Source organism: Talpa occidentalis, unplaced genomic scaffold (genome assembly GCF_014898055.3).
Source record: "Talpa occidentalis isolate TD23 unplaced genomic scaffold, MPIMG_talOcc4v2.1 talOcc4.5, whole genome shotgun sequence".
Classification (NCBI taxonomy): Eukaryota; Metazoa; Chordata; class Mammalia; order Eulipotyphla; family Talpidae; genus Talpa; species Talpa occidentalis.
Genome location: NW_023604861.1, coordinates 58,582,049 through 58,654,137, shown reverse-complemented (window position 1 = coordinate 58,654,137; position 72,089 = coordinate 58,582,049). Strand labels below are relative to the sequence as shown.

The window sequence follows — 72,089 nt, the reverse complement described above, 5'->3', positions numbered from 1 at the left end:
CAACCACTATGGAAATCTGTGTGGAGATTTCTGGACCTACTAAACATAGAGCTTCCATATGATCCAGCAATTCCACTCCCAGGTATTTACCCAAAGGACACAGAAACATCAATTCCAAAGAGCACCTGTACACCTATGTTTATAGTAGCACTATTTACAATAGCTAAGCTTTGGAAACAACCCAAATGCCCAAAAATAGATGACTGGATCAAGAAGATGTGGTACATATACACCATGGAATATTACTCAGCATTCAAAAAAGATAAGCACATGCAATTTGCAGCAACATAGATGGAGCTGGAAGGGATCATGCTCAGCGAAATAAGCCAGAAAGAAAAAGAAAAATACCGGATGGTCTCACTCATAGCAGGAATCTAGAAAACTTAAATAAGGGACCAGGAAAAAGAATAACTATAAGAAAGAAAAAATCAAAATCAACAAACAACTATGAACCAGAGACAGACACTCTATGGGGGGTGGGGGTGGGAAAAGGAGGGTTTGGGGTTCAAAATAAGGGGGTTGTAATTGTAAGGGGGGATATAAAAATAAAATTTAAATAATAACAAAAGAAAATGTTCATTAAAAAAAAAAGAAAAATGGAAAAAAAAAAGAAAAGAAATGTTGGGCTGAGACCTCTAAAACTACTGAAGCCTTTCCCCTGGCACAAGTGATGTGAAGCAGGGGAATCTTCCCCAACTTGTTTGTTAAGGTCCTCATTGGGGGCAAAGTACTTGAGGAGGTAAGAACCTGAGGAGACAAGTGTCTCCTCCTGCTGAGGGACCCCCCTCCACCTCACACACCAACTGTGCCTTATATTCAACAGTAAGCAGAGAGGGGAGATGGGTTATACCCACGGAGAGAGTAGCTACTAAGACATCTGCAGCAGAGTAAGGTCTATTTTCCATTTGCATGTCTGTAAATAAATGTTTTTAATTTGGGGAAACATACATCTGGAGTGTCATAGTATTGCCAAACAGACAGAGCTTCGTCACAATATAACAACAGCATCCAGAAGGTTGTCTGCTCCTCGTGAAATGTTGCCTAGAGGGTGCTTGATGTCTCAGTGCTCAGCGTGTTCAGTGGATGGCACCACGTGGGCACAGCAGCACATTCATTCTCTGGAAGAATTAAGCTGGGAAGGATTTGTGCGACCTTAGGGTCAGAGTGTGGGGCTTGAGTTTCCAGAGTTCGTTTCTTGGTCCCTGAACTGCCCTTACTTCTCATCCACCCCATTTAGCCTCCCAGCTCCAAGCCATCCTCAGGAAAATGACACTCAGTGAAGTGCAAGCACCCAGGATTGACTTACCTCCTTCTTTACAAAAATTGAAGTTGCCATACTAGATAAATAAGCCCTGCAAAAAACTTTGATCATGGGATTTCTGAAAGTGAAAACCTTATGGTATATTTGAAATAGTTGTTGATTCATTTTAAAATTATACTTTTTAGTCACATTTTCAAGAACACCATTGTTTCCTACAGAAAAGTACTCTCTGAGTAATATGCCTTGCAATGCTTAATCGATGCCTAATGACTTGATTGCAAAGTACTCAAATATAAAACAAAAGAAATGTTAACTAAACATCAAAATAATGTTAACAAATTTATATGGAATAACAGAACATTAGCCCTTAGAACTCGTTTCGATCAAACTCTTCACATTGTAACAGAAAATTAAAGGCCAGTGAGAATTACTATCCATTTCTAATATTTCAAAATATGCTACCTGTATAGAATTCATATATGTTAAAGTAATGGTCATATCAATTGAAACACCTCAGAACCTAATATCAAGTATTTCTACAAGTGTTTGTTTCCCAGAGTGATCTATTCACGTGACTCTTTATGTATCCATTACCATTACTATCCCTTTCTTTATTTTATTGGGGGGAGAAAATAAAAAGATCTGAGGAGGAAAAGAGTGGGAGTTGTATGGGAAGGAAGTTTGTTTTTCTTCTTTCATATCCTTTTTATTGTTTTTATGACACAATGTGGACTTTGAGATATTCTCTTGGGCCCAAAGGATCTTATGTAAACCAAAGAACACTCCCCGCATTGCTTCTCTTTTTATCTTTGTCATGAAGTTATTCACCATGTGGCCCGACATCATTCTTGTTCAGAGTCAGCTCTGAGAAATTCTTGGTCTCTCAGATATTAGTGGAAGGCAGTAAGAATTTTGGGAAAATTCAGAGCGGCAGGGAGTATAGGATAGGGCATGGTGATTTGGTGTTTGGACATGAGGGATACAGACTTGCTACTGGAGAAAAAGTGTCTCTGCTCTGCTACTTAACCAATGAGGTGGATGCTCTCCTTAACCCCATTTTATTGATGAGGCAATAGCAGCCTGAGAAGATACCTGTAGAGATTAGCCATGGGTGCTGCATCCAGGTTTCAGTGCATTCTGGAACAGCCAGGACTAAGTCCTTGTGCTCATTAGGAAAAAAATCCCTCCCCTTAAATTAAAAAAAAAAAAAAACTATTTAGCATATTACTGGCCAACCAGAGCAAACTTACTTGGGCTGTGCCCAAGGAAAAGCAGGAAGATAATAGGGGAGAGGGCACCACCACCCGCTGCTTCAACTGAATTAGTGACTCTAGACAGTGCTTGTGAGTGGAAGTGTGTGGGAAAGGGGAGGGAAGTAAGGACATAAAGGAAAAGTTAAGAGGAGCTCTGGCTCTGGAGTTTCAGCAGCAAAATTTACCATAAATGATTCCAACGTGTGATTCCATGAACCACAACTTTCATTAAATCAATATTTAAATCTCATTAGGATTCAGAATTACTGCTGCATAGATGCCCCCCACCATCCCTCCCTCCCAGTCTTAGCTGGAATCTTCTTTGAGTAGTTTACATAGTCAGAAATGGCCATGTGCACACCCAGGAGCACCCAGTCTCTCCCAGCCACACACCTGCCCAGTGCTCCAATCTTGCTCCTGCCGCCCATAGGGGGTGATCACGTGAGGTTCAGGAATGTGGGCAGTGAGACTTATAATTCCAAAGGAAGTAACCTCAGGGTCATCTGGGGAGCAGTTGGGACAGAGTAGAGCACGGGGCTCATGGGTGCGTGGCAGTGAGCATAAGCACTTGCTCGTGGCCGCTCCAAGAACATCTGAATCTTTCCTCACCTCCCTGTGGGGCCAACTGAAGGACTGGATCCAAATTTTGTGGCGCCTAAAGCTTACACAATGGGTGGACTTTCTGTAAGAAAAAAAGTACAAAATTATGAATACCAATTTGTGTGAAAATAAATATTTATTTATAATGGGAAAAGAAAGTACAACAAATGACAATTTTAAAGATCTGACAAATACCAGAAACATCACAAAATCTAGAAACATATTTTTTTTAGTTAACAGCCTGGCACCTTTATATATTTTCCACATTTTCTTGGCTGTTCTTTGATCCTCTTTTCCTATGACAATGATATTGTAATAACATTTTCAACATAGAGAATGGAAAGATAATTCAGCTTCAGTGTTTCCTTTCTAGCTGAAAACTTTCAGCTTCACAACTTCTTATTGGCAATGTCTTACTTATTTTTCTTAGGATCATTGTCAAATTTGGGGAAACTGCTCTCAAGTTTCTTTCCTACATGAGCGATAGAATTTAAGGTCGTTTTGAGTTTTTTATACGGTGGCTAATCCTAACTATTTTCTAAATTAATAACACTTATTAACCAATGCATGATATATTCTATTAAGTGGAATGTGAATTTCCTGTTTTCTTCGCTAATGTCATAATTTATGTCAAATAGGCGTAAAACTAGAACCTTTCGATATGCTCAATAAATCATATGAATGATTTATTCCTCTTCATTAAATGATTTCTTACAGAATTCAAGACTCTACCCATTACTTCTATTCAAACTTCCATCCTGGAGGATATTTCTACACAGGAAATATATTAGCTCAATAACTGTACAGAAAAGTGACTGTGTGTCACATAAATATACCTTACTAAGCCAAACTAAATGAATCTTTAATACAGCTTCCCTTTAGCTACTCTGAAAAGTCTCAACAGCCACTCCACCACTCAACCCAGTGAGAAGTGTGAAGAAGGGAAAGACAAGTTGGAAATAGACAGCTGTCTTAATTAATTGCACTTTAAATATCTTTCTCTGCAAATTTTACTAAGACCTATGGCCGTATGTTTCCTTCTCCTGGGGTTCTGAAAGTGCCCCTTTAATGGGAGAACTCTGAATTGCAAAGCCTGCCAGCTTCATGGTGAATTACCCCTGGTTAGCATATAGGTAGTGTGCTAGTGATGGAGCTGGCATCCTTGGTCAGGACACCACCTAATCAATACACACAACCCAGAGAAGGAAGACAGTAGTGAAGGAAGCCGCCCTGAAACATAGCTCGCCTTTCTCTGGGAGCTGTAGAGTCTGTTTAGTCCGAAGATCTACCCAAGCTCTGATTGTGAAAGATAATTTTTCAGTCTAGGTAGAATTTAATTCTAACACTTGTCTTCTTGTAAAATTCCAAACATGGCCCATTGCTCTCTGGAAGGAGGATATCTTGCCTACCTAGTAACCTCAGTATTGGATGAAGTAAGAGAGATTTTACTTACAAATCTTGCCCCCACCCCAGCCTCCCCTGGGCGTGACCACTCTTAAATGGTGTGAAGGTGGAATAAAAATTGGATGGAGGTTTCAAGTCCAAGATTGCTGCTAATGAGTTACATAACCACGGATAGCCACTTACCTCATTGAGCTTACTTTTCTCAGTCATGAATTTGTTCACTCAATGTACCTTTTTAAAACTATGTGCAAATGTTTAGACAAAGATTCTCAAAATAAAATACTTTCCTGGTGCTACCCATGACACCTCCTTTAGAGATGCTGTTACCAGCTTATGAGGATTCTGATATTGCTGAGCTGGACCAGCAATAACTTTTCCTTGCTTCTGGGGGGGATGGCTGATTCATCAGAGTCTACTTATTCATCACATCCCTCAGGGCCTTCATTACATGATTGGATGTTAGTCATGCAACACATGTGGAAGCACGTCAAGGACTAGAACAGGATATGAGAACATGAAAAATCTCTGCTGTCGAGGCAGAATTATTGGTGATTTTTTAAAGGTATTTTAATGTTATGGTCTTCTTACAATAAGTAAAAATTGAGAAATTTTAAGTAAAAGAAGCGAGAGATTTGGACAGACGGGTGGCAGAAAGGACTATAACTTAACCACAAAGAGGCAAATTGTGAGATGAAAAATGTCCTCCTACTTTTCTTTTTTTCAAGTCTTTTCACTATCCCATCTTGCTTCGCTGTCCACTTCTATCAACTGAAATGTCACTGTTATGAAGTGAATTCAAAGTTTAATAACAGATAACTTTATTAAAGAGGTCATTCAGACCAAATTGAGCACCAATATCCAGGAGACGATTATCAGATTTCTCTGAGTGACTGGCCCCCAGAGATTTAGTCTCAGTTTATGTAGGTATGTTTTATACACAGAGAGAATATGTAATTATTCTTTAACAAAAAAAGAAAACATCCAGTTAATGTCTAACATATTCAGCTAACTAGAGGAGGCTGGATTCTAACGTACTTGGCTAACTGATAAAGAAGAAGCATTATTCATAACTTCAAGGCAATTCCTTAAATTTAGAAAGCAACTCAGTCAGTCCTATTTGTGTATGGGAAGATGTAAAGACCAAAGGTTATTTAAATCTCTTATCACAGAGAATACCCCTAGTAGATGTAGGTGCAGTCATTATCTCAAGCGCTTTCTTCCAGCAACTCATACCCACAATGAGTGCACTTGGTATGTAGGCATTTCCAGGCATTTTCTTGCTTCTCACAACAGGGCTGCTTCACAGCCAGCAGAAACTATTGTTTAGCTGACTCTAGCCTCTGACGTGACTCTGTAGTTTTATCATAGTGAAGGAGATATTTCCTGCAGAATATAAAATTCTTCTCTTTTGTTTTTAGTCCACACTTCCAATAAGGGAGTTTAATAAATTAAAGTAAAATTTGTAAATGGTGCTTACACAATCATTTTTGCCATTCTACTGTTTATAATGTGTCCAACAATCAAATGTCCTTAGGATCTGAGCTCAAATGTCACCTCCTTAGAAAGGCATTCCTTAGTCAGCCTATTTAAGCTAGTCCTTTTCTCCCTATTCATTCCTTCACATTGCTTAGGTTTTGAATTATTTATAAGCATTTGCAATTATCTAGCTTATTTATTTGTTTACTTACTTATGTTTATGCAATTTAACCCATCTCGTTCATCACTGCATTCCAGCTCCTCAAAGATGTCCAGCATAGGAGAGGAGATCAGAAATATTTGTTAAATGAATGTGGACCCTTGTCATAAAATTTGGGTGTCTTTGAAAGTTGAATAGAAATGATCCTGTTAGACATGACATTATTGATCATAAAAATGGAATTACAACACAGTGACAAGAGTCTTAAATAAGCCCTTGGAGATAATTAGGGCAGGGATTATGTTCTCTACTTTACAAATGAGGAAGCTGAAGGGAAGACTTGCCCAGATTTACACAATCGAAGGAGAGTCAGATTGAGTCTAGTGGGCCTCCCCTGGTGGCGCAGCGGTTGAGCACTGGGCTGCGAGGCTGCCCGCAGCTCTGTAGCGCCGGTTCGTTCCCCGGCCACCGGTGAGGGTCCCACAAATAAATAAATAAATAAATAAATAAATAAATAAATAAATAAATAAATAAAGCCGATACTTTGGGGTTTCATATTTAAAAAAAAAAAACAAAAAAACAAATTGAGTCTAGAACCCAGGGCTTTCAACCCCTATTCCTGTGTTCTATCTATGTCAGCCTGTTCCACTGCCATTGGCATCTGATGAAATGTTGACTTTTTATGTGAGGAACATGGAGCAGGTATTTTTTCACCTCACAAGGGCCTTTCTGATGGGCATAATTTAATAGTTCCACTACACTGAAGCACAAACTGATTAACTTGCTGCAATAAAAGTCAAACATAAGGTTTTAACCCAGATTTACTCACTGCTTCCAAATGACTCACCGTCCTCTGTTCAGAAGGTGAGATCTCTGAAGACCTAAGCTGGATAGAGTATCAGATGGAAGGAAAATAGGCCCCAACTCCCCTTCTGACTTGCATCAAACTGCATTGGGAGAAAGAATTAAATTTTTTTGTGTGACACTAACACAAATTGGGCATAGGTTGTTACAGCAGTTAGTCCATACTAATACACTGAACCTGCTAGAGACAAACAAAAGGAAATTCTACAACTGACAATGTAAGTTTTAAAACCAACTGGGTACATTATCAGGGTTGAGAGGATGTAAGACTTGAACATAAAACACAGTGGACAAGTGTGCTGGGATGCATCTTCCTAGAAACTGGGGCTCAGTGGTAAGAATCTCAGCCTGGAGTTCAGGGCAGGAAGCGCGGACACTGGGGAAGTGGGACATGTGGGAGGAAACTCAGCCAAAGTCAATCTTGAGAGAAATCGAAGCCTTTTCTGAAACATGCTAATGTAATAAGGGCTGCAGACACATGGCCTTGTGTCACTGAGCAACAATTTAAGAAGTGGTTTTCATTTGCAAGTTTTTACATTCTAAAAAAAAGAATAAGAAATATATGTGAAGTAGGAATAGAAGGTGGGGGGAAATAGTTGTTCGTTTCCTCTTTGCAGTACTTAAAAAACATTTTTGTGTTTTGTTAGTTCTTCTGTTCAACAGCATTGTTTACTCTCAGGGCAGGAAACGGTATGAAAAGATTAAGGGGCTTGTCCTGCCCAGCACTTTAGACTTGTAACTAAGGAAATGGAAAAGATGAAGATTCATGCAGATTCGCTTTCCTCTCAGAAATGCAGAGGAACCTGAACATTCCTTTAGTATCACATTCTCAAACCTCTCTCTCTCTCTCTCTCTCTCTCTCTCTCTCTCTCTCTCTCTCTCTCCCCTTCATTGAGCCCTGATTCTATACCTCCAGCTCTGACAGAATCTGGGGGTCACAAAAGAATTATAAGAATGAATCTCTGCCCCACTCCATTATGAACATTCTTGAATTCACTTATGAATGTTCATTAGGTCCTTCTTCTGGGTCACACTGTTAAGGTTTAGGGAAACAATGGTGACTAAGGAGACCACAGTCTAACCAGAGGGTACATAAAAAACTACACAAAAGAAAAAAATTCAGAACCCTCCTACAAACTCAACTGTGCAAAAAAATAGACATTTTATTTTTTCTCTTGTTCACCTTAATTTATAAATTTAGTCACCGTTCTCTGTGAGAGCCTTGCATTGCTTAGACCCTGTTGCCAGCCCCACTCTGTCCTGAATTTATGTGGAATCAAGAATTGCTGAGGCTTCAGTTCATGTCCACCTAAATTTACAAATTTATAGACATTCATAAGAAGTGGCTGGCTCCTCCTAAATTGTACCATGCATGAAAAACTCCCAGTGACTATCCATATCCCATCTCACTTCCAGGTCATGACAGAACATAGAACAAAACAAATGCATGCACTGGTCACTCCCAGAATTAGAACATGTATAGCTCCATGAAATTGTCAAGCATCAGTTCCACCAAGTGTCACTCTCTGGACTCCTCCTGCATGCTGGGATCCTAGATCCTTGTTCTTGGGTCCCACACACCTGTGTGTGTGTGTCCTTCCCAACTCACCCTATATGCATAAAGATGCATCCTGGTCTAAGCATTCCTCACATTTCCTTCAACTCTTCTCTTTTATCCCAGCAAGGAAAGCTTTATCTATCTCCTTGAAGTTGGAATGTTTGCTTTTAATTTTCTCTGATTTTTGTCCGAGCTTAGGTTTGAGAAACTCAAAAACCAAAAAATGTTCCCCTTACTCTGCTTTTGATTAACACATAGTGTCCCTAAGTTAGCAAACCCCAAGCAATCAATGTATGGGGAAGTAGACTAGACAAGGTGAAACTATATTTTTCTACTACATACCTGCACACATGAACACATACTCAACCTATAAATAGCAATAAGATAACTGTGTTCAGAATTCACTAAATACCCCTCTTTCCTAGTGCGTTGATAAAATCTACCGCATAGCCATGCAAAACACCTTTGCCTTGTCCCTACCTAGATTCTTTATTTGGTTTCACTGCTTTGTGTTATTTGTTGATGCTGTTCTCTATTTCATGATTGTGCATGTCCCAGCTTAACCCAGTAGACTGGTCAGATTAGTTACTATCAGAGTGATCTTATTAACTAGAGAATTTTGTTTCTTGGCAATTGTAAAAATGTTCTGATATTACAGCTTAGATTCTAAACTTTAAATTCTTTAACAACTAAATTTCTGTTGCACTAGCTATTTCTATTCCTCATCGATACTGAGCAAATACAGAAATTTAAGGAGGCTTGTGACTTCTCTAAAAATGAACTCTACAAGATGACTGCTGCTACCAAGGTTGTCGCCTCTCTTCACTGTTATGGAAACGAGTAGCATGATCAGCTTTTCTGATTTGGGAAAATAATTGAAAATTTTTTGTTTTTATTGAAAATTTTATTTTTCAATGCTTATATTGCATTATCTTCATTCTCGCAGTGGAATCAACAGGGATTTTTGATGATTTATCTCTTGATTGCTTAAGTTTTCAAATTTAATTATTAGTTGCTACGCATAGGTGTGTACACTGTCAAAAATGCACCTAATACTCTGGAGAAGGAAATGATTCATTTTACCTGGGGGAAAAAAAAAGGTGGGCAAAGGGCTTAGAATCCTTTACACTGGAGGTGACTTTTGAATTAAGTTTGAAGAATAAATAGAATTTCACCATTCAGGAAAGATGCCTCTCTTAAGGGTGGCAGATTACAGGAAACACAAGGAAAGGAATAGAATACAAATAGAAAGTAACATGAGCAAAGACATAGGAGCTTGAAAAACTGTGGTATGAAAAGAATAGGGACAGCACCTGGTAATTAAAGCACATGATACTTGTGTTAGAAGAGAAATGCCAATAGTCCAGTGGACAAAATAAGAAAAATCTGCAAATCTTCAATAAATAAACACACAAAAATGTAAAGAATAATAGGAACCTCATAAATCAAAAAAGCACTTCAGTTTCAAAAATATTCTTTGCTTATCAGAACCTTAAACAAGAATCACAGGCGCTGTAGAATATAGAGCACTTCATTAAGTATAATTTTAAGGTTCTAAGTGCTACCTACACCCCTAAGCATTAACAGAGACCTGCCATTGTATGTCCTAAGCTGCCCTTGGATGGAGAACATAAACTTCTGAAAATATAACCACCATGAACAAGGATGTTTAAACCATATAAAGCCAGCCTTTCCTGCACATTAAAACTTCTGCCCATCCCCTCCTCCAGCCAAATCACTTCAATAGCAATGAAGACCAAAATAATAGTGCTGAGTGAGCCTCCAAGGGTTTATTTGATTTGGACAAATACTCCACTCAGTTCTTTATACCCTCAAATCCTTAAATTATGGAGAGAAAAGCTGTGGTCCTTACGGGGAGAGAGAGGTGAGTTGAGGAGAGAGCTACCAACAGTCCCTTGGAGTTTTCTGTCTCCTGATGTTGGTATATTGGTTTTGGAACAAACACCCTGAGGCGCCTCCTCATACTTTAAATTTCCCCACTTCTGCAATATCTAGATATTAATAAGGCAGGCCCACCCAGCAAGTGACCACTAGCAAGCCAGCAATGGGGCTGACTCTCAATTTGGAATGAATATTTGAAAAGACCTTTTCAACTTCATAGAAATATGAATTGTGACGAGAGACGCTCCCTTTGCTCTCCAGAAGCAACTTGCAACGTCTCCTCGCTTTTAAAAATTCAAATAAAGGAGGAGGCCAGTATGCTCCTTCTTGTGTCCCAGAACCTCCTACCAGAGAGGAATCTGAGGAAGTAGTCCGTTCAAAGGCTAGGGCCAGCTCTCGGGCGCTGAAGCTCACTGTACATGCAGCCGCCCCTCCATCCACCTTCTCACTATGCCGCACCCCATCATTCTTCAGCAGCATGGAGCTGTTTACACTTAAAAGTGTGTCACGGCCCTGACATTTTTCATCTTTGAGTGTCTTTTTTCTCTGTCCTTTTTATGAGTAAGGACCTGTCTACCATGGTAATTTCGGCATCTAGTTAAGACAAGAGATCAGCGACTCAACACTGACCTCCACTGGTTGGAAATACCAAATCCCTTTCTTTTCCACCCCTGAATATTTTCACAGGCTAGGCAGGGACTCCTACCTGCACTTTTCATGGAAACACTAGCATTTCACAATGACTGAAGATTAAAATGGTTATAAATCCACCTTTAAGGAGTACACATGTAGATTCCTAAAAATACTGGACCAACAAATGAGCTGTGGGACCACAGACCCCAGAGTGCCCCAGTACCCTACTCCACCATAAACCCAAATACCATATGGTACCATTTGATCAATCCCAGGTTGGTGTGCTCAAGGTTGAATTCATAGGGATCTGAGAGAATCTGGTTAATCTAGTCTCATGGTGGGGCGGAAGACTACTCACTTACCAGCTGCCTCAAATTCAATTGTAACACCATTATTAATTGATATAATAACCTCAACTGCAGGCTCAACTGTGCCAGACACCATGTTGCCAAGGTCTTCCTTGCCTGCTGGAGGTGGGCAAGGTAGACCCCTTGAATCAGTGCTACCACAGCTAAGCTGTACTGCTCTTCCTAAGTGTCATTGGAGTTAGGCGAAAGCCCGGCTTTTCTGAAGAGATGGAAGTCAAAACTGACAGCGGGGAACCCTGCATCCTGAAAAATTGCAAACTCATTGCCTTTCTTGGAAATATGTCAGAAATGTTATTGTATACCCTTTAAATACAGAGCAACCCCTCAGGAATTCAGACATTTGCTAATTATGAGAGAAGACTAAAAGAGGTATCTCCACCTAGGAGTTTACCATAAGATTAAGAGAGCAATGATTGGAGGGGATTGTGAATTGAAAGTAACTGATTTAGTTCCACTGACCAGAGGAGGTGAGAAATTTCTAAGGAAACAATATAACAGGTATTCCCAAGTGCTGACAAAATCAGAGACAAAAACAAAAGTCCCAAAGAGCAAACCTGTATTAGTAGACGACTGATGATATCAGCATTTGTAACAGAATATTACATTAACATTTAGGTTAATTTTAAGCAGAAATTTAAAATATACATTTCAACAGATATAAATAATTGAGTAAAATGCTACCATGGATAGTCTTGTTGCTTAAATTCCCTTTATTTAAACATTTAATATAATTTTTGAATAGAAAATACATATTCTTTGGACTTAATTAAAGGCACAACATGTTTTCTTTGTAGTAAAAATTAATTCTTCTTATATTCTGGGACATATTGAGTCATAGCCAGGGTCCACGAGTTTCCCTCCTAATCGGCAACTTCTAATGCTAATTACTTCAAGATCTAGTCTATAGATCTATACACATGCACACAATATGTAAATTACATCTAATTTTTGCACAGTTGGTAATAAGTTATTTACATTTGTCTGTGCCTTGCCTTTTTTCCTACATACCAATAAGGTTTGAATGGCCTCTCGTATCATTATATAAAATATTTCCTAATTATCTTCTATTGCAGAGTATTTCATTTTATGATGCTTATTTTAATTACTAGAAAATTTTAGAATGATATTGAATTATTGTCTAGCATTATTGCTCTATTGGACAGTGCTAGTTTATATCATGACTTGCAAATATTTTGCCCAGTTACATCTTTTATTCAGATTCATCCCTCTTTTTCTGTAATAGTTTCTGTGTTCTATAAGTACTTAAAAAGTTCCTCTTAATACAATACTTTTGAAATTTCTCCATGAAGTGCTTTGGTATTTTTATTTTTATTACTTATATTAAAATCTTTGATCAGGAACTTATTATTTAAAAAAATATTTTATTGAAGTACCATTGGTTTATATCCTTGTTAGTGTTTTAGAATTATAGGATCTCCCCCTTCAGGTATAGTCACCATAGCACATCCACTTGCAAAGCACTCATAGTTTTCCTAGTCTTCACCACAGTCCATTGTGCTCTCTACCCCTCCATGTTCCTCCCCCTCTGAAGGCCTCAGGTCAAAGGTCGGTTTTAAAGTTTGTCTTTGTCTGATCCTTTGTTTGTTTTTTCTATATTCCACATGTGACACCATCTGGTATTTAACCTTCTGGCTTATTTCACTTAGCATACCCCTTCCAGCTCCATGCATGTTGCCACAAATGGCAGGAGTTTATCTTTTTTGACCCTTGAGTAATATTCCATTGTGTATGTAATGCCACATCTTCTTGATTCATTCATTTGGCCTTTTTAAAAGATTTTTTTTTATTTATTTATGCATACAAGAGCTGGGGTGTAGGCCAGAGGTGTGGGGAGTAAGAAGATTCACCAGAGACAGAGTGGGGAGCAGAACAGGCGGATCTACTGAAATACACTGCTGAGAGGAGTGGCAGGCAAGACAGGAGCTGTCTGCTGTGCCATGTGGGTCAGCTACCTGGCAGGGGATTGAACTCATGCTGCGGTGGCTGCCAATAGCTTGATAATGCTGAGACTTAACCCTTTGCACCACCAGGGAGGCCCCTTGATCTATTCATTTGTATCTGGGCACTTATTTCCATAGCATGGCTATTGTAAATAGTGCTGCAGTAAACCTAAAGTACAAATTTCCTTTCAAATAAGTGGTGTTGTATTCTTGGGATGGATGACTATAAGTGAAATTATGGGGTAATATGGCAACCCATTTTTAATCTTCTGAGAGGATTCACCAAAGGCAGAGTGAGGAGCAGAACAGGCAGATCTATTGAAATTCACTGTTGAGGGAGGCAACCGGTGAGACAGGAGAGGTCTGCTGCACACTGTGTGGGTTAGCTCCCTGGCTGGGGATGGAACTCAGGTCATAGACTTAACTCCTAAATCACCAGGGAGGTCCAAGAAGGTTACTTTTTCTCCACACCCTCACCAGAACTAGTTGCTTCCATTTTTCTTGATATGAGCCATTCTCACAGTTGTGAGGTGGCATTTCACAGTGGTTTTGATTTGCATTTCCCTCATGATAATGAAGATGAACATTTTTTCATGTGTCTGTTAGACATCTGTATATCTTTGAAGAAGTGCTTATTTAGCTTTTCTACCCATTTTTTGATTGGGCTCTTTGTTTTCTTTTTTGGTTTTTTTTTTTTAAGATTTATTTATTTATTTGTTTGTTTATTTATTTATTTATTTATTTACACAAGCACTGGGTACAGTCAGAAGCGCGGGAGGGTGAGAGAATTCACCAGAGCCAGAGCGGGGAGCAGAGCAGGCAGAAGGACCGAAGTACACTGCTGAGGGGAGCAGCGGGCGTGGCAGGAGAGGTCTGCGTGCCATGTGGGACCCTTACCCGGCAGCCAGGGATCAAAACAGTGCTGCAGAGGCTGCGGGCAGCTTCACAACCTAGCGTTCAACCGCTGCGCCACCGGGGAGGCCCTCTTTGTTTTCTTTTTGTTTGGTTGTATGAGCTTTTGGTAGATCTTTGATATAAGTCCCTTGTGAGATACATGGTGTGCAAATATTTTCTTCCATCCAGGAGGGTATCTCATCATTTTAGTTACAATCTATTTCATTGCGCAGAAGCTTTCTAGTTTGATATAGTCCCCATTGTTTATGCCCCCTTTTGTTTTCCTTGATGCTGGGGTCAAATCTGCAGACATCAGTGAAGCTTGTGTCATGAAATGTTTCACCTTTGTTTTCTTTTGTGTATTTTATTATTTACACATGAGGAAATTATTTTTATTTAAGGTATGAGGTTGGAATCCTACATTATGTTTTTCTACAAGACAGCACAATAAAATAATTAGACCAAAATAAACGTCATTTATTGCATTTCTGGAGATATGTATTTCCAGTTCTTCCCAATGATTTGAAATACCATGTTTATCAAATACTCTTCCATATTTTAATGTCTAGGAGGAGTAGTACTATATAGTTTTTTTTTACCCCTAATTTTCTTTGCTTTTTCATTTTTTATTCTTGTTTATTGATTTTTCCTTATAAAGTTTAGAATCATATAGAGACCCAAAATCCCACTGATATTCTTATAGGAACTGTGTTAAATGCTGCATTTAATTTGGAAAAAATTGAAAACAACATGATCTATATCAGTGTTTACTTATTAGCAATATGATAGTATATCCCTTTCTTTTCTTAATACTAATTTATTGTATTAATTACAATGCCAGTTTTTCTACATGTCAGAATAAAACTAATCAAATTCTTTTGGCTTTAAGCATTTCATATGTTTTTGAAAGGGAATCAATTTAATCCTTTTAACCTTGAAAAAGATTCAATTTTCAACAAAGCATGTCACTAGCAGAATCATGAAAATTGAGAAGAAAAGTATCATATTCACTTTGAAAATATACTGCTCAACATTTGCCATATTTCGCATCTTACTTTATTGTATAACAAAGCATTTAATCTTAACTTCAACAAAAACAATAAAAACCAGTATGTCTGCCAACAAGAAATGTTATTTAAAATATAAGGTTTGGGGGCTAATTTTTAGGACTTACAACTCAACAGACAAAATCAATTGAGGACCTCCCTGGTGGTGCAGGGGATTAAGATGCAGCCTTTGAGGCTATCGTAGCTACTGCAGCGTGGGTTCAATACTGGTCAGGGATCTGCCCAAATGGTGCAGCAGACCTCTCCTGGCTCGCCCGCTGCGCCCCTCAGTAGTGTATTTCGGTGGATCTGCCTGTTCTGTTCCCTGCTCTCTCTCTCTGGTGAATCCTCTCACCCCCCGCATTTCTGGTCTGTACCCCAGTTCTTGTGAGCATGGATAAATAAATCTTTAAAAAAAAGAAGAAGAAGAAATCAATTGAGCCAATCAAAAAATGGGCAGAGGACCTAAATAGGCAAATCTACAAAGAAGACAAACAGATGACCAACAGGCACATTAAAAAATGTTCATCACCACTTATCACAGGTGATTTCAAACCAAACTACCACAAGGCACCACCTCACAGCTATGTAGAATATCCTTTTCTTATTCCTGACTTTAATATGAATAGTTCTCAGAGTCCCCATTAAACAGGATGCTAGATTTTAGATTGAAATATATGTAATTGTATTAAGAAAACATCTCTACCATTTTACTGATAGGTTTTTTTTTTTTTTAAATAAGAGTGAGTGTTGGGTTTTATCAGATATCTCTCAACATCTAGGAACATTACTTTTAATCTATCTGTGTAGTGAAAATAAATTAATAGATTTCCTAATACTGAAGCAACGTTGCATTCTTGGAATAAATCACACTTGGTTATGGGGTGTTAGTTTTTTATTTTACTGTTAGATTCTGTTTAATGATGCTTTATAGTGCCTATATATATTCCTAAGAATTGTATCTTATTATTTTGATAATAAATAAATTATTATATCTATTTATCTTCAGAAACACCAATTATGTATTTGTTTTACTTATTTTTATGTATTAATTTTTATCATATACTACTTTCTAAACTTTTAACTATTTGTTCTTTATACTCCTTTTTCTGACCTTATCTTCCATATCCCTAGATGTGCTTTTAACAGTGCCCAATCTCTCAGCAGACCTCTCCTGTCTCCCCCAGTGCTCACCTTAGTGATGTATTTCAGTCAATTTGCCTGTTGTGCTCCCCACTCTGTCTCTGGGGAATCCGCTCATCCCCCATCACTGGCCTACACCCCAGTTCTTCTACACAAAAATAAATAAAATCTTCAAACAAAAAACAGTGCCCAGTCTTTATAATTTGGGGGGGGGGTGATTAATATCTTCCCTTCTTCTTCCAGTGCATGTTTAATCTACTGTTGTTTTGCCAGTGTTTCCTGTTAAATTGTATATAGGTATTCACTCATTTTTGAAAATTCAAGGAATATATTTGATCATAATTTTCATCGAACTTACTAGATATTTGCTGGTGATCATTTCTTACCCACCATTTATTTAGTTTTCCTCTTTTTCCTTTTCTTTTAATAGATCTCAAGTTGAATCTTTTTTGATTAATCACATTGGAATTAGTCAAGTTTTCCTGAGTCAGCTACTCTTTGTTTATTTATTTTTTTAATATTTTATTTTATATAATTCTTACATCACTTTTCATCTTTGTACAGTGTATGCATTTTCATTTTGGTTATATTCCCCATACAATTGCAAGCCCCCCCTTATTTTGGCTCTGGTTCTTTCTCTCCCTGCCCCTCCCTAATCCCCGCCCCCATGTGTCTCTGGTTTATAGTTGCTTGTTGATTTTGATTATTACTTTGCATTGATTAGTCTTTTTCCTGGTGTCTTATTTAGGTTTTCTAAATTCCTGCTATGAGTGAGACCATCCAGTATTTTTCTTTTTCTTTCTTATTTATTTTGCTGAGCATGATCCCTTCTAGCTCCATCCATGTTGCTGCAAACTGCATGTGTTTATCTTTTTTGATTGCTGAGTAATATTCCATTGTGTATATGTTCCACATCTTCTTGATCCAGTTATCTATTTTTGGGCATTTGGGTTGTTTCTATATCTTAGCTATTGTAAATAGTTCAGCTACTCTTTGAAGGCTATTGTGAGAGAGAGGTAATGGCCATGTTCCAGCTTGTAGGAATTTTTCTTATGAAAAAGTTGTTTCTAACCTTTTCCAGTCAAGTGATATCAGCAACTTTGGGTCATTCATAAGTCAAATCACTTTCCTTCTCACTGGTCAACAAATAAACTGCTTCCAGGAACTATGGTTTTTTGTATTTTTCATTTATCCAAAATGAAGAGCTAAATTTTTCATTTAGCTTCAGTCCCTTTTTCTAGAAACCTTGCCAGGTTGAACAGGGAAGCCTCACTCAAGCTTTTATACCATTAATACTATAAAACAAGGGTCAGTAAACTGTAGCCCACAGGTCAGCTACAAGTTTTTTTTAATAAAGTTTTATTGGAATACAACCATGCTCATTTGTTTATATACTGCCTATGGCTGCCAGAACACTGAGGTGGTAGAGATAAGTGGTTTCAAAAGAGACCATATGGCCTAAAATGCTGAAAATATTTATATCTGGCTGATTAAGAAAATTTCGTAGTCCTGGGTTAAACTCTTCAATCAGCTATCCAGTTCTAATGTGTTCCAAGCAAAGAAGCCTAGATAGAAATTGATATTTTTGATTGCACATTGCTCATCTAAATCCAAAAGAAGTATTGTCCAAGCATTTACCCTCCTCTGATTAGACCTTAGTACTACCAACCTGTGTCAAATTTAGCATATGTACTTCTGCTTAATGGGTATCCTGGAAGAGCTGAAAGAAAATGGGACACATTTGTAGATCATCTGCTTTGTGTAAATTTATTTGAGTGAATAATATAGCAAAATTATTATACATATTTAGATGGATAAATAGATCTATTTGTATGAGGCTGGGCATCCATGAAAGGAGACTATTTCTGGAGGGAATGTACTTGAATATAATTTCTGTGAGAACAGAGTTCCATATCTGTCTTGTTTATACTGTATCTCCAGTACCTAAAGCAGTGCCTGGCTCATAGGAGGCATGCAGTGGATATGCACAGAATGAATGGATGGAAAGACCACACCCTCTGAGCACAGGAGTCTCCTTTTCTCCTGCGATTGAGTAAGTAGGGATAGATATTTTAAAAATTACACAAGAACTCTAGGAACAAAAGTCAGTTGGCGGTGGATAAGAGTGAAAACAATGACTGATGTAAAAGTTGAATTTGGGAGTCAAAAGTTAAGCTTTTGCATCTGGGAATAGCATAAGGTATTCAAATGAGAAATTGCTAATTTTTTTTAAGCTGAGATTTTCTATGAAATCAAAAGTTTATCGTTCTTGTCTTTTTCCGAAAGAAAAAAATAAGAAAGTCAATAAGGATAACAAGGGAAATGAAAAGGCCACAAGGAGAAAATCGTATGGTTCCTACTGTGTATTTTAAATTAGAAGACACTTAAACAAAAATCTTTATGTTAAGGACTTTTTTTTTAAATGAAACCAATTCCCAGTTTCCCAGGCAATTCTACATATTGAGAAACTTGTCTACCTCCTTGACTGACCCAAGTGTGAAAATGATAATAGCAATTTGATGGACAGTTAGATAATGCTTGGGGACTTTTCCTCAGCAACCACCAGCCCCACAGGAAATATTAATCACTGCTGTTTTTACCTTATTCAGATACTTTAAAAGTAAAACTTAAGGAATCCATGTGTTTAGGTCACAAAAGAAAGGGAGAAGTTTCACTCAATCTATTTCAGAAAATATGGCCATCTTGGGACTGAACATTTCTTTCAGTCTTAGCCCAAAATCAATCACATTAGGGACACTGCATGCATTAGGGGTGATAAAAATTGAGCTGTGGCCTAACCTATTGCGTAATTTTCTTTCCAAAATTACTTTGTGCTGGACATAATGACCCCATCAGTCAACCTATCATCTGGCTAGTTAAATGAAGTAAGAAAATAATCTTAGCTGGTCTCAGGAGATAGGGAATTCAACTGCTTGAGGAGTAGAGATTTCCTGAGAGGTTGTTCTAGATCTTGTTTGGGCCAGCCAGCCTTTGCTGTTACCTTCAGTCTCCACAGCAAAGGTCATTCAGGCCAAGAGAAAAGCCACTTTAGATGAAGTCTGTAACCCAAGATGAAAATATTTACCTATGCCATTTTTTCCCCTTTTTTTATGGATCTAGGGTGCAGTGAGTGTTCCTAATTAGGTGGTCTTACTTGAAATAGTCCTCCCAACTGTAAGGGGAAAGTTCTCTTTAAGTGTCTTTGAAACAGAGATACATTGAGTAAGAAAGTCCGTTTTCATTTAAGAAATCACAGCTGCATAAACAATGTTTGTTCACTACAAGAAGAAAATTTATAGTATTTGTCAGGAAAAAGTAAACACATTGAGGACTCTATTTGTGACACAGTGTCACACTTCATGATCCGTGAAGCCAGCTGGCATGAGAAGCAGATCAGCAATGGAGGGATTTCTCTCAGAATGTTTGGGGTCACTTTTGTTTTTGCCTTACCCATTTTCTGTTTCATATTTCAAGAGGACCTACATTTAGCCCATATGTACATCTACGGATAATGGAGGAAGAGAGTAAGAGAGTAAATGGATCCTTCACCATCTTCATTCTCTATACTTTCTGAAAGAAATGTTCTCCTTAAAAAAAGAGAAATCTAAATTCTATTATGAATCGCAGTGGTTGTAGGCATCCTTTCCTAGTCTTAGGATTTGACCCAGCTTTAGAGAAAAATTTTCCAGACTTTAAATTTCATGGAGAGTTAAAATTGTTTTTAAAACCAATACAGAGTTTCCATTTTTTAATTTTATAAAGAAAGGTCACTTAAACAAAGCAGAACCTTTTTATCATCCACTATTTCCCTCACTTTCTATAAGAAATTAACCTTTGGATAGCAAAAATGAAAGGTAAGAAAAGCAATGATAAAAATCTCAAAATAAAGGATAGAACCTTCCACTGAATACACTTGGCAATGAGACAACTCACTTTATTTTCCCAGTCCTCATTTCGCTACTAAAGTTGAGTAGTGTGTCAACAACTGGCTTTGGTTCACTACTGGGATTTGGAAACCACTACATTAGAGAAAAGGCCACAAAGAACTTCTAGTGCCAAGGACTGTAGAGAGGGGAGGTGTTTTGCCGCATGTTGTCCTACAGAGCCACTCTGTAACTGTCTTTCATTATCCACATCTCAGCAACCTGTGTTTGAAAGGGGCCAGGGTAGGGGGAGAGGGGCTTCAAGTATTGTGAATGTTTTAGTTTAATTAAAATGCTGGCAAATTGTATATTAAACACCCCAAGATTATTAAATCTTTAATACCCAGTGGAATTTCAAAGGGCTTAATGATATTTCTTTTTCATGATCTTGACCTTAGAAAATATTTTTTGAAAGCAGTGTTTCTGTACAAAAGAGTTAAGAAAATTGGGCCTCCCTGGTGGCGCAGCGGTTGAGCGCTGGCTTGCGAAGCTGCCCGCAGCCTCTGCAGTGCTGGTTCGATCCCGGGCTGCTCCCCGGCCACTGGAGGAGGGTCCCACATGGCGCGCAGACCTCTCCTGCCGCCCGCTGCTCCCCTCAGCAGTGTACTTCGGTCCTTCTGCCTGCTCTGCTCCCCGCTCTGGCTCTGGTGAATTCTCTCACCCTCCCGCGCTTCTGACTGTACCCAGTGCTTGTATAAATAAATAAATAAATAAATCTAAAAAAAAAAAAAAGTTAAGGAAATTTCAGAACAACTTGTGGTAGCAGTGAAAGCACGTACACTTCCTGGTGGTTTTGAGCAGGAATGCAGGAATGTATGTGCATGCATCTCTGTGTGTGTGTGTGTGTGTGTGTGTGTGTGTGTGTGTGTGTTGGGGAATGGTGGGGTGGGGGGGCGGAGGTGATAACTGGAGAACACTCACCAGAGAGCTTCCTGCTGCGATTGTTTGATTCGTCTTTTGTTTGTTTGTTTTTGTTTTTAAAATGGAATACTTTCTTACATCATTGTTAATTTTTGCACAATATATGATTTTGTCCCCTCAGCGCAGATGTGGACACCATAGTTCGTCCACCATAATCCATCATCATATTCCTTTGTGCTTTTCCCCTGGAATTTTTACCACTCCTTGCCCCCACTTCCTCTCCCTCTCCCCTCTTAAATGCCTCATATTTATGGTCAGCTTTCAAGGTTTGTCTTTGACTCCTTGATTGTTTTTTCTATATTCCACATTTAAATGAAACCATCGCATATTTATCTTTTTCCTTCCGAATTATTTCACTTAGCATCAACCCTTCCAGCTCCATCCATGTTGCCACAAATGGCAAGAGTTTATCTTTTTTTGGTTGCTGAGTAGTATTCCATTGTGTGTATGTATCACATCTTGTTTCATTTATTAGTTTGGGGGCATTTAGGTTGTTTTCATATCTTGACTATTGTAAATAATGCTGCAGTAAACATAGGAGTGTAAGTTTCTTTTCAAATTAATGTTTTTTTGTGTTCTTTGGGTAGATTCCTAGGAGTGTAATAGCTGGGTTATAAGGCAGATCCATTTCTAGTGTTTTAAGGAAACTCCACACAGCTTTCCACAGTGGCTGGACTAGTTTACATTCCCACCAACAGTGTAAAAATGTTTCTTTTTCTCCACATCCTCAGCAACATTTGTTTTTTCTGTGTTTTTAACATAGGCCAGTCTTACAAGTGTGAGTTGGTATCTCATTGTGGTTTTGATTAGCATTTCCCTGATAACAAGTGATGTTGAACAGTTTTTCATATACCTATAGGCCATTTGCATTTCTTCTTTGGAGAAGTGTTTTTTGGCTCTTCTGTCCACTTTTTGATTGGGTTATTTGATTTGTTTTTGTTGAGTTCTATGTAGATCTTCAAAGTCAGTCCCTTATCAGATGTGTGGTATGCCAGTATTCTCTCCCATTCAGTAGGGTGTCTTTTCAATTTGGTTACTGTCTCTTTTGCTGTTTAGAAGCTTTTTAGATATAGCCCCCAGCTATTTATATTCTCCTTTGTTTTCCTTGCTTCTGGAGACTAGTTATCAATGTGTTTCTGAAGTCTATATCATGGAGTATTTTGCCTATGTTTTCTTCTATATATTTTATGGTTTCAGGTCTTACATCCAAGTCTTATCCATTCTGAGTTGATTTTTGTATATGATGTGTGATAGTCTAGTTTCATTCTTTTGCATGTGGTAGTCCAATTTTCCCTGTACTATTTGTTGAAAAGACTTTTTTGGTCCTTTATAGGAAGCATCTAAACAGAAAAAACAAAATCAGCTTGGAATAGTATAGGCAGAAACTGAACCTTAAGGACCTTGAGAAAACATTTAGGAAGGGAAGTACCAGAGAGATCTAAGGAGGGTAAACACCATGTTCCCATGTAAGCCAGACGTCTGACAATGAGTCAGAAGGCCTCCAGGAATGTGTGACTGTACTAAACAGAGCTTCATGAATTTTCTCCATTACATGTTACTCCTGTCTGCCTAACAGAAATATGTATGATTGATTGGAAACTTCTGACCCCCCCCAAAAAAAAAGATTATAGTGAATGACATTGCTGAGGGGACATGTGCTCACCAGTGCAAAGTTCCTAGCAAGGATTTCTGAGATTTGGCCCATCATGTGCTTAGTACTAAGGCTCCATTCAAACCCATCATCACCAGACCTTCCAGCCTAGGTTCATGGCTAGGGAAGGCCGAACTGAGTAGAGAAAGAGTAGTTATCCCAAAAGCCTGTGCTTTAGTTTTAGGGCCTACCAGAGGGAAGGCTACAGTAAGTCAGGAGAACTACAATAGATTAGTCTCTGTAATCTTAGAAAAGTCACCTATATTCTCTAGCATATCTTATTTATTTTGTTCTATTTTTATAATTTTTATTGAAGTAACATTGCATTACAAAATACATTTCAGGTGTCATTCTCACAGGTGTGAAGTGATATATCATTGTTATTTTGATTTGTATTCACTTTATAATAAGACATGACGAACATCTTTTCTTGTGCCTATTGGCCATCTGTAAGTCTTTGGATACCTGTTTATTCAGATTGTTTGCCCAATTTTTAATTGAGTTGTTTGCTTTTCCGTTGTTTAGTTTTAAGAATTCCTTATATATTTTGAGTATTAACACCTTCTCAAATATATGGTTGGCAAATATCTTCCCTCATTTTTGTTTTGATGATGGTTTCCTTTTCCATGCAAATCTACATTAGTTTAATGTAGATTTTTTTTAATGCAGATGTTTTTAGTATAATGTGTTCCCAAACACATCTCCAAAACCATTACCTATGTTTTCTTCTATATATTTTATGGTCTTACATGCAACTCTTTAACCCACTTTGAATTAATATTTGTGAAATGGTGTTAGATAGTGGTCTAATTTCATTCTTTTGTATACGAATGTCCAGTTTTCCCAACACCATATATTGAAGAGACTTTCATTACTCCAAAGTATGCTCTAGGTTCCTTTGTTGTCCACATATATGTGGATATATTTCTGAGCTCTCCATTCATTTCCATTGATTTGTGTGTCTTTTATTTCCCCCAAATATTATAAAGTGAGGGCTGTTGGTTTTGCTTTTATTAATTTATTCACAGTATTTTATACTTTTTTCAGTAGAAAAATACTGTTATCAATAGAAATACTATTTGAAACCTATGTATATGAAGGCCATGAAACGGGCCTAATGATTATTGCAACCCAGACCTGAGACAGCCTAGAGGGGCTTGGTTGTCTCTTTTGCTCTAGAAAGCACCTTGTGAAACCACAGGGTGTTAGTTTCTGACATCTTTCCAGCCCTGACTACTGCTGACTCTATGCTGGAGCTATAGAAAGTCCATTTGGATGTATATATGTGGTTAACATTGTCAAAGATGAGCTCTAATCTTTACACAGAGAAAGGCCTTGGCAAGATAAACAGTTTAATCCTAATTAGGCATTAAGAAAAGCCACTATGAAGATCCTGGGGTCTAGCACAGATCAATACCATCAGCCACAATGGCAAAAAGTCATAAACTTAAAACACAATTTGGGTTCAGGTTGCAACATGTTGATATATGAGAATAGTTACATGTAATTTTATGTGTGTAAGTCCTGTTCAGATTGATAGATTAATAGAGAGATGTTTTAAGTAATGGAGAAAATTTTGAAATAGCACAATCTATAGAATGAATGGGGAAAACATGTATGTCTTAAAATTAGAACTCCTATTCAAAGTTTGATTGAGTTGTTTGTGAATAACCAAGTGTTCTGGAAATATAAAAGACTAAATAAATTATTCTTTTCTTCTTAGTAATCTGTATTTTTTATATTCAGTATGTGAATGCTTTAAAGTAAGCAATAAAGGTCACTGACTTGAATGTTAAAATTATGATCCTGGAGTTATATGGCAAAATAAACCAGTGCTATGCTTTACGGTTTACCCATCTTAGGAAACAAAATGTATTATTTTATATAAATTTTATTTATTTTCATGATATATTTGTAATAGTCTTTAGCTTCAGCCCCATATTTACTTTATATAAATTATACCATACTTCCATCAGATTAGATTGAGATAGAATTTCTAAGACATATTTCTTTCTATAAAGGCATTCTTACATATTTCAAAATGAAACAGAAAATGTCACATTTTGGTCTTTAAAATGAACAACTAATTTATATTAAAGAGCTAATCTTTCATATTTCATATCTAAAATAACAAGAAAGCACAAAAAACATTTTAAGCAATATATATAGTTTTGATATTAGATTGAACTTCAACATAGAAAGTTTTTAAATTATCAAAGTATTACCAGCCACAACTGGTAGGAGATCAAATAAACAATATTTTACAGTCTAGTTTAAAGCCCAGAAAAATGCATTAGAATAGAACAGGTTGGCTCTGCATCTATCTGAACAAGGACATTGTCACCACTGTAATTTTTTTTTTAAAGATTTATTTATTCATGCATACAAGAACCGAGGTAAAGTCCAGATGGGCAGGAGGGTGAGAGGATTCACCAGAGACAGAGCGGGGAACAGAACAGGCAGACTGACTGAAATACACTGCTGAGGGGAGCAGTGGGCGAGCCAGGAGAGGTCTGCTGCACCATGTGGGATTCTCGCCAACTGGCCAGGATTGAACCGGCGCTGCATAGGCTGAGGACAGCTTCACAGTGCTGCGCTCAACTGCCTGCGCCACCAGGGGAGGCCCCACTGTAATATTTTAAGGGTCACTTGTGAAGTGAAAATCTGGGAAATCACTTAAAGGACTGAGCCACACTTGGAAATATTTAGCTTAATATATTTGTCATATTTTTGTGGGAAAGGAGTCACATGTGGAAACTGATCCATCAGTCCAAAGTAAGAGAATGCTTTCATTTTAATGACATTGATGATGAATTTGAAGGTCATCATTTTTGTCACCTAGAGCTTACCAACTTAGCAGAATTTCCAGATGTGAATGCTGACTAGGTTTTACAAAACTCTTTTATTTTGGAATTGAATTTTGAAAACAAGAAAGTAAAATAAACAGACGTTGAATCCATTAGTCCTTAACTCTCCTCTATAGTCCGATCTAGGCTCAATCAAAGAGAAGCCAGAACCAATATCGATGGAGCACTGAACAACCCAGGCCAGTCATCCAGCTACCCATCCACACATCCACTCATTTTGGAGAGAACTATTATAGTTTCTGTGACTAAATTGAGCTTTCATTTATTTAAAAGGTTTTTCATGTTTTCATATAGATAACTTTTTATTGATATATTGCTCATTTATTCCTATAAATTATGCTGTTTATACAAAAAATAATATTAATAACAATGATACTTAGCACTTATAAAGAAATCACAAGACAAGAAGATTGAAAAGCCAAAGGTTAAAGGGCATATCTTAGCAGTCACACTAATTAGCCTCAGAGTGAGAACTCAGGTTTCCTGACTCTTGATACATAAAATTGCAACAATGTGACATAGTAGAAAAGAAAGAAAATGTAGAGAAAAAAAGAACACCCATTCACTATTGATGGAAGTGTATTTTGGTGTGGCTTCTATGAAAAAGAGTATGGAGTTGCCTTCAAACTAAAAATGAAAATACCATGTGATCCAGCAATACCACTGCTAGGTATTTAACGAAAGAATATGAAAACTCTAATATGAAAAGATTGAAACACTCTCTGTCCATAGATGCATTATTCACAATAGTTAAGTTATGGAACCAACCCAAGTGCCCAATGACAGACAACTGGATAAGGAAAGTATAGAATCTATGCTTAATGGAATACTAGTCAATTCTTTAAAAAGATAACATTGTGCCTCTCAGAACAAAATTAATGGATTTTGAGGTGATTATACTAAGTGAAATAAGTCAGAAAGTAAAAGATAGATACAAGATGGTTTCACTTATTTGTGGTCTATAAATAACCAAAAACACAAACTGGCAAAGCACATCAAAAATTATTCTTAGACTCTCTGTGGAAAATATACTGGTTCCCAGAGGGAGCTGGGGGAGTGAGAAGGGAATTGGGAAAGGAAGGGGACAGGACATCAGCACATGAGTTTTAGTGCAGGGTTAGCGATGCATATGTATTTATGCATAGTTATTTATACATATATGCATCCATATAAGTGACTGACAAATTAATAAAATTTGAGCAAAAAGTAAAATAAAAATATGAGACGTTTATAGCACACACACAATTTCTGACACAGTGAATGACAAGTGAATAAGTAAATGAGATGTTTTACTAATGAAGGTGAATATTGAGTGGGCTTCAAATGACACAATTAACCTTGTTATAAACAGTGATGCAACAGAACCCTTATTTGCAGACCTGTATTGATTGTTTTATGAGAATCTCAGTCCTCTTGTTAACTAGACCCCTTAGGGGATGTGTAGGAATACTAAGCCAATCTAAATTTACCAAGAGCCAATCTCCAAGGGTTGTATACTGAATGATTACATACTTACAAGACTCTTGAATGACAAAACTATACAGATGGAAAACAGGTTAGTGTTTTGGGATGGGCATGAATTCAACTAAAAGGGTAGTGAGTTTCTTAAGGCTATAGAATAATTCTGTTTCTTGATTGTAGTGGCAGTTACAGAAAACTATACATAGAATCAAAATGCATAGAGAGAAACACACACACAGAGAAAACTGAATAGAGTCTATCTTATTAGCACTATTATATCAATGTCAGTTTCCTGGTTTTGCTATTATACTATAGCAAGAAAGATATCATCACTGGGGAAAGTTCAGTGAAAAGTTGACGAAGCCCATCTACTACATTTTGTGACTTCCTATGAATCTATAGTGTCTGAATAATCTATGCTATAATCCATATAAAAATAAATAGGTGCATATTAAAGAATTATCTGAGTAAATAAACAAGTGCCTGATTTACTCATTTGGCATATTTTAGTTTTCACGAGTGATACTGATTTGGCAAGGTTCACCTGCATTTTCCCAGGAGCTCATTTTATTTGTAATGAACAGTTTTTAAAACTGTAGCTAAAAGACCCCTGGGGAATTATGATGTAATAATTAGTCAGTACTCAAAAAGCCCATTTGGGAACATGTTAACTTCGTAATCATTGCTTAAAGCTGGTGTCATTCTAGAATTTATTTTTATGGGTACCCATTGTTAATAAAGAAATCTGTCCACTCAAAGGTTTCAACCAATAACTTAATGTTCTGAAATGGGTAAAGTGAGATGGGACACCTAGAAATCATGTTTATTGATACAGGAATGTACACATACAAATGCACACATGGGCACACGTAGACACACAGTCTTATTGAACTGATTGGACTTGCCATCAATTCTTTTTAAGTTATTTCCATACTGATTAGATCAACTATTGAGCAGATTCTGTTATTGAAACACCCGGGAAAAAAGGGAACATCTAGAATAGATGGTGGCTTGCATTAGAGTTAGGTCCAAGTTATGTAGAATGTGTGTTTATTTATCCTCTGGGTAAATTTGAAGTAATCCCTCCTATGGGCCCACTTAGTCTGCAAGTGAGTTTATGAATGTTTGTGAGTTGATGTTGCAATGTTTCCTCCAGAAGAAGTTAGGCCCCCGAGAATAGGAGCAAAACAGCATTCAGTGTAACCCTGTAAAGTCATCTACTCTTACTACCTTTAGAGCTTCAAATGCTATTGAACAGTAAAGCTACACACCTTTTTTTTTTAAAAAAAGACTTATTTATCTATCATACAAGAGCTGGGGTACAGGCCAGAGGTGTGGGGGGGGGGGCTGGATGGTGAGAGGATCACCAGAGACAGAGAGGGGAACCAAATAGGCAGGCTGACTGAAACACACTGCTGAGGGGAGCAGCGAGTGAGACAGGAGAGGTCTGCTGCACCATGTGGGCAGCTCCCTAGCTGGCCAGGGATCAAAATTGTGCTGCAGAGGCTGGGAACAGCCTCATAGTGTTGTGCTTCTTAACCCCTTGCACCACCAGGGAGGCCCACCATTTTTATGAAAAATTCAAAAATTAGTTTTCGTTAACACGAAGTGTTCTTGCAATAACTACACAAATGCAGAACTTCAGGCCTCACTGCTGGCACAGGGGTTAAAGTCTCAGCACTATCAAGCTATTGCCATCCGCTGAGGCATGAGTTCAATCCCCAGCCAGGGAGCTGACCCACATGGCACAGCAGACCTCTCCTGACTTGCCCGCTGCTCCCCTCAGCAGTGTATTTCAGTAGATCTGCCTGTTCTGCTCCCCACTCTGTCTCTGGTGAATCTTCTCACCCCCCCACCCCAAACCTCCAGCCTATACCCCAGTTCTTGTATGAATAAATAAATAAAAATAATTTTAAATGCATAATTTCACAATGCAGGATAATATAGGTATTGTAACAACCATTTAATTTAATTAAGCAAATGTGTGAGGGAAATTACAGCATCAAGTGTGCATCAAGTGTGATTCTGATCACCAATTATTAAGTATGGGGGGGCATGGGTATCTCCCCACACCAGCAACTAATCAGCTGGGTGTTCTACAATTCAACTAATTCAACTCTGACACTATCTAACCAAAGACAGAATCAGATTTCAAAGATTCAGGCTTACTCCCACCAGACTGCTTCTGCCTTCCACCTTCCACTTAAGATGCTAATCACCACCCCAAGTTTATACTTGTGCTTCTGACCATTGGGTTGCCAAGACTTCCCCCTTGGATTCAATTAACCTGCTAGAGAGGCTCACATAACTCAGGAAAACATTTTATTCACTATATTACAGGTTTATTAAAATGGCTTTTAAAGGATACAAATCAAGAGCCAGATGAAGAGACACATAAGGCAAGGTCCTAAACAAAGGATCTTCTGTCCTCCTGGAATTCAAAAGCCCAGCGTAGTAGCAAATGGAAGTTGTCTGGTTCACCAACCAGGGAATGATCTGAACCCAGTTCTTTGGAAGGTGGAACACTAAATCTAATCTCAAGATTAATCCTCTGGAAATGCAAATGGCCAACAGGCATATGAAAAAATGTTCAAAATCACTTGTAATCAGGGAAATGCAAATCAAAACTACAACGAGATACCATCTCACACCAGTGAGAAAATAGCACATATTAAAAAAACTAGCAACAACAAATGTTGGCGAGGAAGTGGAGAAAAAGGAACTCCCCTGCACTGCTGGTAGGAGTGCAAACTGGTCCAACCACTATGGAAATCTCTGTGGAGATTCCTCAACCTAGTAAAGATAGAGCTCCCATATGATCCAACAATTCCACTCTTAGGTATTTACCCAACGGACACAGAAACATCAATTCCAAAGAGCACCTGCACCCCTATGTTTATAGCAGCACTATTTACAATAGCTAAGCTTTGGAAACAACCCAAATGCCCTAAAATAGATGACTGGGTCAAGAAGATGTGGTACATATACACCATGGAATATTACTCAGCATTCAAAAAATATAAACACATGCAATTTGCAGCAACATGGATGACACTGGAAGGGATCATGCTCAGCGAAATAAGCCAGAAAGAAAAAGAAAAATACTGGATGGTCTCACACATAGCAGGAATCTAGAAAACCTAAATAAGGGACCAGGAAAAAGAATAACTATAAGAAATAAAAAATCAAAATCAATAAACAAATATGAACCAGAGACACACTATGGGGGGGTGGGGGGCGGGGAAGGGAGGGTTTGGGGTCAAAATAAGGGGGTTGCAATTGTATGGGGAATATAAAAATAAAATTAAAAAAAAAAGATTGTGTATAAAGTAACTGTAACATCATCACTTCCCAAATTATAAAATGGCATGAAAAGTGTCATACTATAAGTCACCGTATTTTTCATTTGAGCAAATTAACCACCCAACCAAACTCATTTGATACACTCTTCAGGGTGAGTCTATGGATAACCTCCCAGACATGAACTTATCAAATTATTCCATTGCTTTCTTCATGTTTCGGATTATAACACCTGGTTCAGGGGTTTTTCCTCCCTTTCTCCAGCCCAGATACATACACCCACACACTCAGCACTAGAGTGACACATGCAGGGAGGAGATAGGAGGTGTGGAGACATTCCTCTCTTCTCTTTGTATCAACTTAAGCCAACACTGTTTTCTGGACTTCTGTCTAGGTTTGCTGTAAATTTATTTTTCGACCAGATACCCTATATGCTCCACAGTTATTTCATAATGCTCTTTTTTTTTTGGTGGGACCCTCACCATCGGCGGGGGAATGAACCGGTGCTGCAGAGGCTGTGGGCAGCCTTGCTGGGCAGCCTTGCAGCCCAGCGATCAACTGCTGTGCCACCAGGGGAGGCCCTCATAATACTCTTTTAAGGAAAATGAAGCCATGATGACTATCAAAGTCTTTTTTAGGCAAGAGGAACAAATTAATATTATTTCTGTCCTAGAAAGATTCCTGTTAACCTTGAAAGTGTCTCTTGACTTATGACGGTAAGCATGGAGCAGATATGAGCTTGTCTACAAAAAAAAAAAAAAAAAATTTAAACTGTGGCTCAGCTTTAAATATCACTTCTATTGAGCATAGCAGTAAACAAGTCACATAAGACAAAGGTAAATTCTGGTATTATATGCCAGAGGTGCAACAAGCCAGAACTTTGGTTCTGATGTATAGTTAAATGAAACCAGGACTGTGGTAATTTTTTGGCTATAGAAAGGAACACTGAGATCCCTGGTGAGGATACCCAGATTATACAAAAACACATATTATTTCAGGTTCTGCTGAACTAAATGTGTCTTGAAACTCATAGATTTGAAGAATTTATATTCTGCTCAGATAGATTTACTACATAAGTATCTGGCACCAGACCGTAAAGAACAATGGGAAAGAAGCCAACTGTCGGAGGAAATTTTTAGATGTAAAAGACACAGATCGTGCAGTTCTGTGTTCTACATGAAATAAGTTTCTAAAAGGTACCTACCCTCCAAGACTTTCACGTAAACTAAGAAAACACCCACTTTGGGGAGAAACTGTGTCAGTTAGAAAAGTAAGAGAGCGTTTAAATGGGGGGATGGGACTGATTCTTAAAGAGGCAAAAGAAAATGGAGCCCAGCCAAAGGAAACTAAAGATATTTTCTATATCTGTATAAAACAGGCAATAAAAAGGGTGTAGAATTTAGACTGATGTAGGAGTTTGTGGAGCTTCCAGAAAATTAGAGAAAGCAGTGAGAAAGGCATCTAAGAATGAGAGAAAGGGCATAGGTGCTATGTTGTCACTTGCTTGTCCAGTTCTACTATAAAGTACCCGGCATGACCCCTATTTTTATTCCCTAATCAAATATATTTCTACCATCCATAAATCAATTATTGACAAAGCATCCAAACATGAGTCCAGAGAAATGGAAGAATAAAGCATCCAAGGGAATCCAGCAAAGAAATTATCAGATGGCTCAACTTCTCAGCATTATGAAAGGAAATCTAGGAACTGTCCTCACATAAGGACACTACATGGCCTTAAGTAAAACAAACAAACAAAAAAACAAAACCAACAACCATGACCTGATTCCAAGATGACTGAATTTCCCTGAACATTGCTGGAGATACATAAATGTAGGAATTTCAGTAAGATTGTTGTTTTTGATAATGATGATGATGATAATGACAATGATGATGACATGGTTGTAGGAGAAAGTATTCCATAATAACAAAGTAGAAGATGTGCCTTTTAAAGTTTCTGTACAGTGAAAAAAGGCTGTAATCAAAACAAAGAGACACCTTACTGAACGGGAGAAAATATTTGCACATCATACATCTGACAAAGGGTTACTATGCAAAATCTGCAAAGAGTTCATACAATCCCAACAAAAAGGAAACAAAGAACACAATCAAAAAATGGACAGTAGAGCTAAATCAGCATTTCTGCAGAGAAGATATACAGCTGGCCAACAGGCACATGAAAAAGTATTCATCTTCACTTATCATCAGGGAAATGCAAATCAAAACCACAGAGAGACAGCATCTCACTCTATTGACCACGGAACTTAAACCACCAAAGTAAGAATGGATGTGGGCTGTGGAAGTTCTAGCAGGATCAAAGAGAACTGTACCTGCTATGCAATGTACAAAAATGTCTAGAATAATCCCTGCCCTCTGAAGGCTGACTTGACAGAAGGTGTACCTATAGCCACGCTACGGGATAGCATGTGATGAATGCCAGCACAAAAGTGTTTTATATGAGTTCAAAGGAGAAAAGCCCATGCCCTATAAAATGTTCCAGTAAGATCCATAGAAGGGGGTAAGAGATAAATCAAGTCTTGAAGGTTCAATAGGGTGATAATTTTTCAATGGAAAACACATTACAAAGTGAGGAAAAAGCACAGCACAGACGTAAAGGCAAAAATATTCAATATTTCTTGGGGTAAAAGTAAAAACATCATTGAAAACATCAATATTTATTGAGAGTTATTGATTACAATGGAGCAGGCAGTCTCTAAATAATGATAAACTTTTAGAGGAGAGCCCTGGGATAATTTCTCTGGGGAAAGATAGCACCACAAAATACAGTGATACTCCCAAAATACAATGTTTCCAAAGAATAGGAGAACTAAAAGCCAAAGGAATTTATTCCCAAGAAATAAATGCCATTTTTTCCAGGCACTCACCTTTTATCTTACATTTATAATTCAATTTCATCTATCTAATTCTCTTCTGTGCAAATGGTTACTTTTCAAAGAGAAGCAGTATTTTCCTAAGATTCTGCAAGAAAATATTTGGAACTTACTAAGACGAGAGTATGTGGAATTAAAAAGTCTTTGATTACTACTGACACTTTACTTCTCAATAGTAAATATACTCTCACCACATAGACTGGCCCAGTTTATGATTCCTTTAGAAAACAAACTTTACAAATACATTATATTTTTTCCCTAAATATAATGCCACTCTATTAAAATTTTAAGGGAAAAGCAGCATTTCAATTTACTTTGGTTCTCAACAGTCACCATTAAACATCAGGAAATTTCGTTTTTCCTAAGCATGTGTAGATTGTTGTTGCAAAAATGTCACCCTCTCCTTCCTTAGCTCTAAATATTTAGGGAAACCTGCCAATATATCCACTCCCCCCTTTTTTTCACAAGAATTTCCTACTTCAATTGGAATATTCAGAAATAGTAAGAGGAGCTAGATGTGTTCACATGAGGCTTTAATAATAATGTACTTTGTGTTTGTATATCATATATCATTGGTACTTCATAGCTCATTATCATTTTAAATTTACAAATCAATACATAAAAGCACAAGGTTTAGAAGCAGCTCTTCTCCTTACTAACGGTAAGTTATTAATACCAGAACTGAAACTCATAATTACTGACACGTGATCCTACAACAGCTAAAGATTATTCTCATAACATAATGTGAATTGCCCAGTAAATAGAATGTATCAATTATCAAATATTCTGTTTAGCCAATTTAAGACCATGAAGCTTTAACATATAAATAACCATATGAAATCTCATAGACCCACATTAATATGAATATAGATTAAGGTGATATTTGATCAAACTAATAATATGAAATATATATATATATTTCCAAAACATGGAATATGTTTCAATCAAAAAGTCAGCAATATATCAACAATCTTAGAAATATGACCTACTGCTTTAAAAAAAGTTCACCAACATGCTATATTCTGAAGGGTATAGATGGCATTGGTCAGATAGCTCTATATGCTAGCAAGTCTCCTTACTAGGAATACAAACCAGATTCAGTTAGGAAGGTAAAGCACCAGTTCTCTTAGCAGTGCTAGCTATGGTTTTAATTCCAGTGTACTTAAACTCATATGTCTGGGAGATTCTGTAAGATCTGTCTCAAGGAAGCACAGGCTACCACATGGGCATCCGAAGGAAGATTAGCAAGTGAATGAATCAGCTTCTTGACTATTGTCTTCAAACACTGGTGGGCAGCATTCAAATCTCTGTCAAACTGCTGTCCTTCGATTTGTAGAGCCAAATGACTGCAGATGTTTCTAAATTCAACACTATCCTGAAATGAATAGCAAACACAAAAAAAGCAATTAGAGAGGTTACGAGACGCATTGGTTGTGTTCTGTGTACCCATCTCCTAGCCCCATGTTTTCTGGTGACAGCACCGCAATTTTTGTCTCAGAGAATTACTTTCCTCTATTTCCAGTCTATGTGGCTTGATTAAAGCTGACTGGTCAATCAGAACATATCAACCACCCCTCAGCCACTTGGAATGACCAGGGATGAACAAGTGACTTGATGCAGTCCAGCAAGCTAGAGTCCCAGAATATTTGCTAGAGCTCTCTTTAATTGGTGTGTTGGAAAACATCTTGTCACTATCAATGGAGAGGCCAAAAGAGAGTGAAGCCAACACAGAAAAAAAAAGTAGAACCAAGAGATTAAAAGAGAGTGATTCTAATTACATCCTCTGAGCATGTCAATTCAGCTGTACTTGAATAATACAACCCAGGATTTTTTGGCTATCTGAGTCAATAAATATCCCCTTTTACTGAAGCCATTTGGAGTTGAGTTCTATTATGTGTTCCTGAAAGAGTTTTTAACAAGTACACAAATAGCCTCTGTTCCATACTTATTGTCTACAAGATTTGGTATTTAATGAACATGGTCTCAAGAAATCTCCAATGCAAATTTAGAAAAAAATAGTTCCCAGGTAATTTAAAAGAATGAACTACAGAGATGGTTAATTCCCAAATGTCTCATATTCTAAAATCTGGTGTTTGTTAGTGGCACACTAAAATTATTCCACGTAAGAGACGATGTTATATGATTAATTTTTTTAATACATGGAACTGACTTCCCCAGACTTCTGGTTCTGGCAATATGGCCTATTTAGTTTCCCCAAAACCCCTTACTACTAAAGTCTAAATAAAAAAAGAACGAACATCCTTTCCAAATTTGCAATGAAGTGGTGGAAATCACAAAGGACCAGAAATAAAGGAAGAGTAGATTTCTTTAGTTCCTCATCAATGCCCAACAAGAAAAGAAAGTTGGTCTTTCTTGAGCTGGGGTTGGAGTGAGGGGAAAAGATGTCCCAAAAATGTACAACTGTGGATCTGTACTATATACTTAAACTTTAGTTTAAGCTTGGAGTTACTCTCTACCCTATAAACATGCTCTAGGAACACTCATGTTAAGAAAATAACATAAAAATTGGAACTTGGATGAAATATTCATGGTCACATGAACACTTAACAAAGGTAAACAAAGACCTATTCCACAGGAACATTGCATACCCCACAGCAGTCTCCCCGTTAACTCTGCCAAAGACAAACTCAGTATATGAAACTTATAATACAATCCATCACAATGTAGCAAATACAATGCAGGGTATGATTAAATGCCAAGAATTTTAGATAGAAATCATAAAATATGTGTAAAATGATTAAAACTATAAAAGATGGAGTAAAATATGTTTTAGGAAAAAAAAATAGGATTGAAAAAAAGAACCAAATACAACTTCAAGAAACGACAAGTACCATGAGAAATTAAAAACTCAAGGAACAGTATAAACAACTGACTGAATATATATGAAGAATAGAAAACTAAAAAATAAATATAAGAAAATTACCCAGAAAGCAAGATAAAAAGTTAAAGTTATGGGAAATCTGAAAGCAGCATTAAACAACATGGATGACAGGAGTCCAACATACACATTTACAAGAGAGAGAATGTAGTAGAGGTATTAATCAAAGAGATTAATGGGTAAGAATTATCCAAAATTGATCCAAAACATCAATCCTTAGATTTGGGAAGGAAAATAAACCTTGAGCAAAATAAGTTAAATGAGATTCAAATCTAAGCTCATTAAAGTAAAATTAATCTTAAAAAGCAACCAAAAAGAAATGGATGACAAGACAGTCAACTTCTAAGCTATAACAATTGAAGATTAAAAAAATAATGGATTGGGACCTCCCTGGGCAGGCGGTTGAGTGCCACACTGTGTAGCTGTTCGCAGCTTCTGCAGCGCAGGTTCGATCCCAACCGGCCGGTTTGTGCCGGTGGCACAAGCAGTTCAAGTCTCAGTGCTATCAAGCTATCACCAGCCACTGCTTGCATGAGTTTGATCCCCTCCAGGGTGCTAACCCACCTGGTGCAACAGACCTCTCCAGTCTTGTCTGCTGCTCCCCTGTGCGGTGCATGTCAGTGATCTGCCTGTTCTGCTCCCCACTGAATCCTCTCACCACCAACCCCATAGCTCTGACTACCCCCCAGTTCTTGTATGCATAAATACATAAAAAATAAATCTTTAAAAAATAAATAAAGGACAAAAGCCATTTGATATTGTTAGATATTTCTAAAGATATAATTCGGAAAAAGGATATTCAATTCAGAGGGAAAGAATGAGATGCAAGAAGCAATAGTGGGCGGAGCAACATGGCGGCGAGGAGACGCTGCGAGTAAGATCTCCCATTAAAAAAAGTGAATAGGGAGGAAAAGCGGCAGGTCCCAGTGAGAACTGGGACACGGAAGATAAACGGGTGACTCCAGCAAACTGCCCAAAGAAGAAAGTGGCCATAAAAGAGGACCAGAAGGGAGGGAAGCGCAGAACCCTGCTCCCCTCCCCCGCCCACAGAGGCTGCACTCTCCGACCGGCAGAGGGGAGGAAACAACAAACCAAAACAAAACGGCCAACAAGAAAAACGGACGCAGCAAGCGGGACTGTGAGTGGAAAGGAACTATTGCAGCCACCACACCCCGTGAACGGGAGCTGTGGAGAACCCTGCAGGATTCGCCCTGGCGGTGAGCGAACGGCTCCGGGCGCCATTAGAGAAGAACAAAGACCCCGGGAGACGCGCACACAGCCCGGGCTGCCAGTAAGCTGGCGCGGATAGCGGCGCGCTCGGCGCGCTTGAAAAGCAAGTGCAGACCAGGATCGCGGCTGCCCAGGTCCCCGCGCCTGCGACCTAGGCTTGGGAGACGACCTAGGCTTGCGGGGAGGCGCGGAGGTCCTCACTGAGGTGAAGGTCCCTCCCTGAGTGAGCAGGAACCAGGCGTCCAGGCACGGGAGCGGTGCAAAAGGCACCCTTCCTGCGCCACTGAACTGGGCTACAGCCCGAGTCCTGGAACTGAGGGCTTTGGAACTGAGACCCGGGGCACGAAATTAGGGGCGTGGGTTCCCCACGACGGTGGGGCACAAGGCAGACACAGCACCCCAAAGCCGTTGAGGTGTACCCTACCATCCCCGCTTTGCTCCCTGTCCCATGGCGTGGAAAATCAGCTCCCCAAGGGCTCTAGGAGAGATCTTTGGCGCCACCTAGCGACTTGTAGACAGCACAGGCTCCTGAAGGAACAAGTGGCCAGCTGGGGAGTTAGCCCACACCCAGCCCCTTCCGAACAAGTAGTCTGAGCCCACAGGGAGAGCGAGCACCCACAGCCAGGGCAGACCAGGCACGCAGAAGAGTGTGCCTGACACCGGACGCGCAGGGAGTGTGTCCCACATCACCATTTTAGAACAGGGACATTTCTTCAGTAAAGACTACCTGCAGAAGGCTTCCTCAGGAGCCAGAGGTGAGCGGGGGAAGTTCGCCCACGCCAGACCCCCTCTGGCCTGCAGTCCAAGCCCAGAGGGGGAGCAGGAACCCACCGCCGGGGCAGACCAGGCGCACAGGGGAGTGTGTCCCCACATCGACATTTTAGGACAGGGACCTTTCTCCAATAAAGACTGCTTGAAACTGACAGATGACTCCAGGAGGAACCAGAGGGGAGAAGAGAAGCCCACCCAAGATGCCGGCCAGTCCCAACAACACAGTGTCCCAACGCATACGGCAAATTAGAAAACAGACAGTAGGGAGGAGAAGAACCACACGCAACCTAGCAACTCTCCAGAGAAAAAGCACACCACAAAAAGAAAACCAGCCCCCAGATTGCAACGACAGTAACTTGGAAGAACTTCTGAGCCTTCCAGAAAGAGAATTTAAAATTGCCGTGATTAAAAAACTGACAGAAGTCATAAAGGAAAACAATGATAAGGGAAAAATAATCAACGATCAGAAGAATGAAATTGAGTCCCTAAAGAGGGAAGTAAAAGAAATGCAGGAGATCAAAGAATTAGTGGAAGAACTAAAGAATTCTGGGAAAAGCAATGAAAGCAGAATTGATGAAATGGAAGAACGAATAAGTGCTCTTGAAGACACAGAAATAAAAAGAACCAAAACAGAAAAGGAAAGAGAAGTACGAAGGAAAAAGAACGAAGAAAGACTACGGGAACTATCTGACTCCATGAGGAAAGGAAATATAAGAGTTATAGGAATACCAGAAGGAGAGGAGAGAGAAGTAGGAACAGAGAAAATATTCAAAGAGATAATTGAAGAGAACTTCCCAAATGTGAAGAAGGAGCTGAAAATTGATATACAAGAAGCAAGAAGAACACCAAACTTCCACGACGAAAGGAAAAATACAGCAAGACACATAATAGTAAAGCTCCCAAGAATCCAGGACAAGGAAAAAATAATGAAGCTGGCAAGAGGGAAGAAACAGATAACATTCAAAGGAAAGCCAATCAGGCTGACATCAGACTTCTCCGAAGAAACACTACGGGCAAGGAGAGAGTGGAGGGACATAGTCAACAGACTCCAAGAAAACAGATGCCAACCAAGAATACTCTATCCCGCAAAGCTCTCCTTCCTCTTTGAAGAAAGAATATGGACCTTCCCAGACAAACAGAAACTCCGGAAATTCATTGCAACTAAACCCCCACTCCAAAAAATACTACAAGGAGTCCTAAAGCCAGAACCTCAGAGGGACGAATAACAATGAAAGAAGGCCAAAAAAAAAAAAAAGTTATTAAAAGAATAAATAAATAAAATCAAAGGAAAGACAAACACAATGGCAAATACAGATGTTAACATATCAATATTAACTCTAAATGTAATGGACTAAACTCTTCAATAAAAAGACACAGAGTTGCAGCCTGGATTAAGAAACAAAACCCAACCTTTTGCTGTCTCCAGGAAACACATTTAGCTACAAAAGATAAAAATAGGCTCAAAGTCAAAGGATGGAAAACAATCCTACAAGCAAATGGGCCAAAAAAGAAAGCAGGAACAGCTATACTTATATCAGATAAAACAGATTTCAAACTCAAAAAGATAAAAAGAGACCCCAATGGTCACTACATTATGATCAAGGGGACAATACTTCAAGAAGAAATAACACTCATTAACATATACTCACCAAACGAAGGAGCACCAAAATATATCAGACAACTGTTGTCTTCTCTGAAAACAGACATCAGAGAAAACACATACGTAGTGGGAGACTTCAACACACCACTATCAACAATGGATAGATCAACAAGACAAAAAATAAGTAAAGAAACCAAAGCTCTAAATAAGGACCTAGAGCAATTGGGCTTAACAGACATCTATAGAACACTAAACACCAAAAAAACGGAGTACACATTTTTCTCAAGCGCACACGGATCATTCTCCAGGATCGATCACATACTGGGGCACAAGACAAACATCAACAGATACACCAAGATTGAAATCATACCAACCATCTTTTCTGACCATGAAGGCATCAAACTAGAAATAAACCATAAAAAGAAGGCAAGGAACTTTCCTACCTCATGGAGATTAAAAACCACACTACTGGAAGACCACTGGACTAATGAGGAGATCAAAGAAGAAATTAAAAAATTTTTTGAATTGAATGACAAGGAGGACACCAATATCCTAAATGTATGGGATGCAGCAAAAGCAGTAATAAGAGGAAAATATATAGCAATAGAAGCTCACATCAAGAAACAAGAAAGAACTCAAAGAAACAACCTAATCTCGAAGCTCAAAGATCTAGAAAAAGAACAACAAAAAAACCCCAAAACCAGTAGAAGAAAAGAAATAATAAAAACCAAAGCAGAAATAAATGAAATTGAAACTAAAAAAACAATCCAAAAGATCAATGAAACCAAGAGCTGGTTCTTTGAAAAAATCAATAAAATAGACAAACCCCTAGCCAGGCTCACAAAAGGAAAAAAGGGAGAAAGCACAAAATAAACAGGATCATCATGAAAGAGGAGAAATCACAACGGACACAACAGAAATCAAAAGAATAATCAGTAACTACTATGAACAGTTATATGGAAATAAGTTTAATAATCTAGAGGAGATGGACAAATTCCTACAACTCTACAATCACCCAAAGCTAGATAAAGAAGAAATAGAACACCTAAACAGACCAATTACAATTAGCGAAATTGAAATGGTAATCAAAAACCCTCCAAAAACCAAAAGCCCAGGACTGATGGATTTACAAATGAATTCTACCAAACATTCAGAGACGAATTAGTGCCTATCCTTCACAAACTCTTCCAAAAAATTGAGAAGGAAGGGACAATACCAAACACGTTCTATGAAGCCAACATTACACTAATACCAAAACCGAACAAGGACAACACTAAAAAGGAAAACTACAGGCCAATCTCCCTAATGAACACTGATGCAAAAATCCTCAATAAAATTTTAGCCATCAGAATCCAACAATGTATCCATAAGATAATTCACCACGACCAAGTAGGATTCATTCCAGGGACACAAGGATGGTTTAACATCCGAAAATCAATCAACGTTATCCAACACATCAACAAAAAGAAATATAAAAACCATATGATATTATCAATAGATGCTGAGAAAGCTTTCGACAAAGTGCAACACCCATTCATGATAAAATCCCTTGAAATTCTTGGGATACAAGGAACATACCTCAACATCATAAAGGCCATCTATGACAAGCCAACAGCCAGCATCATTCTCAATGGTGAAAAGCTGAAAGCAATTCCATTAAGATCTGGAACAAGACAAGGATGTCCACTCTCACCACTGCTTTTCAATATAATACTGGAAGTCCTAGCCAGGGCAATAAGACAAGAGAAAGACATCCAAGGAAATCCAAATAGGAAAAGAAGAAGTCAAACTATCACTATTTGCAGACGATATGATATTATACATAGAGAACCCCAAAAACTCCACAGAAAAGCTAATTCAACTCATCAATCAGTTCAGTAAAGTGGCAGGATACAAAATCAACATGCAAAAGTCAGTAGCCTTCCTATACACAAACAATAAATCTGAAGAAGAAGAAATCAAAAAAACCATCCCTTTTGTTATTGAAACAAAAAAATCAAATATTTGGGAATAAATCTAACAAAAGAGATAAAGGACCTATACAAAGAAAACTATAAAACACTGTTAAAAGAAATAGAAGAAGACACAAAGAAATGGAGAGACATCCCCTGCTCGTGGATTGGAAGAATAAACATTATTAAAATGGCCATCCTTCCAAAGCAATATACAGATTCAATGCTATTCCAATCAAAATTTCAATGTCATTCTTCAAAGAAATAGAACAATTATTGATGAAATTCATATGGAATCACAAAAAACCCCGAATAGCCAAAGCTTTCCTGAAAAAAAAAGAAGGGAATGGAGGCATTACACTCCCAGACTTCAAACTATACTACAAAGCCATAATCATCAAAACTGCATGGTATTGGAACAAAAACAGACATACAGACCAATGGAATCGAATAGAAAATCCAGAAATAAATCCACAGATTTATGGTCAACTAATCTTTGACAAAGGAGCAAAGACTATACATTGGAGCAAAGAAAGTTTGTTCAATAAATGGTGCTGGGAAAACTGGGTCGCTACATGCAAAAGAATGAAGCTTGACCACTACCTCACACCATACACAAAAATCAACTCAAAATGGATTAAAGAACTAGACATAAGACCTGAAACCATAAAATATATAGAAGGAAATATAGGCGAAACACTACGTGATCTGCACATCAAAGACATCTTTACAGACACATCACCAAAGCAGTGAGAGTGAAGGCAAAGATAAACAGCTGGGACTACATCAAATTAAAGAGCTTCTGCACAGCAAAAGAGACAATAACAAAACAAAGAGAAACCCCACCAACTGGGAGAACATTTTGCACCCAACACTAAGATAAAGGACTGATCACAAAAATCTGCAAAGAGCTGATGAGACTCAGCAACAACAAAGAAAATAATCCAGTCAAAAAATGGGCAGAAGAGCTAAAAAGAAACTTCTCTGAAGAGGAAATGCAAATGGCCAACAGGCATATGAAAAAATGTTCAACATCACTTGCCATCAGGGAAATGCAAATCAAAACTACCATGAGATACCATCTTACACCAGTGAGAATGGCACATATTAAAAAAACTAGCAACAACAAATGCTGGCGAGGGTGTGGAGAAAAAGGAACTCTTCTGCACTGTTGGTGGGAGTGCAAACTGGTCCAACCACTGTGGAGAGCTGTGTGGAGATTTCTGGACCTACTAAACATAGAGCTTCCATATGATCCAGCAATTCCACTCCTAGGTATTTACCCAAAGGACACAGAAACATCAATTCCAAAGAACACCTGCACCCCTATGTTTCTAGCAGCACTGTTTACAATAGCTAAGCTTTGGAAACAACCCAAATGCCCAAAAATAGATGACTGGATCAAGAAGATGTGGTACATATATACCATGGAATATTACTCAGCATTCAAAAAAGATAAACACATGCAATTTGCAGCAACATGGATGGCACTGGAAGGGATCATGCTCAGCGAAATAAGCCAAAAAGAAAAAGAAAAATACCGGATGGTCTCACTCATAGCAGGAATCTAGAAAACTTAAATAAGGGACCAGGAAAATGAATAACTATAAGAAAGTGAAAATCAAAATCAACAAAAAACTATGAACCAGAGACACTTTTAGGCGGGCGGGGGCGGGAGGGGAGGGATTGGGGTCAGAATGGGGGCTGCAATTGTATGGGGAATATAACAATAAATTTATAAAAAAAAAAAAAAAAAAAAAGAATTATATAAAATAAAACATTCTTAAAAAAAAAAAAAAAAGAAGCAATAGTGAATAAAGAAAAAAATGGTGTAAATTTAAAGAATTTGTTGTTCAAAACAAAAACAACAACTAGCTTGGACAATAGCAGGATGGTTCTAAAATACTGAATAGTTTTAATTTATCGGAATCTGCATTCTAAGGCATTGTATTATTCAAGAGCAAAGTGACAAGACAAATAGATTACAGACTTAAGTGTGTATGTGAAAAGTGTAAGGGTTATCATTAAAACTAGAGAGGTAGTAAAAAAAACATTTCACAATCAGTAGAGGAAAATGTATATAAAAGATTCTTGAGCCTATTCAAAGAAGGTAAATTGAGGAAATAAAGATAACAAAATAAAGCAAGGTAAATAAAAGGCTGCAAATAAAATGCCTTTTGAAATATCCAATATCTAAGTGCTGATTACATTTAAAACATTTAAACAAAAAACACCTAAAGACTGAGAGTAAATGGATACTAAATGGATACCAAGCAAAGAGAAGACAAAGTAAGGCCAGGGAAATTATTGTTAGGGTTAAACAAACTACAATTAATAAAAGAAAATATTACCCAAGAAGCCGTAACAGGTTTTTACCTGTGTGTGCTTAATTTAATAACCTCAAATTATATTCAATCCACAAACATAAAGACTGATTTTAACCCAGCTTTCTCAGAAATTGATCAAACAGCAAAATAATCACCTAGAAAGGAAAAAAAAATGAAACACTAAACACAAGTTTGGTATAATGGAGAAAAGCAGATACATATTATTCCCATGTGTAATATTTATGAAAGCTGGCTAAATTACAATGACAAATAGCCTTCCCAAAATGTGTGTGACTTAAAAATTCATTTCTAAATAATTTATGGGTCAGTGAAAAAATAATTGAAATTTTAAAATACTTTATACTGAACAGTGGTGGGAAATGCTATACAAATTCATGGAATGTAGGTAGCTATAGTGAGAAATATGTAAATTCAAATGCTTATATAACTAAAGAATAATCAATGGAAAATCTGTAAACTGAGAATGCAAGTCAGTAACTTAGGGGAAAAAAATGGATAATCCAAAAATAAATGAAAGGAAGAACTAAATGTTAAACCAAAGTTTGATGAGGAACTAGTTTTCTTTTTAATTCTACACAGAAAGAGAAACTGTTCTTCCCAATAAAAACTCTGGCATTTGGGTGGGATAGACTTGGGTTTCTGTCACAGCGCTTGTAAAAGAACATCTCTCCAGAAGCAAAACAAATGTTCATTTATTTCAGTTCAGCAAACAATGACAAGAGGAAACTGGTGTGAGCTAGATTCTGGGACAGAAAGATAAACACACTACAATTCCTTTACTCAAGTATTCACAGGCTACTATGCTTCTTGGTCTTTTCCCTTTAAAGCGTTCTTGCTCCCCTGCCTTTGTTTGTTGCCCATTTCTACTCAGAAGGTATCAAGGGGCTACTTAGATAATCTGTCTGACAGTTTATAGGGTAACCAATATTGCTGGAGCATGTTGCTTGGGAATGGAGCTGGGCAGGGGGTTGGTGGGAGGGAGAAGAATGACTCTGGGTTATTTCCTTAAAGAGCCACATCAAGGGAACTGTCTGCTTGCTTTACAGAAATAACTCAATTCCAAGTACAAAGTAGAAGGGTCAAAGACAACATGCAAAAAGAAATTCAAAATAGAAGTAACTATTGAAATGCATGTTGACGTGTGCTTATTAGCCAATCTGCACTGGCATGCATCACCCAAAGAGGGGTAAATGGCCTTTTAACATATATTTTTGGTCCTAAACTCTGAAGTCAATTTCAGGTTTACTGTAAAGAATCAAAGGAACCATCCTTTGGAGAAATTATACATACAAGTATAATTCTACTGCTGGGCTGTACTAGTCCCTAAAGCCCTGGGTAAACTTCAGATCTCTGGCAAGCTTTGCAAAGACTCTTTATTTTACTGTTTTAGTACAGTATTTCTTTTTAATCCTTTCTCAAATATATTAACAGTCAAAGAAAACAAATTAATAGGAATGGGCTTTCCATGGGACTCTTAAGTCAGGGAAAGGAAAAATAAAACAGGTTGTGACTTGTCTTCCTTTCTGGAAGGTCTGAAGGCCAACTACGGATCCAATAATCATGGCTTCCAAACAAACCTCTATTTCTGCAGCAGAAGGTGAGAGCTACAAGTAAGATCCTTAAGCAATAGCATAGTAAATGGCTCAGCTTTTGGTAGAAACCCAAATGATCAATATTGGTGATAATTTCACTTCTGGTACTTTCAGTCAATGACAGAGCATAACTCCCCAGCAGCTTGTATTTAGCTAGTCCCAGATGCTTGTAGAAATGATGTAATATCCTACAAAGACTTTCAGCATTGTGCCAGAATTAGAACACTATGGCTGAGCAATCTAAAAGCAGGTTTGGGAACTTTTAAAACCTTGTGAAATTTCAGACTCTGAATATAAAATGTCTTGATTGCTACAGTGATCCAAACTGATGGTCAGCATTTACATTTTTTTTATGTTTGTTAGTGATGTGCTATTAATCTTTTGAATCCTTTTATTTTTATGTTTTTTTAATGGAAGTAACACTACATGAAAACATATAAGTTTTAGGTGTACATCACTAAACACCAACATCAGTTTATATTACATTAAGCTCACCACTGAATGTCCAATTCTGTCTTTCACCATATAGTTGAATTCTTTGACCAACTTACCCATCTCTTTCCCTTCCCCTTCTGGCAACCAGTAATTGGTCTGATAGTCTAAAAGTTAATTTTATTTAATTCACTCCTTATCTTGTTTATGTACCATATATGAGTGAAATCATATGATGTTTTCTCCATCTGACTTATTTCACTAAGCATAATACCCTCTAGGCCCATCCATATTGCTGCAAGTAGCAGCATTTCATCCTTTTTTTTCCCCTAAATAGCAAATGAGATGAAATAGTCTCCTTTGATTCAACTAATTCTACTAGTACAAACTCAGTTACTGAATCACTTAAATTTATTTCGAACATTATCAAATCTCCCCTGCATTATTGACTACATTGAATAAAAGGCAAAATATATGGCACCTGATTGCTAAAGAGTTCATAACATAGTAAGGCCATGAAACACATAGAGTCAGCTGTCTTATGAAATGTGATGAGGCCTGTGGCAAAATAAAAAACCCAGCTCTATAGAAGAACAAGACTCTTCATAGACTCATGCTCTAATGAATGCACAGGGTTCACGCAGAGGTCATTCTCATGTGTGACTCCTTTCCACAGCATGCATGGTATGCGGTTCAAAATTTTCTTGCCTTCCCTGGAAAAACTCAGTTGTATAGGAGCAACCCATCAGAGGAGCTCTGATTTTTAGAATATTTCTTTCTGATTTTCAATGAAGGTCTGCCCTGTGGTTAAGTAGACTAATAGCCACCCAATGTCCACGTCCTCCTTAATCCCTACAATTTGTGATTATGTTACCTCACACTGCAAAAGAGGCCTTGTAGATTTAGGACAGGCAGCCCTTCAGGTAACTACACAGACTCCTGAATGCAGATCTTACTCCTTCACAAGCACTGGCCTTCCCATCAGGACCCTGATTCTACCCCTATGGTAGATCATCCATGGTCAAGTCATTTTATCTAAGGGGTACTTGTTTTTCTTATCTGTAAAATGGAAAAGATAATAGCTACCACATGGAGTGATTATGAAATTCAGTTAACAAACAGATATGAAAGCTCTTTGTATTTATAAGGGTTTCCCTAATCTAAGTTTATGAATGAAGTACTCTGCTAGACACTGAGGTGTCAATAAGAAAAAGAGGAAGACAAGAAACTGGAAAAATACATTCTGTAAAAACTTGAAATCTAATTAGTGAGATGAAACCTATTTGAAACTATTCAGTAGAGATGTCACATAGAATAAGATTAAGGCTCAACAAGAGTAGTCAAGCTCACGTCACATCTACGTGGATGGTTATTTTTAAACAACCGAAAATAAGAAATATTGACAAGGATGTAGAGAAATTGGAACACTTGTGCAGTGCTGGTGAGAATGTAAATTGTTTTACCCACTATGGAAAACTGTGGCGTTTCCTCAAATTTAAAATACTACTGCCATATGATACAACAATTACATTTCTGGGTATATATCTAGAAGAAGTGAAAGCAGAATCTTGAAGAGATATTCACAGGTCCTTGTTCATCTCATCATTATGCAGCTCCATGTCCATCAATGGATGGATGGATAAACAAAAGGTGGTATATAGATACAATGGAATACTATTTAGCCTTCATAAGGAAGGAAATTCTGACCATACTACAACATGATTGAGCCTTGAGGACATACTAAGTGAAATGAACCAGACTCAAAAAAGACAAACATGTGATACTGAAGGTAGTCAGACTCACATAAACTGAAAGTGGAATGGTGATTGCCGGGGAGAAGGGGGAACAGGGTCTTCTTCCATAGATACGAGTTTCAGATTCGCAAGATGTAAAAGTTACGGAAATTGGTTGCATGATAGTGTGAATATATTTAATACTACTAAGTTGTACACATAAAATGGTACATTTTATGTTATGCTTTTTTTTTTTCACTACAATAAAATTTTATTTAGAAAAAATGTGGTTGAGGCCATCAGAGTGCTGCTGGGCTTTTCAGTAGGGAAGAGATGACGCATCAGAAAAACAGAAGTGGGAGGAACCGCATAGACACAACAAAATAGGTGGTACTGGGGATAGCAGTATTTTACTCATAAGGGAAAAGATGACCCCTGCAATTAGAATGCAAAACACATACAAAGGTCTGAATTAAGTAGGAGCTGGTCTGGGAAGAAACCAATCTGAAAAGAACGGAGTTTTATGTTGCAAGCCAGTATATAAGCTAGGGTGGAAATTCTCAAGTGCCATGGTATAAAGTCCTAGAGACTTCCAATCATGGCAATAACATGGCAAACCAGCATTTTAATAATACTGATCTATCTGAGAATCTGATACTGGACAAAACTGAGGGGTACCCAAAGACCCTGAACTACTAACAGGAAAAACCACGTTGCTTCCTCTAATGGTTCATGCCTACCCATATGCAAAAAAGCAAAGTAATTGAACTTTAGTGTGCTCAAAGATTTTTAATCAGCTAAAGGTTCAAAGGGAGTAGAGAGAAGAACAAGAAGAGTAGGGACAATAGGATTTCAAAATACAAACTCACAATCAAATTCCAAAATCAACCACCTGCTCACGGGCAAACATTCAGCCAAAGAGGCAGGGCCCAAAGCAGAGCTGCCAAGGCCCAAAAGCAGAATTGAGAGAAGACTGAGTCAAAGGCACCTCCTGGCAGGAAACAAGGAAGAAGCTGAGCAGGGCTGGGAGAGGAGGAGAGAGCCAAGATTCACAATGTACCACCCTAGTTAAATTTACCATGAGGTCAAGATGGCAGTTGCCATACTCTCTCAAAAGAGCAGGATTGTGCTGCTGGCCAAAGCACTAAAACCAGAGAGGAGAACCTGAATACACATGTCCAACACGGCTGCTTAGCTCTACCCCTGGTTCCCAGAAGAACCCCCCCTAATCCACATACATGAAGTGAGTTTCATGGTATGCAAGAACAATATTAAGCACCTTAGATGTTTGCTCTGCAGAGATGACGAGTGGAGTCTGTTCAGGATATCAGGGAGCAGAATCCAATTCCTACCACCCCAGCCTGCCTACACCTGATAACAAATCTACCAGGTGTCAGGCGCCAGGTAAGCCTCCTTATACGCCCTGTCTCGTTCAGTCCTCACAACAGTCCATGACAGGTGAAAGTCAATGTGGCTTGGAGAGAGTAAATGACATACCTAAATGGCACAGCAAGTGAGTAGTAGAGCTGCAGTTATAGTGATGTGTCACTTAACAAAGGGAATACGTTATGAAAGATCAGAATCATGCTGTCATTGTGTAAACATCGTAGAGGATAATTGTACAAACCTAGATGGTATAGCCTCCTACACACCTAGACTATCTGGTACAGCCTAATGTAACCACAGTCCGTGCAGTCCATTCTTGATCCATTCTTGACCAAAGCATCACCAAGACATATACAAAAATGTGTATACATATGTGTATACATATATATATTTCAAATTCAGGTGTTCCTCAAAGATCTGGCCCAAGTCAGAAATTGGACCAGGTGCTATGGTGACTCAGAACAGAGATCACTTCCAGTGCTGGAGACAGACTGGCTAACACGGGGCACTATGGAAGCAGGCAGGAAAGGCACCAATCTAGCTTTGGGACTGAAACACACATGTCTACAAATGAATTTTTGGGGTTTTTTTGTTTGTTTGTTTGTTTGTTTGTTTGGGTTTTTTTGGCCATATTCATATTTTTATTAAGGTAACATAGTTATGGGTTCTACAAAGCTCAATTGGCAATGGTAATATCCAAATTAAGGACTCCCCTATTGGTCCATCCCTCTTTCCAGCAAGGTGATTGAGAGGGGTAGTTATCTAGAAGATAGATAAAGAATAGAAACTACCAGGCTCTATGTATAGTCAACCCCTAGATAATCAGAGACCTCCTAGCTGGCACTCCCCACTTCTCCTTTCTGTTTTCTCCCATCCAGTACAATTCATTGTGTGTATTAGGAATGTGCACATCTGAAATTCTTGAATAATTGAAAATGCACCTGCAAATGCTAAAAAAGAAAAAAAGTTAAGCCTTCTTTTAGTTTCTTACTGAGAATAAACACTTGCACCAAAACTGAAGGCTTGAAGGCAATAGGAATCTGGCAGCAGAAGTCAGTTTGAAAGTTTGTTTTCTAAAGCCAACACAATATATAATAAAGCCAAAAATACAGTATGACTTACAGGTTCTAAAATGCATATAACTTTTAAACAATCTATAAGCTAGATTTTTATTGTTATTTTATCTTGCCACATCATTTATTGTTATTTTATCTTACCACATTTCAAAATAACTTCTGGGTCTACATAAACTATAAATCAGTTTCTGTTCTCTTAACCACTGACTTTAAAGTAAGTTGATTGCTTCAAAACAGTATCATTTGAGGCCTCCACAAACTTCTTTCTTTTCACATTTTTCCTTCTCACTCTCCCTGATCTCCTCTACAAGGAGCATTAGAGAAAGTAAGAGCTTTGTCCCAGCCTTTCTTGATGGGGCCTCATATTGATGAACTTCAACCTGGTCAGGAGATGACTCTCCACTAAAGTTGCCCAGTGCTAGACCCAACAAAAGAACCCACACTCCTCCCGCAGACCTATTGCCTATTAGATGTATATATAAAATGGGATATCATTTCTCCGTTTTAGAGGGATGTTGCAAAAAACATACATTCAGGACAATATGCAATAAATTGCCCCAACTTCACTTAGTTCCCCAACATCTGGCTTTGAACTACAAATTCACAGGGCCCAAAGCAGTCACTAGGTGCCTGAACTCAAGGTCAATCTCAAATAGATATGCAACTGTGTATTAATAAAACACCCAATGAAGAACCAAACTATCTGCCAGTCAACATAAAAAGTCTATCATTCACAGGAAATTAAACATTTTTACTTGTGGTATACCTAGTGTAAACACTTGCACATAACTTAGGTTCCTTATGCATTTGCTTTGGGTATGGCACCATTTTCATTAGAAAAGTCCAGTGAAAAGCACTTTGTAATGGATACAAGTCCTTGATTCAGGTATGCTCACAAGGCAAACCCAAAATTTGTAAAATAAAGCATAGCAACATATCCACCAAGATGTCAAACATAAGTAATTTTGTTTTAGGACCTTCCTACAATGTCTTTCCAAAAGTTTTATTTCAGAAAGCTTCTTTGTCCTGCTTTTCATATCATTCATTTTATATATTCACATTGTATAGCAGTTACTTGCCTTTTTCTAACATAAAAGCACATTTTTGTCCCAAATAAAGAGCAGTCCCCCTGCTATGGCCACTAATCATATAACCCTGAACACTGATTTCTTCAACAGTATATTAGTAATTTTTAAATACACAATTACCAAATTTGTAAAAACAGACTTCACAACTAACATTACTGAGGGGGAGCACTCATCATTAATGACTTCGTCTGAGTAACCCAATATTCACATTTGCAGTTTGCTAAGAGCATTAGTGATGACTGTGAAGCCAAAGCCAACAATTTTCTAACCACTACTCTTGTTCTGTAGAATGAGAAAACCAGCAAGGACTACTGAATGTGATGGAATAATTGGTACCAGAATTAGCTAAATGAAACGGGTGAGCTCACAGGCAATTTTAATCCACAAGGGCAGGAAAGTTTTTCTGCCTCCAAAACTATGGCATCAGCCAAAGTTTCCATAAAACTTGCTTCAGAAAAGAACTCTTGGAAACTATAAATGTTTCTAATTCTCAAAGGAACACAGATAAAACTCAATCAGAGTGACTTCATAATTGGCTTTATTAATGGCCTCTAAGTGAATTGGTTGTTTTCAGCAGTTTTCAACATCCTAGACTGGTTTCCTTCTGGTGCTTGCTTTGGATAGCAATTGCCTAAAGTATTCTTGCTGGTATAACTAGTTTGATGGTGATTTCCAACATTTACTTGGTGCTTTTTATCACTATGTACAGTGGCCATCATATAAGGAAGCATACATCACTCAGTGCCTCCCACCCCCCAATTTCTAAGTTGAAAACTTAACTCTCAATCTGACTAGATTTTGAGATAGGGTCTGCAGTAGTGTAATTTATAGGAAAAATAGATATGTTTCTTATATGTATATTTGGTCTTCATTCACAGTTCCTGGCTCACTGCTCCCTTTCAAAGCCTTAGAATTTCCAGTGCTGAAAGTGACAAACGTGTTTCTTGTTAGTTAATAAGGTGACTTTTGGAGAAATACCCAAGGAACCGGAGAGAGGGGACTGGTCGCCAGGGAATCCAACTGAGAGAGGGGGTGGTTGAGTTACATTGCCAGTAGTCACTGATTTCATCAATCATGCCTTTGTAGTGAAGCCTCCAGAAAAACCCAGAAGGATTGGTGGTGAATATGTGGAGTTGGTGAATATGTGTTGGTTGGGTTGGTGAATTTGTGGAGAATTTGTGGTTGTGAATTTGGGTTGGTGAATTTTGGGTTGGTGAATATGTGGAGATACCTGGAGAATGGTGCGCTTGCAGAGCACATGGAAGCTCTGTGTCTTTTCCCCATACCTTCCCCTATGCTTTTCTTCCATTTGGCTGTACCTGAGTTATTACCTTTACAAGAAATTGATAATCTAATGAGAAAACAGGTTTCTTGAATCTGCGAGCTCCTCAGGCAAATTAATCAAACCTAACCAGTGGGTAGTGGGAACCTCCAATCTGCAGTCAGTTCCACTGGCATCTGAAGTGAAAGGTGGGAGACTGAACACTTGACTGATACAATCTGATGCATTTCCTGGAAGAGAGCATTGGAATTGAGTGGGGTATCTGAGAATTGCTCTGTATGGGGAAGCCTCCACACACTCACATTCCAGTTGGATCCAGATCCTACACAGGGCCTTTAAGAAGGTAATTAAGGTTAAATGGGGTTGTAAGGGTGGGGCCTTTACCAATAGGATTGGTGTCTTAGAAGAGAGTAAGAAACATCAGTGATCTCCCTTTCTCTTCATGCATAGACGAAAGGCTATGTGAGGACATAGCAAGAAAGCACTAGTCTGTAAACTAGAAAGCGCACTCTTACCAGAAACAGAACTTGCTGGCACCTTGCTCTTGGACTTCCCAGCCTCTAGGATGGTGAGAAAATGTCTGTGGTTTAAGCCACCCAGTCTGTGGCATTTTGTTATGGCAGCATAGCTAAGAACACTCACACTGTTGCAGCGAGAGTGATATACAGTGCATGGCATATACAACCATGCCCTGGTTACTATGCGCTATCATGTGCTCTACCTCAGAGGATGTTCGTAACACCCATGCATCAACACTGTGAGGTGTGGAGTCAGACAAAAACTTACCTGAATCATGGACTGTCAGTTTCCAGCTTTAGCACCTTCAAGAAAATCCTAAATTCCTCTGAACCTCAATTTCCTTCTTTGACATTTGTCAAGTTGGTTAACTCCATCCTCTCCACAAAATTTAACAGGACTTATTACTGTTGAGCAATTTTATTCACCCTAAAGAAGCTGACTTCAGGTTTTTTCATGTCTTTTATTATCTCTAAATGTTCAAAAGAATATTAACTGTTGGTTTCTTTGAGAAGAGAGAAAATACTATAAAAAAAAATCCATTATTGTTGTGATAAAGGTTTCTCTACCTTCAAGCCTGGAAATTTCACTTCCTTAACCTTAGGTAGTGTGATTTGTGAGTCATTCAATATTGACACCTTTAAGTCAGACATCAGGCATGGGCTAAAGTTGACCTCTAGATAGTGGGGATTACTTGCAAGTCTCTTTGGGTCATTTGAACTCTGATTTTATCAGTGTTCTCAGAAAAGTAAACACAGAATCCATATATCAGATCTGTAACTATCAGGAATGGAATTCACAACAACAATAGACAATAAGAATTCACGAGGCATTGACCTGCTAATAATAATAATAATAACAATAATAATACAAAAGTATTGAGATTTACTAGGGACAGTCAGTAGCCAAGATGTTATATGTATTATCTCAATAACTTTATAAGGCTATATACCACAATCCCCACTTTTTATGTGAGGAGACGGAGGCACAGGAAAGCTAAATAACTTGCCCAAAGGCCTATAGGAGGAAGTGACAGAAAATTTTAAAATGCTCCATGGAGTCTGATTGCTGTCCAATGCTGTGATGTCTCCATGAAAGAGACCCTAATGTCTATCTTCTGGCCCACAGGCTTAGTCCTGCTTCTCTGTTGTAAGTAACACTAGGTAAGAGACCTGCTGTTGGGGAAGTTTCCACACACTTCCAACTTATATGTAAGTTTTTTTTTTAGAGATTTATTTATTTATGCATACAAGAGCTGGGGTACAGGACAGAGATGCGGGGGGTGAGAGGATTCACCAGAGACAGAGCAGGGAACAGAACAGGCAGACTGACCGAAGTACACTGCTGAGGGGAGCAGCGGGCAAGGCAGGAGAGGTCTGCTGCACCATGTGGGTTTCTCCCTGGCCAGCCGGGGATCCAACTCATGCTACAGAGGCTGTGGATTGCTTCACAGTGCGGTGCCTAACCCCTTGCGCCACCAGGGAGGCCCGATATGCAAGTTTTATTCCCATTAGCACAAATCCTCCTGAAACCATTGTTGTGTCTAAAATCAATCCACATGTTCTTAACTAAACAATATAGAAAACACTCTTCCAAATCGTTTTAATTAACACTAATATTAATGTAGCCAAGTCTGCATAACCAGTCCCCTGAAAAGACACACTCTGTATCTTTAAGTGTTTTGAAATTATTATTTGCCAGACCAAATGGAAACACTACGTTTTCTCCAAACAGCAAACCAAAGCAAAATTCCAAGATGTTAACCAAAAGGCAAATCATCCACTTCAACCTCTGCCTGCTTCTCTCTGTTCTGAAAGCACTGGCTGTTCTCAGAGGCCCTGCAGGTGAATAGCAAACTCCAACAGTAAGAAAGCTGAAGATCCCTGTTCTTAATGAGGCCTCAGGACACTTCTAGAAACACTGGCAGCAACACCTCCAGATATTGGCAAAGTTTGCTTCTCACCAGGAAGAAAAGGATCATGATCCAATGAGCTGAGTAGCGGAAGGAAGTTTTGGGCATTTTTTTGGACTGAGAAAATCAGTGACAGAGTAGACATTAGAATAAGGAGCAAAAGGAAAAGGTCCAGGCAGATGAAAATATTTGCAATTGTATTTAAAAGAAAGAATTTACATGTGGGGGAAAACCAAACAGCATTCCTTTACTAGAGACAAATAGGCTGAGTGGAGCTGTCATCTTATAAATATCACAAAGAAAGATATTCAAGTCACATGGCCTCAGTTTTCTCAGAAAAGGAGTGAGAAGTTTGAATGAAGATAGCTTGAAGGGGTGGAAAACACTTAGGACAAAAAGTTAACTAGTAAGGATTTAAAGGATTATCAAGTAAAAGTGCAGCATTTTAAGTTCAAATGGCATGATTTGTAGTGGATGCCTCCAGAGCAGAGGATCCAATACTCCTAAGCTGAGTCAAGTCCTTGAAGCTGACTCCCAACCCGCAGCCTGGCCTCTGGTGGTTTATCTAGGAACACAGTCCTTGCCTCAGTCACTTCAGTAACTGCCTTGGCCTCCAGAGCAATCCAAGGTCCTCAATATGACGTACAGGCCTTTCCTTAAATGACCCCACTTACTTCTCCAGCATCTTCTTCTTACCTTCTGTCATAATCAACTAGTTTTAGTTCCTCTGAGGACTCAGGACTTTTTATTACTTCTGGGATTTTGATCACACAACTCCCTCTGAAATGCTTTGTCCCTGTAATGCCTGGAGAGTAAACTTTCATTTATTTGAAGATCACCTCCTCCCAAAAGGCTTCTAGGATCACCTTAAGTAAAGCTGAGAACTGTCTCTTCTTTTACCAATATATCAACGTCCTGAACAAGCCCCTAATATCACATAGAGTTAGTCCATCACAGTCTATCAATTCTAAGATGTACATTTTTTAACAACAACAACAAAAAAAAATCTTTGAAATGAGGATGTATCTTACATTGAATGAATGGTGTGCTGTAGTTTAACTGTCAGGGTTTTAAATTTCTTGGTGGTACAAAAAAGGTGTATATTACTCTTAAGACCACTGGTGAAATACATCTTCATAGTTTAAGTTTCTGAGGTGAATGGAGCAATGCTTTGAATCTGGAGGCACTCTTGGTCCCTTCCCCCTATACAGTTGGCAATATTTGATTGTATTAACTTGGGAAGAGAGAGGTGTGATACTGACATTTAGTGGCTAGAGGCTGCTAAACATCCTCCAATGCATAGGACAACCCCCTCCTGCAACAATTACCCAGTCCAAAATGTCGATAGTGCCCAGGTTGAGAAACCCTAGTATAGAGTAACCATATTGATTTGGGTGTATGATATACCCTATTGTGTTTGATTTAAAATTAATCCTTTATAATATATAGTGTAACCTAATATTTAGCACTTTTTCCTAAATCTTGGCTTGGAGATCAAGAAAAGTAACTCTTGAAAAGTTATCTAAGCTTTTTTCCTCATCTTTGCCCTGCTGCCTTCTTCTGGACTCCCAAGAGGAATGAATGAAGCAATGCTCCAGGTTAAAACTGAAGCACCAGAAGGTCTGAAACTGACCTTCTTGTCAATTAGTTTAGTTAATGGCAAGGCCAAGATTGAAACTGAGACTCCCAGATTTCCATGAACCCACTCAGCCTGGGAGGCACTGCTCTGTTTCCTGACTCACATGGCTAATGGACCTGAAGAGGAAACTGTGCCCCACAAATATGAGGTACTTGATGAAGTAGGAGTTTATCATTAGAAAATAGGTCAAGCATAACACCAGGATCCAACTCTGTTTTCATCCCACTTTATGAGAATTAAGGTTGATTATGTAAGGTTGATTCCCTATGCTCTGTGGATATTGGATTTATGCAAAAATAATTACAGTTCAGGTGTTAAGGCATTTTAAATAAATGTATGTGATCTTTGCCATACAAAAGAGAAAAGGGACATAAGTGTATTTAAAGCTCTAGAAGGGTTATTAATTTGAAAGGGGAGTAGAGGAAGCTGTCTTCCATGCCTAGAGGCTTCACAAGTTGAAAGTGCCTTTAGGTGGAGCAGGAAGCTGATTTATATGAGAGGAAGGAGTGCCAGAGGAAGGTTCTAGTATGCTAAACTAGTATGCTGACTGCAGTCAGATGGACCACCCCCACCTCCCGCCCCTGATCTCCAGGTACTGAGTACCCAGAGCATCACTTGTTTCTTTCCCTTTCCCCTGGAGCGGTATCACTGTGGAGAGCCCCTTCCAGATCCCAAGGTACCACCAGTCTCCATCCTGGCCCCGCAGTCCCGCCCTGCGGAGAACCCTCAGCCTGAAAGGGGATGCTCGAAGCCACACTAACCTTTAGGTGGATGGGGAAGGACCGCTCCTGCTGGAGGGGACCCAGCAGCGTCTGTTCCACACTGACCAGCTCCGAGGTCGAGTCCACCACGCGGGCCAGCGCGCTGCGCATCGCCATCCGGGCCAGGGTGCAGGGTCCACGGCCCCGGGGGAAGGGCAGCAGATCCGCACCTCCCTCCGCGCCTCGCACCCCCTCTCCCTCCCGGCAGCTTGCTGCCACCTCGGCTCCACAGTTCCTGGCTCCCCGGCCCACGCCCCTCTCCTGGCGCCAGTGCCCTGGCTGGGCCCGCCAAGGGCCTGAGCGTCGCTTTGGGACAGTGGGCAAGTGATCCGGGTCGCGCAGGCCCCCGGGAGCGCCCTGACCGTCCCCCCACCCGCATTCCTGCTGCACCAGCTGCAGGGTCTGCAGGGCCACCATTTGGTGCCTGATGGAGGCCACTAAGGGCACGGGGCTAGTCATTGCCTCCGCTGGAGGCTCCGCGCACTCCACGGGCAGGTGGAACCGAGAGCGAGGGAGGCGGGAACCTTTGGGGGAGCCAGGGTCACAGATCCTAGCCCGCCGCTCCTCAGCCACCCAGCTTCACGACGTGTGAGGCCGGCCCCGCCCCCGGCCCGCAGTTGGTGACCCGCACCGGCCCGAAGAGGCTTGATCAGACCCAAGGCTGCCTCAAGCGCTGCTCCATGTGCACTTGAAAATCAGCCAGATCCTGAGCTTGGTTCTTCCTCCTCTCCAGGGCTTTGCTGGGAAAACATGCGGCTTTGTGCGGATGCATCCATTCTCATGAATACCCCGCCCCCATCGCCTGTGCAGGATACCAACAGGTGACCACCTAAGCACTGAGAGCTGGGGGTGGGGAGGAGAGGGAGCTTAAAATTCACTCTTGAACAAAAGTGTGTGGAGCCAGAGAAAATCTCAAAAGAAGGCTGTGGCCTTTCCCTCTCCCACACTTTCACAATACTATAGGGATTTTCAGGAAAATGTTGGAGTAGCAGTCAAGGCCTCAACGTCCCTCAAGCATAAAAAGGGGACCTGTGGGACTCACAGTTCTTTTGGGCTCTGCTTTGCTCCCTGCCACATGTGCTCAGAGAGCCTGACCACTAAGTAAAATCAGGAAGCAGCAGTACAGCCTGCTTCTGACACTATGCAGGAAGTCTGGCCTGGCACTGCCTAGATGAGGAGTCTAAATGGTTTTGAGTGAAACTCCCCGAGGACTTAGGCAGCGAGGTTTGCAGCTAAATTTTTTTTTATGATCCATGAACCCAGGGACAGCTGTACAAATAGTTGCTGGTCTTAATTAAAACTAGCTTCGCTACTTTCTTGACTTAGGAAAAAGGACTGGCAAATTTATGCTTTGATAGATTGGAAACTATTAGTGTATGATTGCACTTTGGAAAAAAAAGATACTTGAGGGCAACAGTATGGAGGACTGTTCCATAGCAGCTTATTTCTGCTTTCTTCTCTGGTGGGAAACCATTTAGATAACCCCACACTACACTAAAACATAGGGCAAAAGTGTGGATCTATGGGAGACAAGTGGACCTTGGCAGCCCCGGAGGATGGGATTTCATTCTTTTAGAAGGAAAAGTCCACCATGGTGTTGTGGAGTAAGATCCAAAGAGGCCCTTGAAGGCATTCTGGTGAGCCTGTTAGTATAGAACGGCAGTCATCAGAGATTTTGTAGGGAAGGATTCTCTCCTGGTCCTTTAAGATTTAACGTCAACATTGTTTGACCCTATATAATTCCCACAATTCTCCAGTGAATGTCCCTTGTCATTTTTAGTGTTTCGTTTTGCCTAGGTAAACAAATCTGAACGCCAATGTAAAGAAAATCTTTCTTAAACAAAAATCAGTATGTTCACACTGATTATAGCTAAGTAAAAATGTGTGTCTCTGCATTGAGAGAGGAAACTACTATGGAGGGAAGTAAATAGTTTAATGTTGATTAGATTCTCTTGCCATGAAGTTTCTTAAACTCATAATAAAATAAAATAGATTCTCTGTGTGTGTCTGTATGCACAAACCTGCACAATTCTCAAATGTTGAAATTCATTAGGTTCTGTAGAGACTAACTGGGATTCATAAAATCTAACCCCTGATTTTCTCAGAGCATGTTCAGATCTCCAGGGGTACTCCTCTTTCAAGATGCACAGGAAATCCAGTTTTATGGACTAACTCTTCCACTATAAAATGGCTGAATGCAAGACCTTCTTGACAGATGGAATTTCAGCCAACAGCAGAATTGAAATCACTAGACTCACCCTGACCTATGGCCTCACAGTTCTACACACCAGGCTGACTCTGATGGCCATGAGCCCAGCTGACCTTCAGGGGACAGGAGAGAGGGGGCCAGAAAACCATGTGGCCTATGGGATAGTATGTGTAGCTTTAAATAGGTGTCTGAGTTTTCTAGTCTCCTGTAGCAATCACTGGATTATCCAGCAGCTCAAGGCATTGTCTGTCTTGGCCATAGGCCACATTTTCCATTGCTATGACCTGGGAATGGCTGATGTCTCAAAACTAGAGATTTGGGGTCCTAACTGAGGAAAAAATATTCATAGACCATTGACATGTTAATAATAGCAGTTAATAACAGCAGATTTACCTTTGATCTGAAACAATTCCAAAAGTATATATGCAGAGATGCCAGACCAAGTAATAAATTATATACTCTCTACTCACTGTACTCACAATCTGATGCTACTATTTAATAAAAGGCACATTCAGAAGGACAAAGGAATAGACACATGAAATTGTTGCTTCACAACATGTTTCATTATTTTATGGAAACCATACCCTCATTTCCTAGTAGGTATTTTTCATCCTCCGTGCTCAATCCGTGTAGCTGGTAGAGTGTATCCATCCTACTGTAGAAGACTGAGGCATGTAGGCTGAGCCCAATCATAAATCACATTCCCACAGTAAGTGTTTAGAAGTGGGTGTAATGACCCAACTACAGAGAATATAGTTAGGATATGTTCAGTTGAATGTACTGTGTAAGAAAAAACAATGCAACTAGAAAAAATTATAGGCCAAAAATAAAAACAGTAAAAAGACAAATTCCCTTTAACTAAGAAAACTTAGCATGAAGTAGTTTCATTAATAATAACTTGTCTCAGATCACGAGCCCTAAAGTAGGAAGACTCCAGGGTTGATTAATCTCCAGGTACATCAGATCTCCAGGGATCTACTTTCTTATATACAAAGAAAATCCTGTTTCGTGAGGCCAAACTTTCTATCATTAAATAACTGACTGCAATAACAGTTTATAGATGTAAAACTGAGAAGATATAAGTTTTGGAGCTTCTACAGCATTCTTTTATTTATTTTTTTTTAAAGATTTATTCATTTATTTTTTGTGTAGAAGAATCAGGGTGTAGGCCAAAGGTGGGGGGTGGGGGTGAGAGGATTCACCAGAGACAGAGTGGGGAACAGAACAGGCAGACTGACTGAAATACACTGTTAAGGTGAGCAATAGGTGAGACAGGAGAGGTCTGCTGCATCATATGTGGGTTAGCTCCCTGGCCGGGGATTGAACTCATGCCATGGTGGTATATCCCTGAGACTTAATGCCTAGGCCACTAGGGAGGCCCTTTGCAGCATTCTTGTGAGGCTGAGAGGAGTGCCTCCCTATGAATGAGGTAATATTTGATAGAGGAAAGTCAAGAAGATATCTGTAGGGAGAAATTAGTGACCTTATAATATCATCCAAGTCCCACATTTAGCTATATAAAAAGAAAGCCCCTCATCTGAACTTTTCACTTATACATATTATAAAATCTCTTTATGCCTGAACCAAGTTTGGGTTGAGTTTACTGCCTCCTACAACACAAATCACAACTGAAGCAAATTGCTTGACATATATTATAAGGATAAATAGGATGTTAATGGAATGACCCTCTCATCCAGTGCTTCTCAGACAAACACTGTTGAAAGATCCATCCAGTCATTTCCTGCATGTTTTTATCTTTTTTTTTAATGGCTGGGTTTTTTTTTTTTAAGATTTTATTTATTTATGCATACAAGAATTGGGGTACAGGCCAGAGGCGTGGGGGGTGAGAGGATTCACCAGAGACAGAGTGGGGAACAGAACAGGAAGATTGACCAAAGTACACTGCTGAGGGGAGCAGCAGGCAAGCCAGGAGAGGTCTGCTGTGCCATGTGGGTAGCTCTCTGGCCGGGAATTGAACTCATGCTGCAGTGGCTGAGGTCAGCTTCACAGGCACACTTAACCCTTGTGCCTGTGAGGCACAGGGAGGCACCTGTTTTTGTCTTTTATCTACTACTAAATACAATTATTTTGACAATTGTGAGAGAAGTTCTTTGAGCAGTTCTGGTCATTCCTGATAACTGAGTGGGGCATTAGAAAATTAGCAATGGAAACATTCATGTCCCTGGATCGTTTGAGATGAAAAAGGGAAGAAGATATAAAACTCAGTAAAGTGAAAAACAATTTTCTGCCTATTAATGGACAAGGTAGTATTGTTATTGCATGGCCAAGAAGTAATCATGAACACAAAACTGTTAAGGGATGCATGCTCTAAGAAGGATCCTGCCATCCACATGCACAAAGGCAAAAGAAGCAGAATCTTAATATGAAATAAATTTTTAGCATTGGTGTGCACAGTGAGAGAGAGAGACAGAGGGGGGGGGGGAGGATTCCCAATAGTAGTTTAGTAATAAAATTCCCCAAATTACCCATCCCCTCATAGGCAAATGTCAAGTCAAATAGGATTAACTTGAAGCAGGGCCACTAAGGCTAGAAAACTTGCCAAAAATCTAAGATACTTTCTAGCAGGGAAACACAAGGAAGAGGTTAGCTAGGTTCCAGAGAGCTGGGACAGAAGGAAATACTAAACTTCAAAATATGCCATATCCAGATAATGGCTGTCATTGTGTCCACCAAAAATGAGGAGCAGACTCCTCACGTTTCTGCCTGCATGTCTCTTCCAGGCATCTATTTCAAGTGTCTCTACTTGTCTGTGCCCCATGCATCTCCTCTAAGTTCCCCTTCACTTTTGTCCTCCCCTTTGATTGTATATTCAACTCACTCCTTCCCAACTACCCACCATCCAGGCAGTGTGGCTCAGGGCATACTGAGACTGGTAATACAAAGTATCTGCCCATAAGTGGGGGCAGGTCTGGCACACAATGTATTCTCTTTCCCTTTCACAGAAATATATCTGCAACAGAGTACTGTTAGATAGACAAGTATTCTACCACTGCTGTTAATCCAAGGGTTCTTTTGCTACATGAACAAAAACTATGAAATCAGGAAGAAGCTGGGCACACTCAGAACAAAATGGAGCTGGCAGAAGACATAGCTATGTAGAACCTTCCTCAAAGAACTTGACTGAGCCCAGACACATACAGCCTTCTTTGGCATTTTTCTTCAAAAGGGTTCCAAGAATATTCCAGAAATGGATCTGTTAAGTTTCAACACACCCTGATGAAGTTCATAGGTCAGAACAAAACAAAACATGTCCAAAGAGACCAAAGAGTTATTATTCTTGACTAAAAATTATGATTGAGGAGAAACAGATGCTGAAGACCTACACAAAGATCTGAAATTATACTGTAAAAGAGAAAACAATAGAAACTAAGAAAAGATGGAGGCCCAGAGAACAAAAGCGATCAAATTCCTGTCTTAAACATAAAATTGTAAAGATTGTCTATGCCAAGTCATAAAACTGCACATGCATTTCTAACTTGAGCCTAAATATTTAATTTTAAGGGGAAAAAAATGTGATCCTGCCACAAAACTTCTAAATTGCCAAAAACAATTATTTACATAAAGCAATGTGTTTTTAGGACATCATATATGCACTGCCTGCCCAAATCACATTAAGCTGGTGAAGCTAAGTGAAGTGTAGTAAAATTCAGTAAAGAAAAACAGTGAAATCCAGTAAAGGGAGGGAAACAAAAGTCCGGTGCTGAATCCCATTTGCCTCTGCTGACATAATCTAATGTGCAATTTACCTCCTCAACACCAAATACAATTCTTTCTGGAGATAAAAACCATTTTACTTGGTTCTGTCTTAATAATGTTGCTTTCCAAGAGGAATTCTTGATGTTAGCAGAAGAAAATCGAAACTGATTTTTAAAAGAGAGGCTATAATTTTTCCTAATTCTTGAAACTTTGCTAGATAATTTAGTTTTTAAGAGTGACAGAATAGTCATGGATTTTCATGCTGCTTATACACAATTACACCAAGACAAACTTTGTAGCCACTCCCGGCTGCCTCCCACATTTCTTATCACAAAATCAGAATGAAGAATGGCCATTCTTTCCGAAGGAAAATATTTTAAGCTCCTTCATTTCATTTCCTATACTATTTTAGTTATCTGTATAGATATGGCTTGTAATATTGAAATCTGGAAGGAATAAATACTGAAAGTGTTTTAATGCAGCTAAATTCCAGAAACTTTTATCTTAGTGAATAAAAAAGGGGACCATCCTGATCACTTCCATGATACTGCTGAACTTTCAAGTTCCAGTAGAAACCCTTATAAAGTGATAGAAAGAAATCTTTGACTTCATTGATAAATTTAAAACTAAAAAAAAATATATATATATATATATTCCCAATCTCTTTCCTTATATTCATCCTGATTACCTTATGCACTTTTGTTCTAAGGAATTTTTGACTCTTATTCACCAAAGTCTCCTCTGTCAGACTTTATGGTTGAACAGATACTGGGGTTTTATTTACCCTCTCATTTATTCCTCTCCCTTTTATTTTCCCACAACTCCCCTTCTTATGGTAATTATAATGAAAAAAGGGAGCAGGGAAGAGGGGTTGAGGGTACACTTTTCTTCTGGTTAGCTTTTGCTATATGATCACTAGTTTTATATGTCCATGAAGTCAAAATTTCATACTAGGAGATTCAATAGATTTGTTGTAAGTTTCCAACTCTTAAACTCTGAGAGCAGCAAAGGAGAACTAAACAGGTTTTGAGAACTGGATTAGTGCCTGCCCACCTTGGCTCCCTGTCCTAGGAAAACAGGAGAGCCCAACAGATCTGCTTGTTTTATTTATTTGGTCATTTCAATCATTTTTGTTTCAAAATATTATTGAGAATGGTCTGAAGAGTTGAAATAAGGTAAAAGACACTTTAAAAATAAAGATTTTTTTTAAGCATTGATTGAAATAACTCATTTTTTTTCCTTAGAGGAAGATATAAAGTATTTTAAGACTTATTTTTACATACAAATGATGACATTACATATTTTATCATAAAGAATATTCATTTTTAAATTACCATCACCTGTTTCTCTGTTAATTAGCAAGTGGGCTTTGTTAATCTGACCGAAAAATGCAAAGGATCCATAGAAGTGATCCAATTCCAAGCACTTAGTCAAAAAATAATATTCAAATTTCATTTGGTCTTTACTTTCCCTTTGAAAATTGAAACCATATTCAATAGGATCTTTAATGCCTCTGATCAAAGAGGTAAGCTTTTTCAGAAGCTTAAATCATTGCCTTGGATGGATCTTTCCTACATAGATAATTCCCAGGTAGATAATTTATTTAAAAATCATTGAAGGAATTCTTAATGTCCTATTCATTTTAGCTGAAAATCCAATCTAATATTTTCTAGTTGAACATTAATTTTAATACATGATTCTATTTAACAATGGCTTATGTATTTTTAAAAAATTCAGTAACTATTATTCCAAAGTCAGAACAAAATATAAAATGTATGCTGGACAAAAAGTGTGCCTTAAAATCTTTTATTTATCACAATTTACACTATCCTTCAAATTAAACCTTTTTTTAGCTCTCTTACATTTGCATACTAATATTTTTAATTCCCAAGTTTAATGCTCATAGGGAAAACAATGTATTAATAGTATGGAAGCTAATAAATTGGACTCTTACTAATGATACAAACATCTTTCTGGAACATCTAAAAGGATCAGCTGAAAAGCCAGAAGAGCAATGAAAGTTTACTTCAGTTATATATAGTCAACATATATAAAACTATTACCTTTCCTATATACTACCATAACTGATTAGAAATGCCAGAGGGAGATGGTCCAATTCAAAACAACAACAAGGCTACAAATAACTGGAAATAAGCTATACATTTTCAATACTTATGATAAAAACTATATAGAACTATATGTAAAACAAAATTAATAAAAACTATATTAAAAAGATTGAAATGAATGGAGAAAAGTACACATTTCCCACTTTCCAAATTTATGAAGCTATCCATTTTCTCTAAATTAATCTATAAATCCACTGAGATCCCAATAAAACTTCAACAGTATTTTTATGAACTAAGCAAGTCCATTTTCAAGTTCATCCAGAAAAGAAAACATTAAAATAGCTTAAAAAAACTTTGAAATAAAAACAATCAGGAGAGACTTTTTCTACCATATATCAGAATGTACTATAAGCTATGCCAATTTTAAAATTGAACAATAGTACTAAAATGGACAAATAATAGAGTCAAAAACGGGCATTATGTATTAGAGCTGCACATGTGGAAACACTCTTCAGCTGGAAAAACAGCTGATTTATGTAAGAGGGAAAGTATTTGAGGAAGGTTTGAGCAAAAGCCCCCCTTGCATTTGTTCTTTAGTCAGGTAGGCCCAAGGTGAACCCTCAGTTCCCTCCCCAACTGCCATATATATATTTAATTTAATTTTTATATATGATTTTGTTTATACAAACTAATGAAGAAAAAATTAGTGATAAGGCAATTGGCTATCCAATTGGATAAAAGTTAAGTTTTGGGCCTCCCTGGTGGCGCAAGGGGGTTAAGACGTAACCTATGAAGCTATCTGTCGCCTCTACAGCACGAGTTCGATTCCCCCGGCCGGCCAGGGAGCAACCCACATTGCGCAGCAGACCTCTCCTCAGCATTGTATTTCAGTCAGTCTGTCTGTTCTGCTCCCTACTCTGTCTCTGGTGGATCCTCTCACCACCTGCACCTCTGGCCTGTGCCTCCATTCTTGTATGTATAAATAAATAAATCTTTTTTTTTATTTTAACATTTATCATTTTTTTACATTTTTTAGACAATATTTGCTTCCCCCACCCCCTCAGATTGAGTCCCCACAAGGCACCTTGTGGGGATTTCCTTCCCCAAGGCACCCATGCACCATCACCACAGTCCCCTGTGCTCCACCCTCCCTCCCTCTCACCCCTCTCCCTCCCCTTCCCCTGCAGTATGTCTCTGGTTCATAATTGTCTGTTTTTACCTTGTTGTGTTTTGTACTGTTTTTTTTTTTTTTAAGTTGATGTCTTATTTGGTTCCCCTATATTCCTGTTATAAGTGAAACCATCCAATATTTTTCTTTTTCCTTCTGGCTTATTTCGCTGAGCATAATTCCTTCTAGCTCCATCCACGCTGCTGCAAATGGCATGAGTTTATCATTTTTGATTGCTGAATAATATTCCATTGTGTCGATATGCCACATGTTCTTGATCCAGTCATCTATTTTTGGGCATTTGGGTTGTTTCCAGGTTTTACCTATTGTAAATAGTGCTGCAATAAACATAGGTGTACAGGTGATCTTTTGAATCACTGTTTTTGTATTCCTTTGGGTAGATCCCTAGTAGTGGAATTGCCGGGTGGTATGGTAGCTCTATTTTTAGTAGCCTGAGGCCCTCCATACCACTTTCCACAGTGATTGGACCAGTTTGCACTCCCACCAGCAATGCAGGAGAGATCCTTTTTCACCACATCCTTGCCAACATTTGTTGTTGCTTTTTTTTTTAATATGCGCCATTCTTACTGGTGTAAGGTGGTATCTCAGTGTGGTTTTGATTTGCATTTCCCTGATTATAAGGGATGTTGAACATTTTTTCATATGCCTGTTGGCCATTTGTATTTCCTCTTTGGAGAAATGTCTTTTGAGTTCTTCTGCCCATTTCTTGACTGGATTGTTTATTTTTGTTGAGCTGTGTGAGTTCTTTGTATATCTTTGTGATCAGTCCCTTATCAGTTGAATGGAGTGCAAAGATTTTTTTCCCAGTCAGTGGGGTGTCTCTCTGTTTTGGCTAATGTCTCTTTGGCTGTGCAGAAGCTTTTCAGTTTGATGTAACTCCAGGTGTTTATCTTTGCCTTGACTATCACTGCTTTGGGTGATGAGTCTTTAAAGATGTTTCTGAGATATATGTCTTGTAGTGTTTTACCTATATTTTCTTCTATATATTCTATGGTTTCAGGTCTTATGTACAGTTCTTTTATCCATTTTGAGTTGATTTTTGTGCATGGTGAGAGGTAGTGGTTGAGTTTCCTTTTTTTGCATGTGGTGGTCCAGTTTTCCCAGCACTATTTATTGAACAAACTGTCCATTGTTCCATTGCATATTCTTTGCTTCTTTGTCAAAGATTAGTTACTCATATAAGTGTGGTTTTATTTCTGGGCTCTTTATTTGGTTCCATTGGTCTGTGTGTGTTTTTGTTCCAATATCAAACCGTTTTAATAATTATGGCTTTATAGTATAGCTTGAAGTTAGGAAGTGTGATACCTCCCTTCTCCTTTGTTTTCATTAGTAGGGCTTTGGCTATACATGATATTTTGTGGTTCCATATGAATTTCATCAGTGTTTGCTTTATTTCTTTGAAGAATGTCATTGAGATTTTTATTGGAATAGCATTGAATCTGTATATTGCTTTTGGGAGGATGTCCATTTTAATAATGTTGATTCTTCCAATCCATGAGCAGGGAATGTCTTTCCATTTGTTTGTGTCTTCTTCTATTTCTTTTAACAATGTTTTATAATTTTCTTTGTATAGGTCTTTCACCTCTTTTGTTAGGTTTATTCCCAAGTATTTGATTTTTTTTGGTTTCAATTATAAAAGGGATGGTTTTCTTGATTTCCTCTTCTTCTGATTGATTGTTTGTGTATAGGAAGGCTACTGATTTTTGTATGTTGATTTTGTATCCTGCTACTTTACTGAACTGGTTGACTATTTTGAGTAGTTTTTCTGTGGAGTTTTTAGGGTTCTCTATGTATATTATCATATCATCTGCAAATAGTGATAGTTTTACTTCTTATTTCCCAATTTGGATTCCTTGTATATCTTTCTCTTGTCTTATTGCCCTGGCTAGGACCTCCAGTATTATATTGAAGAGCAGTGGTGAGAGAGGACATCCTTGTCTTCTTCCTAATAAATAAATCTTTCAAAAAATAAAATAAAATAAAAGTTAAGTTTTATCTATTCTGAGATCATATGCAAACAAAACGACAGAAGGATAAAAGAGCATCTCCTCTCCTCCTTTCCTTATACTCTAAGTGGTAAGTTTTGGTAAATATTGTAATACAAATTTAAAATTAAAAATAAAGCAAAGAATTATAGCTAGAATGCCAAGAAGAATAAAAATGGAATACTACAAAACATCTGATTTTAAAATTATATAGAGGATAAATAGAAAAACAAAACATAGATGAGACAAAAGAACAAATAGTAAAATGGCAGCCCGAAGTATAACCTCTACATCATTTATATCACTTCAGATTTTACAGATATTAAGAATAATAAGAAATTATTACAAAATCTTTGTCAATTATTTTAACAACTTAGATAAAATGAATAAGTTGCATGAAATATTCAAACTATCAAAGAAGAAATAGATAACATGATTAGAGAAAATTATTGGAGAAGTTAATGTATACCGATCAGACAAAATCAAACTATTATTAGAAACTTTCTCATAAACAAAAGCCCTTCCCCAGATGGTTTTACTGATGTGTTCCACCAACTAATTAAGGAAAATGCAATTTCAATTCTACGCAGATTCTTCCAGACAACCAGTGAGGGCAGAATGCTTTCCAATACATTGAAGTAGGAAACCATTCCTGATACTGAAACCTGGCAAAGACACTGGAACAAAACTATAGACACATGTCCTTTATAAACATAGCCTCCAAAATCTGTAATAAAAATTTTAGCAAATTGAATCCAACAATATATAAAAATTTTAGTACACCATGGCTAATTGAGGTTTATTGAGGAAAGCAAAGTTGATTTAATAGTTGAAAATAATTCAGCGAAAACATCTTATACTAACTATACTATATAATATGATACCGTACTATGCTATGCTATACTATACTAAAAGTCTTAAAAAGAACAACTATACTGCCTTATCAATAGATACTTTAAAAAGGTATCTGACAAAATCACTTACACCTCTTCCGGATTAAAAAAAAATAAACAACAGCAACATGGCGGCAAGGAGACACTGCGAGTAAGATCTCCCATTAAAAAAAGTTAATAGGGAGGAAAAGCGGCAGGTCCCAGTGAGAACTGGGACACGGAAGATAAACGGGTGATGCCAGCAAACTACCCGAAGAAGAAAGTGGCCATAAAAGAGGACCAGAAGGGAGGGAAGCGCAGAACCCTGCTCCCCTCCCCCGCCCACAGTCGGCACTCTCCGACCGGCAGAGAGGAGGAAAACAACAAACCAAAACGACCTACAAGAACAAACGACGCAGCAAGCGGGACTGTGAGTGGAAAGGAACTATTGCAGCCACCACACCCCTTGAACGGGAGCTGAGGCGAACCCTGCAGGATCCGCGCGGCGGTGAGGGAACGGCTCCGGGCGCCATTAGAGAAGAACAAAGACCCCGGGAGACGCGCACACAGCCCGGGCTGCCGTAAGCCTGCGCGGGAAAGCGGCGCATTCGGCGTGCACTTGAAAAGTAAGTGCACACCTGGATCACAGCTGCCCAGGTCCCCACGCCTGCGACCTAGGCTTGCGGGGAGACTCGTGGAGGCCCTCACCTTGTGAGCAGGAACCAGGCGCCCAGGCACTGGAGCGGGATTCAAAAGGCTCCATTCCCGCGCCACTGAACTGGGCTACAGCCCGAGTCCTGGAACTGAGGGCTTTGGAACTGAGACTCGGGGCACGAAATTAGGGGCGTGCATTCCCCACGACGGTGGGGCACAAGGCAGACACAGCACCCCAAAGCCGTTGAGGTGTACCCTACCATCCCCGCTCTGTTCCCTGTCCCACGGGGTGGATAATCAGCTCCCCAAGGGCTCTAGGAGAGATCTCTGGCACCACCTAGCGACTTGAAACCAGCAGAGGCTCCTGAAGGAGCTAGTGGCCAGCTGGGGAGTTAGCCCACGCGGGGCCCCTTCCGACCAGTAGTCTGAGCCCACAGGGGGAGCGAGCACCCACAGGCAGGGCAGACCAGGCGCGCAGAAAAGTGTGCCTGAGACTGGACGCGCAGGGAGTGTGTCCCACATCACCATTTTAGAACAGGGACATTTCTTCAGTAAAGACTACCTACAGAAGGCTTCCTCAGGAGCCAGAGGTGAGCGGGGGAAGTTCGCCCACGCCAGACCCCCTCTGGCCTGCAGTCCAAGCCCAAGGGGGAGCAGGAACCCACCGCCGGGCAGACCAGGCGCACAGGGGAGTGTGTCCCACATCGGCATTTTAGAACAGGGACCTTTCTCCAGTAAAAACTGCTTGAAACTGACAGATGACTCCTGGAGGAACCAGAGGGGAGCGGAGAAGCTCACCCAAGATGCTGGCCAGTCCCAACAACACAGTATCCCAACGCATACGGCAAATTAGAAAACAGACAGTAGGGAGGAGAAGAACCACACGCAACCTAGCTACTCCCCAGGGAAAAAGCACACCACAAAAAGAAAACCAGCCCCCAGATTGCAACGACAGTAACTTGGAAGAACTTCTGAGCCTTCCAGAAAGAGAATTTAAAATTGCCGTGATTAAAAAACTGACAGAAGTCATAAAGGAAAACAATGATAAGGGAAAAATAATCAACGATCAGAAGAATGAAATTGAGACCCTAAAGAGGGAAGTAAAAGAAATGCAGGAGATCAAAGAATTAATGGAAGAACTAAAGAATTCTGGGAAAAGCAATGAAAGCAGAATAGATGAAATGGAAGAACGAATAAGTTCTCTTGAAGACACAGAAATAAAAAGAACCAAAACAGAAAAGGAAAGAGAAGTACGAAGGAAAAAGAACGAAGAAAGACTACGGGAACTATCTGACTCCATGAGGAAAGGAAATATAAGAGTTATAGGAATACCAGAAGGAGAGGAGAGAGAAGTAGGAACAGAGAAAATTTTCAAAGAGATAATTGAAGAGAACTTCCCAAATGTGAAGAAGGAGCTGAAAATTGATATACAAGAAGCAAGAAGAACACCAAACTTCCACGACGAAAGGAAAAATACAGCAAGACACATAATAGTAAAGCTCCCAAGAATCCAGGACAAGGAAAAAATAATGAAGCTGGCAAGAGGGAAGAAACAGATAACATTCAAAGGAAAGCCAATCAGGCTGACATCAGACTTCTCCGAAGAAACACTACGGGCAAGGAGAGAGTGGAGGGACATAGTC

At 38.8% G+C, this 72,089-nt stretch overlaps 1 protein-coding gene across 1 annotated transcript; it reads right to left on the bottom strand.

Moving 5' to 3' along the window:
- Nucleotides 1–30,674: 30,674 nt before the first annotated feature.
- On the bottom strand, nt 30,675–58,268 carry DLEU7 (deleted in lymphocytic leukemia 7). Its single transcript, XM_037527268.2, has 2 exons — nt 57,755–58,268; nt 30,675–34,912 (listed from the first exon to the last, which is right to left on the bottom strand). The coding sequence occupies exons 1-2, from the start codon at nt 58,211–58,213 to the stop codon at nt 34,706–34,708; spliced, it is 666 nt and encodes a 221-aa protein (XP_037383165.1). The 5' UTR covers nt 58,214–58,268; the 3' UTR covers nt 30,675–34,705.
- Nucleotides 58,269–72,089: the final 13,821 nt, after the last annotated feature.

What these genes read in the sequence shown, in the direction of transcription:
- DLEU7 (XM_037527268.2), bottom strand. Translation starts at nt 58,213, where the DNA reads ATGACTAGCCCCGTGCCCTTAGTGGCCTCCATCAGGCACCAAATGGTG. An exon ending in CCTTCCCCATCCACCTAAAG is followed by an intron (nt 34,913 to 57,754) that starts GTTAGTGTGGCT and finishes TATTCATTTCAG; the next exon opens with GATAGTGTTGAATTTAGAAA.